Raw genomic sequence first — 69,927 nt, forward strand, 5'->3', positions numbered from 1 at the left:
TGCTGGGGACCGGCGTGGTGCGGGCAGGCTCCACCGGTCCGCCAGCCGTGCCCTCTCCCTCCGTTGAGATGCAGCAGATAGGGCTGTGGCTCGGCCGGCCACCTGGGTGCACCGGGGATGCAGACATACATGCAGGCTCTTGCAGGCTCAGGGTTCCTGATGCGGATCTACCATCCTCCTGGTTTTTTAATGAGAACTTCTTGTAATCACCCCTGTAAAACTCAGGGTGGGGAGCTGTTACTTATTAACGTCAGTTGTCTCCAGGGAAAGTGGAACAGGGGATCTGCTGGCAAAACCAACGTCAGATGGGCTGCAGCACGCCATAGAACGGCAGAGTACACGCGCACCCGCATGTACCCACGCACGTGCCCACGCTCGTCCTCTGGTTGTCTGGTGTGAGGTGCTGACACCAACCCACCTCTGCCACCACGTCCTTGGGTCTCTGCTGGTCCTAGAAGTTCTTTGCAGCAGCCTGCAAAGCAGGAATGATAGCAGAGGTGCAAAAGTCCTTTCTGGTGATTAATACATCATGTGTACAAAGAAGGTCTGTGGTGAATGGAGGCTGGAGCCGGGATTAATTGCATACCTTGAAGTGGAGAGATTTATGTAAGGAAACAGACTTGGCGGGCTGCCCCGCTCCGGGCTGTGTTTACCTGCCTGTGCCTCCACACCTGTCATGCTGCAGCAGCAAAATATTATTTAATAAAATTTGAAGGCAGATCTTAATAGCCGTGCACCCTCCCCGCCTCGCCCCACCTCCCCGGGTGCCGTGGTGAAGCTCGGCCTCACTTTTCCAGCCTTTTTGGTGGGCTCCTTGGGCAGCGAGTCAGCCCGCTCCCCCTCAGCACTCACCTGCAAGGGGCAGCCCCATTGCACCCTTCAGGCACCCACGATCCTGGGTGAGGAGGGGTGGGGTGGCCGGAGAAAAGGACAAAAGAGGCTAATGCTGGAGGCCATCCCCTGCACTGATGCTAACACAAGTGGCTCCCCTCCTGGGCATGAAAACACCGACTGGATGCACAAACATTTGCATACATGCAGGACTGCATGTATACACACACACATATATATATATATATGAACAACACAGTTCAAAATGTTCGTAATGTCCATTCAAATAAGAGACAAATATTTGGTAAAACCCTGTTCAGAAATGCTTGAGCATGAGACTGTTTCTTGAAAGGTATTTGGCTATTAATTGCAGTTCGTTTGTTAATTTGCATACTTATCAGCAAGGGACAGGACCAAAAAGGGCCCACGGGCCTCTAATGGGAGTATGTGCAGCTGTATTTCTTACCAACAAAGCCTCTTGGTGATTATAAGCAAATGAGGGAGCACTAAGGACTGTTGGAGGACGGAAAGGAGAAGTGCATCCCACCTGCCAGAGCATGATGTCTCCCACCAGAGCTTCCCTCTTGGCATTACAAGCCCCAGGTTGGTCTCTGCCGAAGGTGCTGGCTGTTTCACATACTCCCCTGCTGCCGCAGCCGGTGTGAGACCCGTCGGATGCTCACCCCAAACCAACAGCCTTGTCTGCTCGAGAAATGCAAACCCCAGCACTGAGCCACCACCACGCAGGCAGGCAGGCGAGCAAACCTTCCCACCCAGAGGTGTAAACTTTGGCCTTGAACACTTCTGAGTAGAAAATACCCTGCGTTAACACAGAGTATGGCTGTGAAATGCCGGGTGTTAAGTGCAGGTGTAGTTCAAACGGTCTTGTCGTTAGCCTGCCGCAGCGTGCCAAGCCACAGTGCCTGGGAGCCCCATGCACGCTGCTGAGGCTGGGCCGAGCTCAGGGCAGTGGCTCCATTTTAACCAGGAACCTGAAAAAAATCACAGGAGATTTGTTTTCGTACAGGCAACGCTACCTCTCTCCCGAGGTGTGCTGTGCTGCATTGGGGCAAGCCGCACTGATCTTTGCAAGGACATCAGTCTGGGTTCAGCTGAGCCACCCCGAATATAAGCACTTGGCACAGGCAGAAATGGGAGCACCTTCCCTTTCCACCCCTCTTCAGCAGCAGGGATGAACAATGCAGCTGAAGCCATTAAATGGCATCGAAATACACTAAAAACTCATTGCCATCATTTCTTGAAAGCAAGGACTATACTTCACCCTGTGTTTGTACAGCACTAGCAGAGCCAGGGTCGCCTGATACTACCCAGGCAGGAGGGAAAAGAGGGAGACATCAAGTGAAACTGTGTCCCCTATGATAATTGCCCCATGGCTTTACACTTTGTCTTCTCCAAATAAATCCCACATCCCGCACAAGGCAGGCGAGCCGACTCCTTTAGGCACCACCATTGCCACTAACCCCGGCTGTCCTAATCCTGGTTCCCTCCTGCATTATTGAAGGAAAACACTGGGGTTTGGGGTTTTTCTTTTACCCCTGCAGAACAAACTTCAAAGGAGAGATTGAGACCTCACTATTTCAATATGAAAAGACCAGGAGACCTGTTCTCCAGGGTCTCGTACATACGCATGCCGCCTCATTTCACCCGATAATCTCAGCGGGGGGCTCCGGAGGGGGATGGACAGCCGGCGGGAGCAGGGGGACAAGGTTTCCCAAGGTTAATCGCAAACTGCCTGCCCTATTCATCGCAGCAGTGCCTGATTGATGGGCACCATTAATCACTGCCCAGAGAGGCTGGAGGTAAGGCAGAAGCACCCAGGGTGGGGGCTGCGGGAACAGGGAGAGGTTACCAGGATGGGAGCCGTGACACCCAGCCAACGTGGGCTGGGAGACATACAGCTGCCACATCTGCTCACCTGCAGAAAATATATATGATAGGGCTTCTTTAAAGGCAGAGGAGTGTATCTGTCCCTTCACTTGCTGTGTGATATATACATGCCCTCCTGCCGTGCAAAGGACAGAAGCGGAGGCAGAGGAGAAGGTCCCTCCAGCCCTTTGAAATTCCCCATGGCTTTCGGTGGGTCTCTCCAGCCCTTTGAAATTCTCTGTGGCTTTCAGTGAGGGATCAGGATTTGGGGTTCTGGCAAGGAGGAGGGCTCAGGGCAAGGTAGGAGTGGACTTGTCTCACAGCAGTAAGGCAATTAATAGAGTTTCCATCTTCTTTATGGACTGAAATCTATCTGAGGTTTATATAGGAGGAATGAAGGCAGTAAAAGCCACCCAAGTGAGGTCAGATGAGGAGCTTGTGTGGGCGAGTGACACCATTTAGAGACGAGGTACCAGCATGTGAATTTTCTATAATTCCTGACAATTGAATATACTTTTTCTTTCATTCTGGTCCTAGCTGATGCTCATGTTTCTAGACAGGCTGAGGCTCTCCCTGAAGTAATGAAATTTGCATCAGCATTAACTACCTGGTTGCCAGCGCTGGTGAGGGCTTGCGGCAGGGCCTGACACACTGCAATGTCAGCTGCTGCGTTACGGAAGCAAGCCATGATTTACACTGCAGAGGTATGAGCCGTGCCCAGGCAGCTGTGCCAGGATGCTTGCGATGATTTGCTTGTCCCACTGCAATTGCTTTTGGAATGAGTTGCAGGACAACTCATGTTGCTAAAGGATCTGACATTTCTCAATTGTCATCTTCATCCCACCTCCTGATCTCCCTGGCCTTGGCCACAGGACTTAGTGCCTCAAGAGCATGTGCAATCCTTCTCCTAAGCCTCTTGTCCAAAGCAACAAGAAGGAAAGTGTGGTTTCTAACAGAAATATCCTGCAAGTTCACTTTTTTAATTGTTTCACATGAGACAGCTCTGTGGCGTTTTCAGGTTTTGCTCTTGCAATGTCAAAGGCATTTGAATCCCATATGACTGCTAGGACATGAAAAACATGTTACCCAACTTTTGCTGGATGCATTTAGTGCCATTTAAAGATGAAGTCTTGATGGCCACTGGGTGAGGTTGTGGGCTTTTTCAGTCTGTTCCGTGTTGTAGATCAGGTACGGTGACCACCAGCAATAACGTGGGGTCCATTTCTGATATTGCCTCAGATGTGTTAGTACAGGCGTGACGCAAAGGCCACTGAAAGCTACAGCAACCTGGACTTCAGTGAACTTTGGGCTGAATACATGTTATTTCAGAGATGACTTCTTGGACAGGGAGAAGTGCTTCAGCCTCCCTGAGCATTCAGGTATATAGGGCAGGATGCAACTCATCTACCCGTGACCACCTAAAGCTGGCTACAACTGATGCATCTACTCATCATGAACCCAACTACAGCTGTGAGGAGGGACAAGCATCACCCAGGGGGGGTTGATCCCATGTCAAATAGTCATCCTACAGCAAGCAGAATGAATTGCTCTCAGAAAATGCCTCTGTCTTCGTGGTCTATTCAAGTAGATGACTACTCAAATGACTAACTTGAAGTAGACACCACACTCCTAGATGGCCGAAGGGAGATATTTGGGCTGGATTTTTATCCTCTCCAGTTGCATCCAGGAACACCTCTTTCACCAGAGGCTGTTGACTTTCAAATGGATATTCTGCAATATCCACTGACAGCGAAGAAATCATCAGAAAATTTCTTTGATTTTACGATATTCCTTCCATAACTAAGGCTGTCAGGCTTGTGGATGTGGTTGTTTTTAAAGTATAGCCATGTCTGATCCCCAGTTAGGGCTCTGTTATTCAGGAATTATGCTGAATTAACTTACTCAATGTCAGTTATCTCCTCCCAGCAGCACTTCTTCCTTTCTCTTTGCTCCTGTCCAGGACTGCATTTAGTCTTTTCACAACAAGGATGTTTTAGCTAAGAGTTTTCTCCCAGAGAGTTAATCATCAATAGCTACCTTACAGCAAGCCCCTATTTTAATCTGAATTACATTCCCTGTGTAGACCAGCATTAAAAAAAGATGAGAGACATAAGTCCCTGTTAAAATGGGTGCAATCATTGCCCAGTTGCAGTGGGTCTGGGCACTTCCACCCTGGTCGATGGGCCACGGGGGTCTATGGAAAAATCCAGCTCCATCAGAAACCTGCGCTTAGGCTTGCTCGCTGGCTCAGGCAGCCTGGGTGCATCAACATCTTTTACCATCACTGCCTCGCTTTCACTTCTGGATCTTACTCCTGCCTTACGAAATCTGCCTGTTGAACTGCATCAACAGGGATGAGGGTGGGCTGGGCATCTCGGAGCGGGCGGCTTCTTTGTGTGAAGGGAGGCATGGTCCTTGAGCCTGGAAACATCTCTAAGTCAGGGTTGTTTTGCCATCCTGGGTGCATGTTTCAACGGCAACATTATTGTAAAACAGCTTTGTGTTTACTTTGTGTACAGAAAAGATAAAATCAGCATTTATATGCAAACATGAACCAACAAGGAATTTCAAAATCCTGCCATTTCAATCCTCTGAGAAGGAGAGCCAGGGTTATTGTGTAACCAGAAACATCTGAAAGCAGGGGATTTTCTGGGTCTAAATTCAATTTAGATTATAAGAGGCTAATTTAGGATCTGACTGTATCACCTTGGGCAGCCAAAATAGGTTCTGAAACACATGGAGACAAGGACTTTGGGGTGGAGAGTACTCCTCCGTTTTGGACAACCTGGGGCGCCTTGTGGATCTGAGCTCTGCCTTTACAAATACAGACAGCGAAAAAACACGAGCCGGGTGCTCGGCCGGGGTGAGCCACCCGAGCCTGCTCTGGTGTCCCCACTTGCCCTGGGGACAGGAGGTTTTTCAGGCAGCCACCCCAGCCCTGGCCTTTCCAGGGCAGCCAGCGTGCGCTGCTGGAGCAGAGCTCAGTGGAGGCACGGCCACTTGAATGTCAAGGCCTGAGAGCATCGCACATGCAGAATAAGGGCTTTTACTGGCGTTTCACAGCTGTGTCGTGCTGTATCGTGCCTCTGCGCGTTTGTGATCGCTCAGGGACACATGCCGGGCTGGGGGGGAGGGCTGGGAAATACGGCTTTCAAAGCTGTTCATGGTTTTCTAAAACAAAATACCCACGGTAAAAACTTTGGGGCACAGGTGTTATCTGTCTCTTGGGGATCTCGGTGCCCCTTAAGTAGGCTGGAGAAAAAGGCTGACTCCATTTAATGCCGAGCTTCATCCCTAGGCCTGCAGGCCCAGCAGCGGCGAGCGTGGCCCTGCCTCCGGCCGATCCGGCCTGTGTGCCTGTCCCTCCTCCAGCGGAGCTACCCCCGGCCCGGGGCGTCACTTCTAAATACCTGCACCGGCTTTGGAAATTACGTGCCAGGAGAGCCCAGCACGACGGATGCTTAGAGCCCGTTCTAGGAGAAAAACAACCCTGTGGGAAACACTGGCGAACAAAACCACCTTCTTCACCACATCTAATGCTGCGCCATCGGCCCCGGCGGCGGGTTCGGCTTCCCGTGGGCAGACTCATCCCTGCCCGGCAGGTGGGAGAGCGAGGTGCCCTGCACCGGCCTTGCTGCCGGGGCCGGCAGGACAGGCTGTGTCTCTCAGGGGACCCGAGTATGGAAAAGAGGAGCGGTGGGACCGTTGGCGGTGCTCGCTGAAGGGACCCCACCACACCGCCACCCCTTGCAGCCAGCAACGGTGAAGCCTCCCTGCAGGGCCACAGCCCCAGCGGGTGACCGAGCTCCGCCGAAGCGAGCGGACACTGCTAAAGATCGATAAACCAGCAGGAACCGAAGGGAAACAAACTCCAAGGGAGGGGAGAAAAGCCCGAGCAGCCGGCAGGCACAACAGGACAAGCTGTGGGTAGGCTCGTGTTGAGCCCAGGCTGGCAAATGTTTTTGTTTCTCTCCCAGCAAACATCCCCGCTGCAGTCTGTGGCTGGATATTTGCTCCTCAAAGGCCCACACGCCCGTGCCGGAGTGCCCTCGCCCACCCCAACCAGAGCCTGACTCTGCTCCCTCCCATGGGGTGCAAAAGGGCACCTCTGCCCCAGCGCCAGCACTCTCCCTCCCAGCTTCCACCCTCCCCTCGCCCTGGGGTTCATTTACTCAGGGGCGCGGGGATAAATGAGGATAAGGAGGTAGAAAAGGTCACCTGGGTGGTGGCCCCAAAAGGGGACGTTGTGCCTCCGGGGAGGGGGAGGAAAGGCTCGGGGAGAGGGGGGCACTTTGATGCAGTCTGGATGAAAGCAGGGCGGGGGGGAAGAGAGGAAGAGGAGCAAACAGGGGGAAGGGATGACACCAAAATCCGAAAGGCAACAAAACCTCTCCCAGCTGGGACACGTCAGGACGGTCCCTTTATTTAGATGGATAGAGCCAGGCACAATGCGCGGCGGCCAGGGGCCAGCCTGCCTCTGTACACCCCTGCTCCCCGCCCCAGCCCTTTCAAGCCCTTCCTCCCCCCACCCCAGCCTCTCACTTTCTTCCCTTTTTTCCATTTTCTTTCTTTCCTTCACTCTCCTGCTCCTCCTCCCCCTTCCAGCTCTTTCTCCCATGGTGAAAGCATTGAGAAAGAAAGTGGGGTGATAGATGATGCAAAGTTAATTTTAAGTAGCGGTAGGGAGGGGAAGACCGAAGGCAACAGTGGAGAAAAATGGACTCGAGGAGCCTAGGAGGGGACACCCTCCACACACACGGGCCATGACGTCTGTGTTTCAGCGTGGGTTTTTGGGCCCCAGTGCAAGCTGTGCGCTGGAAATCCTGTGGCAGGGCTGAAGCCCAGGCAGAGACTGCTTGGGGCTGCTACGGACCCCTGCCTTCTGAGATGCTTTAGGAGCATAAAGTTGGACCATCAAGGCTACCCCCATGGCTGGAGGAGATTGGGGACAAGCTGTATCACCCATCCACACCCCTACAGATGCCTCCAGCTGCTCTTATGGGGTTTGCTGGGGGCAATTTCTTGCCCCCACTTCTTGGGGTGGCTGCAGCCTGGGGCATTGCCCTTCACTTGCCTGGGCTCACTGCTGGCTTGACTCTCCTTGATGTTTCTAGCCCCTCAGCAAGGAAGGAGGTCCAAAGTCCTGCTGCCTCAAGTCAAGACACAAGGCAAGCAAACAAAACCAAAACCACACCATACATGTTATTTCTTCCAACCTCCCAGTTTTCGTCTGGCCACCTGACTTTTTCCAACAGGGACTTGCTAGCACTTTGTTAAGAAAGCAGCAGAGCCCGGGATTTTTCTGGTAGCTCAGATGTCATCACTGTACTTTGATGCTATAATTTAGAGGTGCTTCAAAACTTCCAGAAAACTGAAATTTTAAAATAACCTGACCCAAAGTGGAGTGTTCACTTCAGCAAATGATCTGTTGTACACTTTGACCATGTGGAACTTTGGAGCTTTCAAGAAGATGTTTAACATTTTGGAATCACAAGTCATTCCATCCAGACAACTCCCAAAATTAATAATTTTGTAACCCAAATGCTGCACTTACTTACTTACAAAATGCTTCTTATTCACTGCATCTCATTTTTACTAAAAAAAAAAAAAAAAGCTACATGAGAAAAAAAGTCAATTCAGACAATAAATTATCAGGGGAAGGAAAGCAGCAACAAATCCCCCACTTAGTTTATTTTCAATAAATGACTTAATCAACTCTGGCAAACTAATAGCTTTCATAATGTTCAGCTCAGAACTTAGTTAGAAGTTCATTACTTGCTTTGTTGCACACTAACAAGCAACGCTTGAAGTGAAATATTTTAACTCCCCAGCAGAAGTCTCAACTCACTTCTCGTATTAAAATAGAACAAAACAAATCTAAATGGGCATGAATAAATTAACACAAGAAATTTACTTTGCACTTATCTTAACTTTTCTGGCTTATAACAATTTGCTAGGAAAGAGCTATGCAGCTGTTTAGATTGCTTGCGTTCAAGCAGGCGTGTGTCACGACCCACTGCCCGGCTACACAGGAGCTTGCTCCGGAGCCGGGACTAATCCAGCCAGGCAGTGTGGCTTTCTAGTGGGATGAAGCAGCCTCCGCCGAGCTCCATCAGCAACGCCGAAGCTGCTCCTTGCTGTCTGTGTGCTGAGTGCCCTCCGCAGTGGCTGAAGAGAGCAGCCGCAAGACCTGGTTATCGTATCCTGTACAAGGATGCAGTGATGCAACGGCGCACTGACGCAGTGATGATCCTGCTTCCCTGGGTCAAGGCTGTTGGTGGTGAGAAGCTGGGATGGGATGGCAGCAGTAAAATGTGAGTGGCTGTTTGCTTCACTTGCAAGCAACGGTCCCCAGTCCTGTTCTCCCAAACACAGCAGAAGCACACACCTTGCAGGCAGCCTGCCTCGCCTCCTGCCCCAGCCTGTGTCCCCACCAGCCCAAGAAGCCCTCGTCCTCTGCTCCTTGTCCAGCTCTGGGTGATTTCTGCCATGCCAAGTGCAGCTCCTGTCTTATACCCCAGATCCTAACAAGGGTCCTGTCCACGTAAGCTCAGGCCCAACCAGCCATGGGATGTGCAAGACATGGACGCTGCCCTTGCTTTCTCCAGTGGGTTTTGCTGCACAGAGGGGGTTGGTTATGATTTCTGCTGGGCCTGAAAGAGTGCTCAGAGGTCCCTTTAACAAGTTGTGTGCTTCTCTTTAACAGCAAGACTTGCCTGCCGGCAACCATTAGCTCTCTTCAGCATCGTAAACAGAGTCAAATTCAACTTACACCACGTCTGAACTTGGCTTAGGCGCTAGTTTTTCTGCCAGTACATCGCTGTTTTCAACTCCAGTCAGCACTGGTTTGAAGTTATTACTGTCTGGTGGTTGGGGTTTTTTTGGTGGTGTATGCATCCCAAATGAGCTTTGTGGTCTCCCCACTTCAAAAGCCTCTGTGCTCTCACCTCTCTTTACTGGCTGTCCTCTAGCAAGACCAAAGACCGAAGGGTATAAACTATCTCAGCAGTGTCCCAGGTCTGTGCAGCACACAGGGATGCAGCCTGCGGGACAGTCATCCAGGCTGCAGGAGAGGGGTTTTTGGGGGAATCAAGCAAGGAGATGGTGCAGACCCATGCCGGGGCACACCCAGACCCAGTCCCCATCCTTCCCTCCATTCAAATCAGACCCAAATACAGTGGGTGCTGCAAAGTGCAAGCTGCTTAAAGCATGTTTCGCCCTCTCCGTTGCCCAGTTTGCTCTGGTGCCAGGTGTCTCCCGGGCAGGGCGAAGCAGCGATGGGGGCCGGCTGGCCGGCGCAGAGCCCCCTCGGCAGGGAATCGGGCGCAGGTGCTTCAAGGAGGGGAGCAGCCGCTTCCACTGACACCCGTTGTCTTCCCTTCAATATAAGCAAGCCCATGCTGAAGGCAAGCTGGTGGCAGGGATGTGGAAGCCAGTGGTTTGGGAGGAAGGCTTTGCAGGTACTGTGCTGGTAAGAGGATGGTGGTATTTACTAATGCTTCTAAACTAGATTTTTATTTACACAGTGGGTTTCACCTGCCCTTTCTGTGTATGGTTCTACTAAAGGGACTGTGGCTCCTTTGTGGAGCCTTGAAGGAATTGTGTGTGTGAAAGTGGGAAACAGAGAACGGGAAAATGTGTTACAGTATTGCAACATTTCCTCCTAGTATTTAATATCCTGACAAAATTAATCTTTTTTTTTTTTTTTTTAGATCTTGAAGTGCTTCACTCAAGGGAAAGATATTTGCTGTGTTATAAAAGTGTCAACATTTCACTTACAAATTGGTCATTCTTTTGGCAGTGACTTTAACAGAAAATTCCCCTTGGGGCGATCATGCTTCTCTCTGTTGGTTTTTCTTCACCTTTTAAAAAAAACAAAACAAAAACAAACAACTTAAAAAGCAAACACAATTTACTGTGTCTGGTGACTGGATAACTATTGTACTGCAAGCTTTAGGTGGTGGGGCTGAGGCCAGGAGATGAAAGGAGATCAAGAGGGGAGAGAACTGAGGCTTCTCCAGCAGCAAGGTGGATGTTCATAGGTCAAAGCTTGAAGGACCGCCCTGGTCCCTGCAGCCAAACAATTGTCTTGCCAGAAGTTTCTCCTTTTCTGCTGTACATACCTCTGATCTTACTATCACCTACCCATAAACAGAAGCATTTGGGGGGGGGGGGGGTGTCACAGTCTAATACCTGAAGTCATTTCTCTGTGCTTCTTGCTCTGATTTAATGCACTATGTCTTCCACTGCTGACCACTTTCCTGCACTTGTTTCTCCTTTTCATTTCCATGTTCCTCTACATGACTTTTTATTTCTCCTCAATTGTAAAACAACATTGGTATCTTGAGCAGATAATAAATGTCTGTCTTGGGGGTTTTTCCTGCTGATCGTGTGTGGGTGCTGGTGTTGGAGCCACCAGCTGGCTGGGGTTTCTCTGAGGATCTCTCTCTTGCCTCACTTGTATGTAGCACAGCCATGCTTGGACTTGTGTGGATCACTTATTCTTTTTCCACCTTTTTGTGTTCTGGGACAAGAGAGGTGACAACAGGAGTGAGGGGGCAGGCAGCACTCTGCAGAAAATGATCTGAACAATGATCTCTCTCTGACTGTAGACTACCAAGAATGGGAGAATCTCCATGTAAAATACAGTGGATATCTCAGTCTCTGATGTTTTTGCCACGCTTTCCCTAAGCTAAGGATGTTGATGTTCCCCTTCAATTTTCCTCACTTGATGACGGTGACAGCGGAGGTGCAGAGCAGCCCCTCTTACTGGGAAGTGCCTTAGCTATGCCACTTCTGTTCTCATACCAGCCTCTTCCTCAGTAGATCTTTATGATGGGAGAATAATGTATGGAAGAAATCACTTGGATATAATAAAAAACCTGAGTACTGATAAGTGCAAAAACCTCTCCATGTCATCAGACTCATTTCTCCAAAGCACAAGCCCCAGGGACTGGCTTGAGAAGACCTATGGTAAGGTTCCCAAGGGATGCTCTGAAAGCACCTGGCAGAGCTCCGCTGTTCATGTGTGCCAGGGCATGCACAGAGCTCAAAAAAGAGCTGGGGGTTCATGGTGTCCCCAGGATTTTAACTCATTTGTCATACAGCCTGATAGCCTCTTAAGGGTGCAACATTAACTTGTGATGACAGCTGGTGCTGCTTTAATAGTGTTAGTCCCATTAGCCAAAGGTTTGCCTGGGAGTAAATGCTTCGTTGATGGTAGTTTCTGGGAAGAAAACCGAACCCTTGTTGGCTGATGCCCAAACTGAGCAAAGCCAGGCCAGCTCTGCCTGCCGTTGACTGCGCAAGGGGCTGCCCTTTTCTCTTAACTACGCCCACCCCCAGGCTCCTGGCCCACATCCAGTCCAGAGAAGAAACGACTGAAAATTGTTACTGTTAGCCAGTTATCCTGTGACTTGCACGAAAAGGGTGAAATGACCTCGGGACTAGTCTTAGCACACAGCCGTCTGCCCACAAACCATGGCGGGCGAAAAGCCACGGTGCATGGACCGAAGGCTGGCAAGACAAGTATTTTCCTGGCGGCTGCTCCCCGCAGACGGGAGGGGAGGCAGAAGCAAGCTGATACGCAGGAGCTCGCCTGGCTGCCAGCTACGCTTGGTCTGTAACAAGATCTTTACGAGGTGTTAATGTAAAAGTGAGCTGTTATAAATCGAAACCAACCGTTGGCCCTTCTCTGCAGGAGAACCTGTGGTGAAGCTGGTATTTGCTGGTGGTACCATGTGGTGGTAGGAACAGGAGAAAGCCCTCTCCCGCTGGAGTCTTATCTCTTAACGTGCTCTGAGGCAGGGATCTCCCGGAGACCCCTGCACTGCTGGGGCTCTGCTGCGGCCACTTGCCCTGCAAGAAGCACCAGTGATGCCATCCTGCCGTGGGGATGCTGCAGGGTACCCCCGTGCCCGCTTCCTAGCGCCTCTCGTGGTGCGCAAGCCTTCAAGCAGGATGCGTAGCCCCTTCCTGCAGAATTCTTTTTTAATAATGTGAAGAAATTTGGAAGGAGGATAGCCGCAGAGCTGAACCTGAGGTTGCCCACGAGGGGTGACAGCATCATTTAAACACTACAGTGCAATAATGCATGATTCATTGCAAGGAACTATTTTTACCATGTGCTGGGCTTTATGTGCTTTGGGTAACAAGAAAAGTTTCAGCTTGAGCAGCTCAAAATGCCAAAGGAAGGGAACATGGTTGAAAATTGAAGGGCTCTTTCAGCCCAGGGAGAGGGACAGCTAATCCTGACACCATCCTGCAACTTGTTTCTGCTTCATTAGACATGTCTGTGACCTGTGAAATGCTGAAATGCTGCACGGGAGAATGGGAACCTGTTGGTGGATGTAGATATGAAAGGTTTACAGAAGTGTGTTTTGTAGCTGCACATTGACAAGCCTGTGCCTTCTGGCGCCCTTGGCTTGCTGAAGCTTTTTTTTTTTTTTTTCTTAATTCTCAGAATTCCTCAGTGTATTTCTTCTGCCTGAATCTGACCATCCTGCAGCCCTGTGCTTAGGGCTGGGTTTGTATCTTCCCGGGGGGCTGGAGTTTCCATTTTTAGGCACTGAATTTCTAGTTATACATCTAAAGAGAAATGATGTGCTCATCAGAGACGTTCCCCATCCCTGCCACAAGCGTTTTGGGTAGTGGTTTGGGCAGGCACCCAGGCCTCCTGGAAGCCCCCACGGCAGCCCTTGGTTGATGGCACCTAACCCAGGCAGTGAAGGTCCCACTGTGACGTGGAGGTGGCTGCTCCAGGCAGGGGAAGCGCCTGGCTGAGAAGGCAGATCTGATGCTACTCTTGCTGCTTACAGGTGGTTCTCAGGGTCAGAGAGCTTTCATCTCCAAGTCTTTGCTCTGGCACTATTTTGCATAAATGGAGCAGTGAGGTCTAGGTGTGAGCTTTTATAGTCAGGAATCTTCTCAACTTGGTCCAAGCTGTCTTCAGGTGGCTGCAGTTGAAGAGAACAGGAGTGAGTCAGGCTGGCTGAAGGCACCTGCTGTCTCTGCAACTGCCAAAGAACCTACCTTGCACCTTCCCTAATGCCTTCTTAAAAGGGCAGAATGATTTAATACTCTTCTCTCTGATGTAGCCTCTTTAGCAGCTCGATCTGAGAATCTGCTAGTGACTTGTGGTCACCGTGGTTGGGGATAGAAGTCCCTCTGTCCATCTTGTGTTTCTAAAACAGGCATACGTCCTTCCCCCCACACCCTCTTTCCCCCCAGGTGTTTGGAAGGCTGATGACCACTTTGGTTTTTGCAAAGTAAATTGTACTTTCCCGATTTTCCCCCTATTTAGTTTCTACTGAAAGACCAGCTGAAAACATTAAGGTAACTTGTGATGCTGACTATGCTCTTTCCCCGCCCCCCCCAAATATTAATATTGCTTAAGTGAAAACAGTTCACAGCTAATTTCTTGCCAATAGAGTTACAGTTGATGCTGCTTTAATATTGCTGCAACAGTATCTTGGGTGATCTGATGAACCTAGTAATGATGCTGGGAGTTACCTGAGTGAGAGCTAAATACCGCTTTTGGAAAGAGGAAAATGATCAGTGCTCCTAAGGAAGGAAAACAAACATGCCAAGTGGTAGTAAAACTCCCTAAACAAATGCATTCTGCCATACATTGTGCAGATAAACACAGCAGTCCTGATTTTGCTTGGAAAAGCTGACTGAGTTTTTGGAGGTCATCTGTGAGGACAAAGCCCCTAAACCCCACCTGGGGAAAGGTACCATGTCACACACCCCACACCCCCCCCCAGCCGTATCTGCTGCTGCCAACCCAGATCAGCTCACAGCTCTCACTCCTACCTGTGGGGCTGCTGAAGAGCCATACAGGGCAAAACCTTTGCAAGAGATTTATTAAGCACTTCAATTCCCAGGGCCTTTCAAAGGGCAGCATTATTACAGCAACTCTGATTAGGGAATAAACTTGAAGCACAAGAACTATTGCTCCTAAATGCTGCTTGCTCTTAGAGCCTGCATTTTTCCCATGGTGGTTTTGTTTTTCTCTTCACATGGAATTATGTCTGTGAAATACTCTTACAGATCTGAATTACAGAGCACCCACTGCAGCTACTGAATTTGGGACTGATAAGTGATCAGACTCCTGAAAACTTCTACCTTCCCAGTACTGACACAGCAGAGAGATTACACACACAGTCCCTTGCAAAGTAGGTCAATTTTAATAACCCTTTCTGCTTTATGTTCACTCAGCATATTCTTATAGGCCAGCCCATTGTGCTCCATTCTACTGGTAACATTCAGTAGAGCTACTGAAGGGAAGTAACAGCCTCCGCTGTAGTTTTTCATGCCATCATCACTGTGTTTTGTTCCACAGCAATCTGTCTTACCTCTGGCTCACTTCCACTGAAGCAGGTCTTCAGCATGAGCCCAAAATTAATGGAGAGAGCTTAGGAGTCTCTGACAATAGTTTCTAAGGAGCAATTCATGTTTGCTTATTGCCTTTAGATGAAGTCTATGTACACGCAGCTGAAGCCGGAGCAGGTCCAAGTGGGACACTGTTGGTTATGTGTGGGTTTTAAATGACAACACTGTTCTCAGAAATGTGGCTCCCCTGAATAAAGGCACCCCAACGTAAGTCCCGAGAGGAGCTGCCAGGACAAACCAACTTCAGCTACCGCTCCCTCCTTACCTTCCCATGACTCTCCCATCACTGTAGGCAAGGGCAGCACAGCCGACAGCACCTTCTGCATGCCCCATGGAAGGAGTTATCGGCGCTGAACCTGCCCTGTCTCCTAGACACACCTGCATGTCCCCATACAGCATCTCTGCAGTACCTGCATCAAGTGCTGAGCTCATAAAGCTTGAATGGGGGGCAAAAACACAAACCTGGGGATTATGCTGTGTGGCTCCCTATTCCCTTCTGCATGTGAAACTTGATCCAGAACTGCCTCACTGCTGCATCTGGCATCACGCCCCTCTCCCACCCCCTGAGGCAGAAGTTACCTTGAGCAAATACATGCATCTTACAGCCCTGAAGCCATTTATAAATAGATTTTTATTTATAAAGTCAATTTACATAAAATATGATACTCTTTTAAAAACTGCATATGTACAACTTAAGAACTCCTAGCAAGTGCATACAAAAATGCCTTCAATACATTTTCCTTTTTTTAAAAAAACTTCAGTTGTCAGAGAAGTGGACCTTCACACCAGGCAAACTCGGACACCACATTAAGACACAACATAACTTTACAGTCTTTTACTAAAGTGTTTGGAGAGGAAAAAAAACACCCACCTTTTTAATCTAAACTGTGTGTGTTCCCAAAACATTCTAGCTGGCAGTGTTCAAGAACAAGGGAATAGGACTTGCTAAAAATAGACCCATCTCCTCACCCCTTTTCCCTAAGGTTTCTTGTACAAAAATAAGTCTTCATACACCAGTGTTCCCACAGGCAGTTCAAGTTACATATAAAATAGAATCCGACATGATAAAAAAATTCCCCTCCCCCTCCAGAAACAAGGAAGCATCAAGTGTTTTTAATCCCCCCTCTTCCCCCCCCCCCCGGCCCCTCCAAGGCGACACCAGAAAGCAGCCATGAGGGGAAGCGGGAGCGCTCGGGCCTCCTCTCCGTCGGCAGCCCCCGGCGGGCGGGGCCGCTGCCCCGGCGCAGGTAGCGGAGCCCCGCGGTCAGCTACACCATTGCACTTTCCACAGACCGAAGACGACGGGTGAACCCGGCGAGGAAAGCAGCCAGCGGGGTCCCGCCGGGGTGGGAGTGTTGTTTTTTGGGCGGGGGTGGGGTGGGGGGTGTGCTGGCTGCTGCGGAGAACGAGGGCGCTGAGGTACGGCAGGCTGAGCGCGGCTGCGGAGAGATTTGCAAAGAGCCGCGATAGGTACGTGCCCCGCTCCCCCGGGGATGGGGGAAGCGGCACCCCCTTGCCCTCCCCTCCCCGCCGGCTCTCCGCTCACCTTCCGCCGGGTCAGTAGCTCCCCAGCCAGCTGGTGAAGTCCAGCAGCTCCCGCTCGTCGGGGCTGAGCGCCGCGTCGTAGCCGCTCTCCTCGGAGGAGCAGGGCGAGCCGGGCACGGAGGAGGCGAAGGAGGGCGAAGCGGAGGAGTAGCCGCCGCCGCCGCCGCCTTCCCCGACGGCCACCCGCCCGCGGCCGTCGGGGAAGGCGGCGGCGTCGGCGTCGTGCTCGTCGAGGAGCCGCTGCAAGGCGCGGATGTACTCGACGGCGGAGCGGAGGGTCTCCACCTTGCTCATCTTCTTGCTGGCGGCGCCGTGCGGGACGTGCTGGCGGAGGGCGGCGAAGCCCAGGTTGACCAGCCGCACGCGGTTGCGCTCCCGCTCGTTACGACGGGCCACGGCGGCCGCCGCCGCCGCTCCGGTGCCCGGCAGGGCGGCGAAGGCCAGGCGGCGCTTGCAGCGCAGCAGCTCGGGGGAGGCGGGCCGCCGGCGGCCGCGGGGGGCGGCGGGGGGCAGCGGCGGCAGGGCCCCGCCGTTCATCGCCGGGCGGCCACGGCGGCGGCTGGCGGGAAGCGCGCGGGGGAAAAAAAAAAAAAAAAGTAAAAAAGATTTAAAAAAAAATATTTTTTTTTTAAAAGAAACTTAGGCGGCACTAAAAGGGAAGGGGGGGGGGCAGCGCGGGGGCGGCTATTCCCTCCCCCGTCCTCTCCCGCCGCCGCTCCGCGCCTCTGCGGCCGCCGCTGCCGCCGGGCGGCCCTTATCAACGCGCCGCCGCTCGCGAACCCCCGCCGGCCGCACGCGCCGCGCACGCCGCGCCACGCGCGCCCGCCGCCGCGCCCCCCACCCGCCCTCCGCCCGCGCGCGCCCCCGCCCCCGCGCGCGCCCGGCGCGTGGCGCCGCCAGCCCCGGCACCCCCCCCCCCCGCCGCCGCCGCCCCGCCCGCGGGCTGGGGGGGGTGCGCTCCCCTCCCTCCTTTTGCGACTTTGTCCTTTTATCGCCGCTTCTGGTTTTACATTTTTAATATTTTATTTCAATTTCATTTTTATTATTATCCGAGGGAGGGGCTCCCCTCGCGCCCCGCCTCCTCCCCCTCCCAGCACACCGCTGCGGTGCCAACCCCCGGGTCCCGTCCCTCCCAAACGTGCCATTCCCCCCACCCCCGCCCCAAAAGCGGGCACCGTGTGTGTCACCGTGCCGCCGCGGAGCGCGGCTGCCCTCGCGGAGCGGGGCGTGGGAGCAGCCGGGCCGCCAACCTCCAGGCTCGGAGCGCGGCGGGCGCCTGGCTGCCGGCCGGGGCACGCCGGGTCTCCGCTTTGTCCCATCTACCCCCAAAAATAATCATACGAACGTGCAGCAGTTGCGCGGGTCACCTGGCGAAGGCCGCTCGGGCTTTTCGGGCTTAAATGAGCGTTTCGAGGATAAAGGCGTGGAGAGGAGAAAAATGCACTTTTTGTGGCTCAGGGGCTGCCTTGCTGCCGGCCCCGGGGGGAGGAGCAGCAGGGGAAGGTGCTTTCGGATAGCTGAACTTCGCGGGGAGGACGGCGGAGCTGCTGCTGGGTATTCTGGGCGCTTGTGGTGAGAAATAACTTGCCCGGCGTTTTGCTAAATAAGAGGGGTGGATGGAGGGGGTGCTACACGCACCCACCGCCCAGGGGCTGCGATCCGCTCTCGGCTTCAGCACAGCTTGCAAGATGTGCTGTCCTCGGGGCTTTGCTCCTGACCAGCCTTAAAAAAAAAACAAAAAAAACCCCACCAGAAAACAAACCAGCGTGATGCTAAAACATCTCCCACAGACCCTTCCACTGGCTTTGGCGGGGTCGGCTCAGGCCCCTTCTGCCTCGTCCCCTGTGCCAACCGCCGAGCTGGTGCTCCTGCAACCCCTCGGTGTGACCCTCTGCAGGAGATTGAGGGTGCTCATCCACTTGAGGCTTAGCTGTTAATTAGAGTAAGAGCAGTACTAATTGCCTTCTGCAGGGTCTCCCTCCACCCAGAGGTGCACGGGCAGGGAGGTTTGAGGCAGTCTGGTTACAAGGCTTCATTTTTTGGCAGGGAACATAACCCCCTTTCAGGAAGGTGCTCAAAGCCGGTGTCTCTGGCAGCGACTTGGTGGCAGGGACGTGTGCGTGCCCGCGGCAGAGCTGGCACCACACAGACAGGTGCCAGTGAGGCTCTGCGGCACGACTCGGGTATCAAAGTACGGAGCTGTATCCCCCAGGCTACCCTGAACTGTTCCGGTGATGCTCCTAGGGTGTATCTAAGCCAAAAATAGTAACACAAAGAGCCATCCATGATTTCTAGGTGTGACACGGCGGGGGCTTTTTTCTACCTGTGTGGGGTATTTAGCGAGCAGTAAGGCTTCACCACGTTGGAAGAGAAAGATTTTCCCCAGCATTTTATGGGTTGCAATGGCAGCGGGTGAAGGAGCGAGGCCGGCTGCAGCGTCGCAGGCAGCCGGGCTGAAATTCCTGGAAGCGACAGGAAGGAGCCCGCGAGCGCTTCGCGTTTCTGGTACTCCCACTCCAGCGCGCGTCAGGCTTAGCACCCAAATTCAGTGGCTTTCAAGGCGTTCTGGGCTGTGCCGTAGACCTGGGGGAAAAACCGTGAGCGGCTCCACTGAAGGGTTTGGCCCAAGAGGAGCGGCTCGTGGCGCGGGGCGCAGGCGGCAGCGTTTTTCCCGGGGGTTTCCTGGGAAGCGCAGGGGAGCTGCTTGCACGTATAAATGGGCTTGTGCGCGCGAGCGCTCGCAGGATCGCTCGCTCAGCTCAAGCCATGTAGCGCTGGCGCTTGTCTTCAGCATCTGCAGCGCTGTCTCGGCTGGCGCAGGGGGCTTCCCTTGCGCTCGCTGGCGGCAGCGGCTTCGGCAGAAAGGGCATTACTGCAGTGGAGTAATATCGATGTTCTTTTATTACCCCATCTTTAATTGCTGATGCAAGCCTTTCTCACAGGAAAGAGGAAGCTGCAGACTTTGAAGCTTTTCAAGAGAAAACCTTCTGTATCGAAGAGCCACGCTCAAGAGTAATGACTGGGTTTTTATCGTACAAAAATAACTACGGGGATTTTTTTTTCGTTAATAACGCACAGCTCAAACGCCAGTAAATCCAATCTCGAGGGAGAGCGTGCAGCCTCCAGCCCCAGTGATTCCATGCCCAGCTCAGGGACAAACTTGACTTGCCCAAATCGGCTTCAGGGCTGCTGATGGCGACGCGTCTTTCCGGATGTGACTGCCGGGTCTGGGCCTGAGCACACAGTACAAAGCAACTGCTTGCGCTTTCTTAACAATACAGCTGTTTTCCCGATAGTCTGAAGGAAGGCAGGTACGTCTCGTACTCTGAGAAATGTAATCTTATTTGAAATCTCTTTATAAAGTTAATGACTGTGTAAGATCCAGTAGAACAAGACATCATTAAACACTGCCTGTGTTCACAATCAACTTCCTGATCGTAATCTGGGAAGAGAGAGCATCCAGCAATGTGCTACCCGTCCCCAGAGGGTGGCGAGAAGAAACCCTCTCCTGGCACAGATAAGGCAAAAATTGATAAACGCGTGGTCGGTGTGGACACCTCGCAGCCCTGCGTGGCCTCGGCCAGCGTGGTGCAAGGTGGGCAAACTCTGCTCGGAGAGAGGGTGGCTCCGCGGTGACGTGCCTCCGAGCCCTGACGCTGTGCGTTATTTCTTGCATCTGCCCCAGGTGAGAGCAAGACGGCTGCCACCTGACTCGGCGCGTGTGCCGACGGGAGCGCGGCGGACGAGGTGCTGGGTCCATCCCGCCGCGCAGCTGACAGGAGCTTTTTGCCTTTTTTTTTTTTTTTTTTTTTTTTTTTTTTTTTTTTGCCAAAACTTTCTGGATCTCAGTGGAAAGCAATAGAGGTCCCATTGCAATTAAGGCTCAAGAGGGCAAATGCCAGAAAGAAATGGCGGCGGGCAGTCGAGCAGCCCCGTTCTTGGTGAGCAGGTGAATCCCCGTTTACCAGGCTGGGCTCTGCTCACGTTGGTTAACTAAGAGCAGGGCCAGAGTTGTGTCTTCAGGTCTATCGCTTGCACAGCTGGCTCCTGGGCAGTCATGGTTTGCGATTAGATACCACGTGGAAAAGAAAAAAGAATTTATTTTACGTAGGGAGGTGTGCTTTAGAGCTATGAGTGCAGTTGTTTCACTTTGTGGGGGGAAAGAAGTTTATCTGAGTTTATTCTTCGAAGGGAACTCCCTGTCTTCAGCTTATGCTCTTTCGAAATGCAATCTTTCTTGGTCTTGGTGAACTTTTTTTTAATAACTCTTCTGACTTTTTGTTGCTCACCTACAATTAATTTGAAAATGCCTGGGAATCCCTGGAGGATTTCTAAGACAGACTGTGGAAATAATAATAAATAGAAAAGCCCTTTGGAAATTTTATGATTTCTCCCTGGTTTTGTTTCTTCCAAGGCAGCCTCCAGCCAGCCTTGGTTCCATTCGGAGCGCAGTTGTATGGTGCATCTGAAGCTTGGCAAAAGCCAGCACCTCCCCCTTTTCTCCTCTCCTTCCCTTCTTGAAAAGAGACGGCCCTGGGTTTAAAAGTTGATTTTTCTCTTTGATTGTGCGTATGTGCTATATGAATGCTCAGCAGCCTTTACAATGCTTCCTTGTGATGCACCCGGAAAGGCAGATGCGGGCTGCAAGGTCTCCCTGGCTTCCCGTCGTCCATACGGCTTTGGCGCGGTTTGATATGGGTGTGTTTTATTTACGAGTGAGCTCTAGGGTCAATATAGCCGTGTTACGGGCAGCAGCTGAGGGACCGAACTGGCTGAGCCAGTGACACTTGTCAATCTGGCACATTTGGAGCTATTTTCTGCCGTGGAGGAGAGGTATTTTCTCTAACGATGGTGTGGGCTGGCAAAGGAGAAGGCTTCCGAGAGGCAGCAGAGACCTGGCACGGACACGTCCTGCCTGGACGATGGGCATAGTTTTGCCTCCTGGGGCAACCTCCTCTCCCCTGCCTCCAGCACATCCTTTCGCAGGAGCACAAGTATCAGCGCCCCAAAGCTCTTACCTGCTGCCTGGCTGGAGTTGAAGCGGCGCAGGCTGGGGTGCTGCTGTTGCATTGCTGGTGGCTGCACCGACAGGGCCAGAGCCAGAAAAGTGGATGGCAAGAAAGCGCTAGCACGAATTCAGCCTCTTTTCCTCCATTTATGTTTCGTCTCCCAAGTTCACCCCACGCAGCATTAACACAGAAAATCCCCCAGCTCTTTTAGGATACCCATCTGACTGTGGGCAGTGTTTCCCTCCAGCTTGGAAAAGGATTGGAGGCTTTTTAGGTCTGCAAAAAATACGATCGGTCTTTGTTCCCTTTTTTTAAATCAATCCTTTCCTTCCGGATGAGGCGGCACATCCTTCCGACACCCGTGCCGCTGGGGTTGCAGCCCAAGAGAAGGCTGCAAGCTGCCACAGGGCTGGAGGAAGAGGGCACCTGGGCTCAACTTCGTTGCCCTCTTCCCATGCTCCAGCTGATAACCAGCGATAAGGGAGGCAGCGGCAGGCGGGAGCTGTGGTCACCTGTGGTTTTTGTGCTGCATTTGGGAGCGGTAAGTTGTGCTCTTGCAAAGGGGACCAACTGATAAAGCCCAGCAGGGCAGGCAGAAGGCCGAGTCTTGCTGGAAAAGCCACGCTGCCGTCCAGCCCCCGCGCTGGCTTCGAGGACGGGATGGGGCCAGGGGGGGACACCCTGCTTCTCGCCAGGGCTCCCTGGGCAGCGAGCGGCTGAGGCAGGCGTATGCCAATGACAAGGTGCCCAGCAGAAATTTAATCCTGTAGAAATCTGTGTGTTGTAAAGACCCCTGTGGTGGGTTGACCCTGGGTGCCCAGCAGAGCCGCTCTGTCACTCCCCGCCTCAGCTGGACAGGGGAGAGAAAGTGTAATGAGAAGCTCGTGCGTCGAGATAAGGACAAGGAGAGATCAGTCAGCAATTACCGTCATCGGCAAAAGAGACTTGACTTGGGGAAATTAATTTAATTTATTGCCAATCGAATCAGAGTAGGGTAGTGAGAACTAAAACCAAATCTTAAAACACCTCCCACCCTCCCTTCTTCCCAGGCTCAACTTCACTCCCGATTTTCTACGTCCTCCCTCTCAGCAGCACAGGGGGACGGGGAATGGGGGTTGTGGTCAGTTCATCACACGCTGTCTCTGCTGCTCCTGCCTCCTCAGAGGCAGGACTCCTCACACTCTTCCCCTGCTCCAGCATGGGGTCCCTCCCACGGGAGACAGTCCTCCACAAACTTCTCCAACATGAGTCCTTCCCATGGGCTGCAGTTCTTCACGAACTGCTCCAGCCTGGGTCCCTTCCACAGGGTGCCGTCCTTCAGGAACAGACTGCTCCAGCCTGGGTCCCCCACAGGGTCACAAGTCCACTGGTCCAGCGTGGGCTCCTCTCTCCAAGGGGCCACAGGTCCTGCCAGGAGCTTGCTCCAGCACAGGCTTCCCACGGGGTCACAGCCTCCTTCGGGCATCCCCCTGTTACAGCGTGGGGTCCTCTGTGGGCTGCAGGGGCACAGCCGGTCTCACCATGGTCTTCACCACAGGCTGCAGGGCAATCTCTGCTCCGGTGCCTGGAGCACCTCCTGCCCCTCCTTCTGCTCTGACCTTGGTGTCTGCAGGGTCGTTTCTCTCTCATATTCTCACTCCTCCCTCTGGCTGCAGTTGCCCAGCTTTTTTTCCCCATTCTTAACTCTGTTATCCCAGAGGTGCTACCACTGTCCCTGATGGGCTCAGCCTTGGCCGGCAGCGGGTCCATCTTCAAGCCAGCTGGCGTTGGCTCTATTGGACGTAGGGGAAGCTCCTAGCAGCTTCTCACTGTAGCCCTCCGGCTACAAAAACCTTGCCATGCAAACCTAATACAACCCTGTTTCAATGGCCACAGGTAAGATGAGCACGTGTGCTGCCCCTGCACTCGCTTCGGCAGTGCCCTTGCATGTGCCCGATGCGCCTCGCTCAGAGCCCAACCTCTTAATCTCCCAGCTCTGCTAATGCTCCTACTGTTGACTTTCTTGGGGGGGGGGGGGGAGTAACTTTTGCTCTTTTTATTTTTTTGATGTTAGAGATTCACGTATGTTCTGCCCCAACCAGAAATCTTTCAAGCCATACTTATCTGGGATATAGAGTAAGATGGAGGAAAGAGAAACAGCAGAAAATCCCTCCACCCCCAACCCCAGCGCAGTGCCAGAGCAGCTAGTGGAGGGAGCGGGCACGAAGGCTGAGCGCTGGAGGTGAGAGAAGCATCAGAGGACATGGGCAAACTACCCAGGAGTAGGCATTTGCAACTGAGCCAAAGGAAACATGTGTTTAAACCCAGGTGTTTAAAGTTACAGACTTTAAAGTTACAGACTCCCCAGCCTGGTGAGGCAGTGGAGATGCCCGTTTTTACAGCTGGAGACAAAAGGAGGTAGAGCATCTTTTGTGGAGAGACTAGGAGCTCGTTCAAGGGGCGTAGATGACGATTTTGCGGCCTCTCAGGTGGTCGTGCGGTGAGGTGCGAGGCTCTCGCAGGGACAGAGGAGACCTTTGTGGAACTGGGAAGGGAGCGGCCCATCCCTTCCGAAAGCCCAGCTGAAGCATCCCGGCCTTCGGGAAGGGGTTCTGCTGGCCTGTGGGGACCTCTAGCGTGAGATCTGGCCTTGCACGGGTCTCCCTTCGGTGGCACGCGTTTAGGCTTGGGGAAGGAAACCGGGGTCTAGGGGAAAATGGAGATGGGCTGCATGGTTTTTCTCCTGTCCCTCGCTGTGACACGGGCTCCGGGCGCGCTGGCGGTAGGTGCCACGGCTGCGCCCTCGCTTCTAACTGGCCGTCGCTCGGGCTTGGGCGTCCCCAGCTGGTTTTACACACAGAGCTGCGCTTCGTACCTTCTTGCAACCCTTCCAGATTTAACCTGTAACTCCACCTGTGGACCAATCCTGCTGCCTTTATACCCAGTGGACCTTGCCTTTAAAAATGCAGGTGACGACACAACCGTCTGTCCCGTAGGGCCAGAAGAAATGACGGATGCTAACAGCTCTGCGTTCGGATGCAGTCCTAACGCCCCCGCAGCGTTTTATAAGGCACTTTCCCCACCTCGCCTGTCCCTGGGGGGCCTGCCTCCTGGGCATGGGTGGCCGGGCATCAGCTGCCTCGTCAGCCTGTTCCCTTCTCTCTGTAGTCCTCTCCCCACTGCTCTCAGAATCACAGCATCGTTAAGGCTGGAAAAGACCTTTAAGGTCATCAAGTCTAACCATCAATGCAACACCACCATGCCCACTAAACCATGTCCCAAAGTGCCACGTCCACACGTTTTTTGAATGCTTCCAGTGACGGTGACTCCACCACCTCCCTGGGCAGCCTGTTCCAATGCTTGACCATTCTCTCAGTAAAGAAACTTTTCCTAATATCCAATCTAAACCTCCCCTGGTGCAACTTGAGGCCATTTCCTCTTGTCCTATCGCTGGTTACTCGGGAGAAGAGAGCAACACCCACCTCACCACAGCTGCCTTTCAGGTAGTTATAGAGAGTGATAAGGTGTCCCCTCAGCCTCCTCTTCTCCAGACTGAACAACTCGGGTTCCCTCAGCTATTCCTCATAAGACTTGTGCTCCAGACCCCTCACCAGCTTCGTTGCCCTTCTTTGGACATGCTCCAGCACCTCAACATCCTTCTTGTGGTGAGGGGCCCAAAACTGAGCCCAGTGTTTGAGGTGTGGCCTCACCAGTGCCGAGTACAGGGGCATGATCACTTCCCTAAGTGACCACACTCTCCGTCTCTGCTGTCCATCTGTTGGTCTTTCTCAGGTGGTTTCCAGCTGCCAGCTGGAGTAGGCAGGTCTCTGTGTGCACGTGTGTACATCAGTGTCTCCCACTGGGCATCAGGGACCCCCACCAGGGCAGGGACCCACGAGCCATGGGGGACGCCTGTTTTCGGAAACGGCTGTGGCAGCTCTCATTGGTGTTTCAGGAGGTTGCAACCAAGACATTTTGTAAGAAAGCTTGCAAGAAAGCTGGTGATGTAGTCAGAAAATCATGACATGCTTTTTCCTGTGCACGCAATTTTGTGGCACTCACTTTCTCTTGCTTCTCTTTGCTCTACAAAATGCATCTTCCTTCCTTTTTTCTGTCCCCTCCTCTTTCTTCTTTGCTCTTTTCCTGTGGCTACAGTTACTGATGTGGGATGGTTTTACCTTTTCCCCCCCTTCTTTGCCACCTGGGGAGAGTGCAACTATTTTCCATTCTTCTGTTTCACCTCTTTTCCCCCAGTCTAGCTCCAAAACTATGGATGATTAAGGCACTCAGTCATTCTTTGGCTAGATTGTTCTCGAGGCTTATTTGCGATTTTCTTTGGGGAAATACGCATCCAGCAGTCACCCGAGTCTTCTGTAGCCATGGGTCCATGGGGTCTTTAGTGCTAGGAGAGGGGAAAGGACAAAGTCAAAACGTCCATGGACGATGAGAGTCTCCTGAGCAGGGGTTTATATTTACATATCGCCATTTTCTTGAATAAAATACTACCAAGGGGATTTTTTTTTTCCCCTCCTCTGCAAATAGAAGTTTTAATAGAGTCTCTGCCAAAGGTTATTGCCATGTGGTGGTTTTTAAATGGGGAGGGAAGACTCTTAAGCAGTTTGGGGGTTTTGATGTCTTCTTTAAACAACAGGTTATTTTTTTCTAAATAACATTTTCCTAAACTTTTTCCCAAGATACTATTTATGCAGATTTAAAAAAAAGATAGTTAGTGACAATGTTCGTTAAGCAAAACTACCTCCCAGTGAAAGTCAAAAACAGGGTATTTTGATACTGACTCTTGATTGAACAGTTTCAAAAATTTTTTTTAAGGAGCTTTGCTCCCAACTCTGTGAAAGACTGTTTTTCTGCATGCCTTTTCTCCTTTCCCAGCTGGCTGAGTGTCGGAGCTGATGGCAGCCCACCGAGAGCCCAGGCAGAAGGCAACTGCTCTAAACAAGATTTAATAATCGGGCCGGAGGAGGTGCATCGGCACGTGGTGGGGACTACACTTCCCGAGAGGCCCCGCTGTGGCCATGCCTCCTTTTGGTGGAAACCCGGGCTTTATCAAGAGCTGGAGGGACCAACTGCCAGCTCCTTCTGGGGACAAGCAGCCATGGGACTGAGGTGTGGGATGAGGACCACCAAGTGCCAGCTGCTGGTGACCAACCTCTGTGTCATGGTGAGCAGGCAGGTTTGGGGGGGACGGGGGGTGTCTCTGCAGAATCGAGGTGACTGGTTGCCTTTCCCGTCCCAGCTCGGAGAGGTTTTCCCACGTTCTATTTTTCGCGGGCGGAGGGCAAGCAAAGCCAACTGCCCGCGTTATCGTTGCGCCCTGGGCGGTTATCGCAGCCGCCAGCATCGCCCCCTCCTCCGCTGATAGACTTCTGGTTTCTCAGGGCTGTCACGCCACCGCAGCTCTTTCACAACCCGGCGGTGCCTTGAAGGAGAAAAGAAAGGTCGCTGCCGGCAGAATGGGTGGTTTTCAGCAAAAAGATGTTTGCTCCTGTCTCCGCGGAGGAAGAGAGGGAGGATGGACCGGCTGCAGTCACGCCTGTTGCTGGGGCGGGGGTCAGCTGCGGGTGGGGTCAGCGAGGATACGAAACCGCAAGGCTTCGAGGGAAGTACGTGCGAGAGACCTGTGGACCCGCACCGCAAAGCGAAAGCAATTCTAGGGATCCTTTTTAGCAGCTTTTGAAGCAAATTCCAGCGGAGCTTCTTGGCATCTGCTGTTAGAGCCGGTAGGAAATGGGGGAAAGCGGGGAAGGCTTCTCTTGGATGCTTTTGAGTTGTACGTGCTTGTTGCCTTTTGACTTCATCAAAACTTGCAAGCTTAAAAAATAATAACAATCCATATTTAGTTCAAAGAGGGTTGGTGGCTTGGAAAGATAGTAATTAAAAGGTAATACCTTCTTTTGGGCCACACGTGAAATTTATAGTTTGCCCAAATTTCAACATTTCAGAACCGTTGGCTGTAGTGGCTGTATGTTGTTCTCTCTTCCAAATAACAAAGTATGTCGTTTGGAGGAAATCAAAGGAGGATTGGTACCAAATATTTTTAGAGGAGATGTTAAGGCACAGCCACCGTGGATAGCTAGAATCACGTTATTGCTGCTGGGAGGATTTTACACTGGTGTTTCTCAGAAATCTGAGCTAACCGGTGCTGCACTTAGCATTTTGCTGGGCGTGGGCCGAGATACGCAGTAGTGCACAGCATGGAGGATCAGTAGGTGCCACAAATTAGGTTATTTATAAGGAGAAAATCACAGAATCACTAAGGTTGGAAAGGACCTTCAAGATCATCAAGTCCAACCATTAATCCAGCGCCACCATGTTCCCTAAACCATATCTTGAAGCGCCACATCCACACGTTTTTTGAACACTTCCAGAGATGGCGACTCCACCACCTCCCTGGGCAGCCTGTTCCAATGCCTGACTACCCTCTCAGTGAAGAAATTTTTCCTCATATCCAAATGCTACTGTTTGGATGTGTTTAGTCTCTGAAGCTGTAAGTCTCCAGCAAAAGCTATTAGAAAACATCATACAGTGGGAATTATGTTGACACCGGACTGTCACATTTGACACAGGGATAGTTGCCTTGAGTTTCTGTACTGTAAAGGCACAAAATGATGAAACCTTATCTTAGGAGCTAGGAGTGGCTTCACATCTCGTACTTTCCAGGTTTGTTACACTGGAGTTGGAGCTCTTTTTAACTGTCCCGCTGTTGGTGCCTCCATCCTAGCTCTGCCACTGGTTGTGCTGCAAGGAGCCCTGCCCTAGAGCCAGGGGCCATTAGAAATGTTCCTCCTCCACCACCTGGACTTGCTCTGGGTGACACGGAGGGTAATGTGCTGGTAGTCAACCCGTGAGCATACCAGTGCTCTCAGGGGTGGGACAGAAACACGGATGGCCCAGCAGCATGTCGTGGAGACAGAAGCCAGCACAGATGACTTAGAGTAGCGCAAGGCTCGGCTCTTTGCGCTCTACAGTAGGAAATAGAGCCAGCAGCGGGCAACGGGACTCGCACTGCAAAGAGCAAAGCAGGGAACATCATCCCTGCCCAAAACCGCTGTGGAAGCTGGCAGCCCCCGTAAGTGCACATGCATACTCTGCAGAGTGGGGTGGGTCTGCGTGGGTGTGCTGCAAGGGCATCGATCCTCTGGGTTTTCTTCACGTGGTGGGAATTTCATCCACGGGCACTGGCCAAGAGACCGTGGGCCGTGCGGTGTCGCGTGCACTCATTATGCAAGAGAGAAAAAGAGCTTTAGTATGTTCAAGTGTCTGGGGTTTGTCCTTTTATGTGCATTTTGGGGTACGCACAGTGGTCTTTGGATGATCAGGCGGTCTGCATCTGCGTGGAGTATCCAGATACACCTCAAAGCTTTGGGATTTACAAGGCAGGAGCTGCTGCCTTGTAAATCCCTTCCTAAAAACCTTCTTTTCCAGCTGCTGGGCTTGTCCATTGCCACGCTGAGCACAGTCACCCACTACGGGCTCCATTTCACCCTCATCAGCAACATCTCCCTGGAGAACAACTCCTACAGGCTCATCCACCACGCAGGTATGACGCAGTCACATCCCAGTGAGACCTTCGGTGAACCCGGGAGCTGTGAAGCCCCCTAAAGCGGTCGAAGGAAATGCAGAGGCATGGCGGGAGGAGGCAGGGGCTGGCTTTTGGAGGATCGATCAGGACTAACGCAGTCCCGGGGGGCACTTTTTGTCTGTATTGGACTCGCGCACGCCTGGCACCGGAGGGTGCTGTGGGAGCACAGGCTGCTCAGGTGCTGGTGCCTGTGCTCCCGTCCCTCTTGTCTCCCCATCCCGCCCCAGTGCTGCGCTGAAAGCTCAGGGGGAGCTCAGCCGCAGGCAGACCTAAAGGTGCAGTGGGGCTGGAAGGGCCCCGGGAGCATGGGGAGAGGGGCTGTTGCAGGAGTTGAAGCAGAGGATGGAAAATTGAGGCTGGGAGGAGAAATGCATGGAAACATCTGCTTTTAGAGGGAATGTGGGGGTTTTTTCCCTACGCAAGGGAGAATTGTAAACTGAGTCTCGGGTAGAAGGCTAGAGCGAAGAGATGAGAACAGCCCAGCTACTGAACGCTCTGCTCGCCTCTGCTGCGCTCGCATCTGCTGCTTCTCCCAAGCTATGCTCTGGACTCCAACACGCTCGTACCTTCTCTAGACCCTGGTTCTCAATTTCAGCTTAACAAGGCAGGCGTAAAAGCTCTTGTTAGTCCAAAGCTAAGGTACAGCCCTCCCCCTTCCCCACACACACCAGGGGCTGTATAGATTGGCCCTTAATCCAGCCTTGCAGCCTCTCCCTTCCCGGCCACCGCTCCAGGGCGATGCTTCCGCTCGCTTTGCTCGCAGGCGTAAGCTCTGTGCGCGCTTCGCCCCGCGCGAGGGGTTGCAAAGCCCTTCGCAGCACTGCGGTCCCTGCGCCCCGCGGCGGGGTACCGGCCGTGACCCTGCCGTAGCCAGGAGGAAACCGGAGGGCGGGTGTTGCACCAGATTAGCAGCACACGGCGTCCCGATAGGGGCCGTGGGACAGCTGCCGCGCGTCAGCCCCCCCGCCCGTTTCGGGGGGGTCTTTATCTGAGTGCCGAAATAATTGACAGCTTGCGGTCTGCCGGGTGGACGGTCGCCCGTGTGGGGTTCTTCACTCTGCTGGAGCTGTAGGAACCGCTTGGAGGTCTTACAGCCCTGCCGGACAAGCAAAGCATACATGGGTGGGGGGTTACTGAATAAATTACAAAACATTTTGAGTTCCACAACCTGGTCCTCTTGGACCAGCTCCCCAAAATGCACTTTTTGGCCCCTCTCCGGGCAAAAGCATCTGGCCAGGCCGCTGTTAGCCCTCAAGTCTTGGTGTCTGACCGCAGCTCCCATGTCCCAACTTCCTTCCAGCTTTCTACTTCGGGATCTGCCTCAGCATGACCCTGATCCTCGCAGCCCTGCTGAGCTCTGCGGCCACGGTGCGGGAATCGCAGTGCCTCACCGCCATGGTGCGTATCGGGGGGGGGCTGGCTGGGAGGGGCTTTCTGTAACCTTGGCTTGGTACCCTGAGAGTGCGGTGCCGGGGGCTGTTTTGCCTTGTGCCTGGGAGCATGCACGCCTGGGGAAGGACGTCCTGTTGTCCCACCCTGTGCTGCAAGGGGACATCTGTGCAAGAGGCATGGCCCTGCAGATCTCCTCCGGTTGAGGACCGCATCCTTCCGCGCCTTGCTTCTTTTGCCGAGATGCTGTGTACACAGCCTTCAGCGCGGGGTTGAAGGCAGGTGCTTATCTGCCAAAGCAATTGCAGCAATGACGATCCCCAGCATATTTTTTCTCACCAAGGCGACACATGGCTTGCATGGGGAAACACTAGCAGTGCAATTCTGAGCAAGAATTCAAGTCCCACGTTGTTCCTCTGACTTGTCACAGCAAAGCCAGCTCCCCCCCTTCCCCCCTCGCTGCAAACATCCACCGCAGTGGCGGTGCGGGGCGTACAAAGCATGGCAGCAGGCATGGGGGCTTTGGGCTGGACCCTCGGTTTCAGCCTCCAGGAAAGTGGAGGGGGTACCACAAGAGCTGAAATGCCACCTTTCTCCTCTCCATCATCCACAGTGCGGTGCCTGTTTGGGCCCGGACCATGCCAGCGTAAGTAAACTGGACTGTGAGCTCTGCTCCGTTTAAAAACACAGCCTGCGCACAGGGCTTAGTCTGAACGGAGCAGCTTCCAGCCTCGGGGCTGGAGGGATGAGCAGAGAAGCACTGCCCGCTGCATGTTTGCCCATGCTATGTGAAGGACAGGAGTTAACAGGCAGGTTGCTGTGCATGAAGCCGTGCTTAATGTAAAATAATTGCATGGCCGTCATACACAAACTAGCTTTAAAGAGATTTATCTAATCCATGTAATTGGGGAGAATGATCCTGATGGAAGAAATGAGAAGCTGACACCTTAAAACTTAGTGCGAAGCAGCCGCTGAAGTTAATGTTTTCCCCTTCTCCATGCGCAATCTTCCTCTCTCTGTCTGAGATGCTCCGAGGGGCCCGAGTGACACAGTCCCCACGAGCAGTGCTAGCAGCGTATGTATAATTCCCCCCTCCCTTGCTGAAGTGTACTTTAACATGCGCCTGCAATTACCGCATCCGAAACGACAGGTGGGTGTGTGCCGGCTAGCGGAGATTGTCGTGGCTGCCTGAAAATACGGTTCAACTTCTCTGTAGCATTTGCTTGGTTGCCCTACTCGCTGTGCGGTGTGGTCTGGGACACGCCAACTCGGTAAAACAGGCTGTTAAAATGACAGCCATTTCCTGAAGGGGTGGTTAAAGAAGGGTTTACCCAGCGTACTGCAGAGCTGCCATCCTCCTCTGAGGGCCGCCGGACGCACCGGGGGTGCAGGGGAGATGCGCTGGCTACGGGAGCGGCCACCGCTGCCGGCTGGCGGCACGTCCCCCAGCCCCTCGGGAATTAACGGGCAGGCCTGGGAAATACCCAAGAGCTGGTCACCGGCAGCCGTGTTCGCTGCTCCTCTTCGTTCCAGCAGCTCATCAGCATCTTAAATCACATAGGCAAGCTTTGCTTATTCCTATAAATCCCCCCCCAGCCCCCTTCTAACTGTATCTTACAGCAAGGGGCAGCCCTCTGCTTGTTTTCCCACCAGTCTCTGCCCGTTCCCAAGGCTCATATTTAATCTCTGGTCTGCAAGCACAAAATGCAGGCAGGGAGAGCCAGCCCGATGGCTGCGGTGAGGGGTAATCGCAGGCAGGAGCGGGGTCCAGCCCTGTGGGGCTCTGAAATCTGCCGTGGGTGTCGCGTCCTGCCCCGCTGGGCTGTAGCTCTCGGAAGCGATCAGCCTGCCCGCTTGTAGCTTTTTTCCTACTTGTTAATGGAGAGGATTTTTCACCTTCCCCCGCTATTGATTTTAAAGGACTTTTCCTCTCCTGCAAAGCGTGTGTCTTGTTCAGAAGACCATTTAATTCACTCTTTAATCAAAGAGGGAAGACACCAGAGTATCGGTGCCTGACATCTGTGGCTGTATAGGAAACCGAGCCACGCTCAGGGGATGCCTGCATCGACGTGGTGGCTAACCCACCGCAGTGCCGCTTGGTAAACCAGCTGCCCTGGGGAAAAGCTAGCCAGGATGCAGAGGGACTTAGAGGAGCATCGCCCCGGTCACTGTCCTGTTGGGTGGATCCCATCTCCATCTCGTGCCTCGGTTTCCCCACTGACGCTTTTTCTGGTCTATTTAAATTACAGATGCTCACCCAGCCTGGCTCTCCGGAGGTTTGTGTGTATACAGAGGAGGGGTCTCAGTCTTTGCAGGCCTTACTGGTGCTGTACTGATTATGATAATGGGTGCACAGTGGTTAGAAACCAGAACAGGCCAAATTGGTTAACGCACACGTTAACCAATTAACAGGAGCTCGTCTTGTAGCTGCACGAGCAGCATCACCAGACCAGACAGACGCCACTGCGCATCCGCCGATGCTTGCGAGGAAGCCGGTTTCTGGAGAGTAACTGGAAGCTTCAGGGTAAAAAATTCTGTTTTAAAATCCTGGACTATTATCCCCAAAGCTCCTCTTAAACAAGGAGAGTAGTGACAGGTTTCCTGACTGTCCCCCAGTTCTGGCAGACCCTGCTTTTTGGCCGTCCGTGGTCCGTCACGCAGCCGGTACTGAACGCGAACATCCTGCAGCTCTGACGGCCCCTGAAGGCCATGTCGCTACCGAAGGGCAGGGGAAGGAAGGAAAAGTGTGGTTTTGCTAGTGCTGCTTGTGCAAAGGGAAAGCTCTGGCCCCGCTGGGGTCTGAGGCACCGTGTGCTGTTACCTGGTCAGATGGAGGGAGGGGAGGAAAAAAAAGCGGGGAGCAACATGCCAACCAGAATATCCCGGCTGAAATTCGTACACCTGAACCTTCCAGCCTAAAAAAACCACTTGTGTAGGGCAAAATTTGTGTTCAGGATAGAGCAGCTGTTCCGAGTAGCGGTTCCAAACAATTTCTGTAGTAAAAAAGCCTTAGTGAATGCCCGATATAACCCAGTTTTTCACCGAGAGTGATGTGCCAGTAGGGCCAGCACGCAGCACGGGCTGTCTGCTTTGCAGTTCCCAGGTCTTTCACTGCAGGCGGGTGTTTAGAGGGTCCTTAATGACACCGCAGTGCGCTTCATTCAGTGCTTTCACAATGAATCTGTCTCCCGTGCTCTCCCTCCTGAGCGAGGCATCCGTGCGCCGGTGGTCCCCGGGGAGTGGGCGCGGGCAGAGCCGCCGTGCTCGGTTGGAGCCGAGGACGGATTCTTCCTTCGGACTGAGGTCGCTGGCTCGTGTTCGCTGCGCGGAAAAGCAAAGACGCCGTCTGTTTTTGGAGGAACTGATTCGGGGAAGGAGGGGTGCAACCTGATGGGTACAAGCTGCAATCGGCTCCCCCCCGGGCTGTGAAGTCCGCAGGGAGCTGGCCCTTGCGGTGGCCACAGCAGCACCAAAAAGCGGCCGGGGCCGAGCAGGGCACGGCTCGGCTCCTTCCCCGGGAGCGCGGCGGCTTGGCAGAGCTACCGAACCCAGTCCGAGCTGAAGGGTCCCCCCCTCATCTGAAGTGGACCCCCTTCTCCGAAGGGGAAGCATCAGAGAGGTGAATTAAGAGAGCCGCCCGCCGACAGACGAGGCGCTGTTCCTGCGCGTTCTGCCAAGTCTCTCCAAGACAAATCGCTCCGTGCAGCAAGGATGGAAACAAGGTCATTCGTAAAAGGGTAACTGATGTCTGGCCGGTGACAGCCCCTCACGGGGCTGACGGGGCTGCCTCCAGCAACGGGAGCGGGCAGCAGCCTGTGGCCAGCCCCCAGGAGCTCCAAGGGCCTGGGAGATGGTGAACCAGCCTCGACCCTTCCACATTTTGTGTGCAAACTACGTCTCGCCTTTTTCTTTTTTCCTCCGAATGTCTTCTAATGTAATTAGGAAGTTGCTCTTCCAAAAGCCTTTTGGCTGGGAATGGAAAAAGCAGCCTATAATTCATTTATAAGATGTTCTCAGAGCCATGTAATTGCTCCACGCCGGCTGGAGCTCCACGCTCCTCGCTTCCCGAGGGACCACGTCTTGGTGTTCCCAGAGAAGCTTGACAGAAATAAAGGGAGAGCCGACGCTGGAGGTGAAGGACTGAGATGTGGGGTGGAGCTCAGGAAAGGAAGATGAGGAGGAGGATTTTGGTCTGCTGGGGATTCTGACCCCAGAGAAATGTTGTAAGTGCTGGAGCTGGTGGGGCAAGGAAGGGAGAGCCTGGGGTGGGGGGGCACAGGGAGAAATCTGGGTGGTGCCACTGGCACGCTGTTGTTCTCACTCTCCAGGTTCGTGGTGGGTCCTCTCAGTTAAACCCTTCCCGCAATGATGCGTGGAAGAGCTTTCGCATTGCTGTCAGTGCTGTTTTTTTTCTCATTTGCCATAGTTTTCTCTTTTTTCTTGTATTTAAGCTTGATTTTGGGTGAAAACATTGCCTTTTTTATGCTGTCTGTTTGGAGGGGAGGTTGTTGGAGGAGGTGCAAAATGCAGGGTCTGGTCCCAGCACGGAGCAACCTGAAATGCCCGCCTAACCTCACCTCCTCTCCCCTCCAATTTGTGCTGTACCTGCAGGGGCTGAACCGCTCACCCCGGCTGGGTTCAGGCTTGGTCGTGCAGTGCTTTGGTCCGCGGCATCTCGCCCTGCGTGCCCTTCCCCGTCTTCGCTACTTGTGTCCCCTTGTCGCGTCCGCGCTTGATCAGACTTTCCTCTCATCTCCCTTAGGGTCTTCTGCTATCCCATTTCCTCGCTCCTGGCAAGGCAGCCAGTGATCTCACCATCTTTACGGCCAAAAGAATAAAAGGAGGGACTGGGCATACATAATTTAAGGTTTTTCGTAAGAGGCATGACAGGGTTTTACCCGGCGTTTGGTGCAGAGCCTGAAACGAGGCAGCCCCGAAAAAGTGATGAAATGCCAACGGCAGTCTTGTTCCCGGAGCAAAGCCCCCGGGCACGAGCAGAGAAACGCAGCAGGCAGCTGCTGGACAAGGACCAGCAAAAGGCAGTTTATTGGCATGTTCACGTTCATTTCCAGGATTTGAAGTAACACATTGTCCTTTCTTGCTGCATATGGAGGAGTTTGGGGCTTTTTTTTTTTTTTTAACCATACTTTTTAAGCAAAAGTTTTTTGGTGAAGCGGAATTGCTAGCAGCAATGCTCTTCTTCCTCTCCTTAAGCTTGAATTTGGTAAACTTTCATGAAAGATTTAATCTTTTTAAAGTAATTTCATCTGTATCATACTATTAAAACACTCATAGAAAAAAGTTAGAAACCAAAATAAGCTGCAGTCAGCTGGGTAATTTTCCCCTGCTACATAACTTCGTGTTGGAAGAGGGACAGTTTCATGGAAAAACTTGTAAGGGCAATAATTTTCGACCGGTGCTTATTCATCATCTTTTGCCATTCCAAGACTAAGCTGTGGGTTCATATTTGATGAGCCCATTTGGCCTTCAAACGCTTTACAGGCACTTTTTTTCTTCCCCTTTTTTTTTTTTTTTTTTTTTTAAATGTGAACAACATCCTTTGGTCCAGCTGTCACAACAGGCAAGCGCTGTTTACATCAGGGTTGGGTTTTTTTTTGGACCAGACTTGTCCAAATAAAGAGACAACGCATGTAACTTCCAGCTTTGCAAGCCTGGGGAAGAAGACAAAAGTCAAGCCACCTCCTGCATCGTTGCCGTTATTGTTTAGACACTTCGGGGTCAGTTGCTGGCCTTGATTGTATTTCTATTGTCCTTTTATCTAACTAGGATGGCGCTGATTTAAGGAAGGGGACTTGGCCGTGCAACTGCCACCTTGCTAGCAGAGTAAAGCCCAGCTCCTTTTCCAGAGCAGGTTGCTCTCCACCCTTGTTACTCGCTTCTTTATGGATTATTCGTGTGGGTTTTCCCTCTTTGAAACAGATAGCCGAGTTTTAAATGCCAGGGATTGAATCACATGAGTAAGGAGATGCTATTCTGGGGCATGGTCCTGCTCCAGAAGAAGAGCATACTGTAAATATAATGTTTTTCTTGCGCTTTTTTTTTTTCTTTCCCCCCCAAGGGGAATTTGGGCAAATAGGTTAACAAGCCTGCAGGAAGTCAGGTGCTTTTTTGGTCAACCCCTTCAAATGGCCACAGTGTAATCAGAGGCCTCCTGACGGAGAATCACATTGTTGTCCATCTAATTTCTTTTAAGTAACCAGCATTACGAGGTATATTAAAAGAAGGTGATGTTTAGCTCTAACTTTAACTAAATTTGCTCAAACGAGCCTATTAAATACATCCCAACACTGTTTTCAATTTTTTTCTCCCCGTGCTGTAACTGATGGTGTTTTTCCTCTTTACCTTCAGGGATTTTTCTGTTTCGCTCTGGCCTTCTGCGGACTGGTCCCAGCTGCCTGCTGGAGATATGCGCGCAGCACGGAGGTAAGCGTCGACTGCTAGGAAATACCACCAGCATCTCGTCAGATAGAGTTGTTTTGGGTTTTGGTTGGTTTTTTTTTTTGGTAGCAACTATTTTTCCCATAAAAGGGACATCTGGCAGTAATTAAGCCGTCCACGCCGAGGACGATCAGATGCATGCTCTGTGGCATCCATCCTTTGCAGGGACGCCCCGAGGCCGCCTTCACCAGCCGCCTCTCCCATGGGGTCATCTGAAGGGAGAAGCCACACGACAACCCTCACGCAGGGCAAAGGCTTTGTCCTGAAGGCAAAACAAAATGCAAGTCTCATTTTAAATAGCTCTGGATTTTTTTTTTTTTTTGCACGGGGATGTTTTGTTTTGTTTTCTTTTCTTTTAAACGAGATGCTTGACTTTTGAAGAGTCGTTTCCAGACGGCTCTAATTCCTGCTAACATCAACTGGGAGCCTCTATTCAAAGGCGGTGTCAGGTTGTGACTCTTCAGCTTGTCTCTGGCAATGGCCAGGAGAAACACCCAGGAGATGTGTTTATGAACTGGCAGCAGTGGTATAGTAAAAACATTAGTGTGAATAATGGTGTTCTGGGTCCTTGTCATGCTGGACCAGAAAGAGAAGAGTGTATGAGGTCAAATTTACAAGAAAGTTGGGGTTTGAACTGTTAACCCAGAGCTTGCTGGTGCTGTGGTAGATGGATGGTGGTGGAGATGCAAGGTGCTGGGGAAGTCGAGTCGAGGCAGTGCAGAGTTGCTAAGGACTGGGATGCCCCTGGGGCCAGGGTAGCAGGCTGCCGGGGAAAGCAGAAATTGAACTTTATATTTAGTAGCCTAAAGAAGTTTAGACCTTTTTTTAACCCTTTCCTAGTCTGATATAATTTCCTTTTTGTGTATTTATTCCTCTTCCCATTCAGAGGAATTTGTCGCTGCTTGGTCTTAATTCCCCTTCCTGCATCCCTCTACTCAAAAAAAAAAAAAAAAAAATTTTAAGAGACTTAGGAGTGCAAAAAATCATTATTTTAGGCAAGCATCCAAATTATTTAGTGGTAATTCAGATAAGTGTTTGGGACTTTGATAGACGTTTCATGCAATGGGTTGGTCCCCATCTCCGTTTTGCTCCTCCCCAGCCCCAGGCACGTGCCACAACCTGCAATGTTCTGGCCAACAATGAGGGTATGAGCGACGTGAAACATCATCCCAGTGGATTAGGGTCACGTTGATGCTGCCAGCTCACCTCCTTAGGGCTACAGATGTTGTGGGGGATTGAAGACCAGTGTGTCAGAAGGCTGGCTGTGAGATTTCATTCTGTGCTGAAGTAGCACAACTCCATCAAAACCCCAGAGGCTCAATCCATGATAGGATTGTGGCAAATGCACTTCTCAGGGACAAGAAGCCCTGTCCCATGACGGTTCAATGCCCTATGCAAAAATTAAAATCCAGTCCTTCCGGAAGCAGAAGAATAAAAGGCAAAATCAAGGTTAAGGTGAGGGGTAAGGTCCGGCTTCTCTAGAAAGTTTGTCCAGAGCTGACCAGTGGCCACAGTAGTTGAAAATCCTTTGAAATACGTGGGTGGCTACACTGGGTCAGAGCACTGTCGGCCAAGGTGGGAGCATAAAAACCCAGCAGGCACGAACCAGTGCTTTTTCAGATGCCTGCTGGTGGTACCTGCTGGTGCCTTTGCCTTTAACACTCTCGGTGGATTTTTCCAGCGGCTGTGGAAGCGTTAGGGTGAGTGCTGATGGCACAGCAGCATCTTTTTATCTCTACACTTCCCTGGCTGAAGCGGATTCAATCAGAGCTGAGACATCCGTGAAAAAGAGTCTTTCCACAGCCTCTGTGTATATTTTCCTTGGTTTCAGCCAAAAGTATCAAAGATTATTATATTCACACTAGCAGTTTTATATGGAAATAATTTTATTTTCATGACCAACGCAGAAGGGAGGCCTTGAGCCCACTTTCCTCCTTCTTCTGCAAAAGTTTGTAACAAGACATGGAAACAAAAGCTGTGCTAGTAAAGGAGAAATGGCACCAGAAGACGTGTCTGGTTGGTCTTGTGAAATTGCATTATCCAAATAGACTATTTAGTTATACAGTTTAATCCACAAAAGTAGGGTGTAAAAAGGCTGCGAGAAAAAGTTGTATACTGGGTTAATACAGGGATTCAAAAAAATTTTGCCGAAAATATTTAAAGGAGAATTACTTCCTTTGTATATCTCTTAATCTGTTTTTACTTCAAATTATTTAAATGCATCCATGTGTTATGGTTAGCTTTAGTAGTTGGTTGTGTTTTTTTAAGCAAAACGGCTTCAACTAAGTGAAGTGAGGGTTTTCTTTAAAATGTTTGCTTTCTGGGTAAAGAAAACCAGCAGTGTTTCCAAAAACAGAAAAATTAAAATACCGTTAGAGATTGTCTTGGGTTTCTCTGCTTCATAAAATGCAAAGAAAAACCGGGAATATAGACGAGAAAAGATTTAATTAGGAGTGTCACTTAAAAAACACGTGGAAATTCGGTTTCGCTTGAAAGGTAACCTGCCTCACCAGTGAGAGAAATGCAGATGTGAGAGAGAAATGCAGATGTGACTGCCCCTCCAGGACAGAAAGACAGGTAGTGCAGTGGCACAGAAAACCAAATGGAGCAGGGGGAAGACTCCTGAAGCCTCATGATAGAGCTGCTTGTCTGACTTTCTCAACGTAAAGAGCAAAATTAAAGCAGGTGTCCTCCCCAGCCTACTGCCTGTCAGTACTGTCAGAAACAGTTAACTGCAGTAATATGAGGGGAAAAAAAATCAAACTCAGCCAAATTGACAGGTGCCTTCTAAGCCTGGCGGGATGTTCAGAGCTATCAAGAAAGGAAGAGAATTTGGGGATGTAAAACTGAATGTGAATGAACGTGCCCATTACACGTGCCTGAATCAGTGCCTGTGAGAGCACCGAGGGGGCTGCTGCCCCCACGTTCACGGCTTAAAAAAAAAACATTTGTGTTTTTCCCGTGCAAAATACATTGACTTTCCAGTGAGAAGCCAGACAGAAAATCAGCCTGTTCAGTTCGGAAATGCCGGCTGGGAGCTGGCGTCTGTAGGTCCCGTCCTCCCCCTCTCCATGGGCGAGGTGCCGAACGCAGGCAGCGCTGAAAGCGGAGCCCTCCCCTCCCTCTGCGAGCCAGGAGATGGGAGGTCCCTCCGGCACCAAACCACAGCAGATGCTCTCAGTGGTTTACTCCTCATGATCACAAAAAAAAAAAAAAAAAATCTACATTTCCTTCATAAAGCGCACCCCTCTTACAGTAAATCATCTGAAATGGAAAAGCCCAATACTCGGTCAAAAAATTGTTCTGATGGTTATTTTCAAGACGTGACAGATAGAAAAGTCGTTTGAACATGATGAAAGCAAGATGCCCTTTTTGCCTTTGTGACTCTTTCAGAGCCCTGTTTACAGTACTTCTTACAGAGAAGCTACGGAGGACAGGGAAAAGAGAAGAGTTATTTGTAAATATTTTATACTCTCAGACCTGAGCACTGTAAACAAAACGTGAATCTTCTCATTTCCCATCCTTTTCTGCTTTTGTGACCTTCTGTAGCTCCTGAATGAACCCTTTCAGACAGATGCCACAGGATTTAATTTCAAGTTAGCTGCATTCCAGACAGGCTTGGTGTCACCATAGTCTTCATCCTTAAAATAACGTATATCAGACATGCAGAAATCATGACTCTGAGATTTGTCGTTATCCCAAAAAGTTCATCCCTCTGTTTAGCACTGTAATTATTCCTGCTCTTTTGACCCATCCGTGTGGCCTGTGGATGGGTTCTGTGAGGTCCAGGCCTCCTCCGTACTGTCTTCTCAGGCTGCTTCGCATCCAGCTGCCTGCGTTGCAGTACTTTTAATGTGGAACTAATAACCTGCCCATCACAAAGTATGTTTGCCTGGTAGATTCTGCAAAGAAAATGGTCTACAAAATGGGGAAGAACAAATAAGTCAGAGTAACATCCTAGAACCTCTACCTCTCTTGCCAGTATGTATAATGCAGCCTTTCTGTTAGGGTCTACCCCCAGTTTACAAACTTGGCCTTTTAGCCAGTGGCACCAACAGAAGAGGTGCTGCTGTCCTTTGGAGAGGTGTCAGAACTTCCTTGGGCAGGTCAGCTGCAAGGAGGAAAATCTGAAATGAAAATATTTGTAATCTGGAGGTTGTTGAAGGACTTTTTCTCCTGCTAGCCACTGTGCTGAGCTGTTCATGTTTCAGTATTTTCTAGCTCGGCACGTTCCTGAGCCCCATCCTTACCTGCTGTGCCCAACACTCCTCCTTCACGTCCGTCCCATCACGCTCTCAAGGCTCCAGGAGCACCCCAGCCCAGCCTCCAAGCCCCCATGAAACTCCAGTGTGGTTTTCTGCCTGGCCCAAATCACTTGAGAGAGTTGATCCCTTTCCACGTCTGGCCTAGCGCAGACAAGGGTCTCCACAAGGGTGAGGAGCACATTTGGTTGCCCACCCTATGAACCACCTGGCCAAAATGTGGTCTTGGTAGGAAAGCGTCACAAACCTGTCTGAGGAACAACAGTGGTGGTGGTGCAGTCAAAGCACCACCTCTACTGATGTACAAGGGAGGCAGGGAGGATGCCCTCTACGTGAGCACCTTTGAAGAAACAGCTGTGGTAACCATGGAAATTATGAGGTTTTTCCATGGTTTTCAGCCACATTGGGAAGTCCTTGTTCCTGAAGCTAAAGAGCTGAGTCTTGTTTTCCAAAGTTATTTCTATGGCAGCTCCTTTCCCACAAACTGCTGCCTGTTTAGATGAGGTCTCTTAGTCATTCCCAGCGTGGCCCAAAGCAGCTGGGACCTGGGATGCAGGGAAGGACGTAAGAGAGACTTATGCCACATCTGGCACAGCTGGTGGGGAAGGCTGCTGCTTCCTCCTCCTCCTCCTCCCCAGCTTCCCTTCTCTCCTCACCCATTAACTGCTGCTTTAAAAACCTGCCTGCAGAGGCTGGAGGAAAGGGAAGCCTTGCAGCCGTGGTATAAAAGACTTTTGGTACCCTTTCTAACCAACACAAAAATAGGTCTGGGGTTTCGTTCTGGGCCCCACGGTGAAAGAGGCCGGAGGAGTTTCAATGTCACGTCATCTTCTGCTGTTCCCCTTCCCCGCAGCAGCTTCGAAGACCCTCCCAGCAGCCCTGCGACGCCGGCCCCGTAAGCGGGTCAGGATGGCAGGGTGAATCAGGGAAAATAAAAACCGCTGCCACGTGAGAGAAGTTTTGCAACAGAACGAGCTTTTTAATTACAGGGGTTCATTCACAGGTAAACGTTAGCTTAAAACCAACTAAATTATGAGTTCCAAACCCAAGGGAAAATTTGAAACTGATGCGAATAGTTGCCCGTACTTCTGGCCTAAAGGCCCAATTTCCCCGTGTCCTTTGGTTGAAGGGGCCGCTGGCACTTGCGCTGGCTGCGGTGATATGGCAATCTCTTAAATATCAAAAGGTTTCTCAGGTTGCTGGGTGATTTCAAAAGGAGGTTTCACCGGTGGCTTTCAGCCCCACGTGTGTAGAAGGGCATTAGCCTCCTCGCATTGCGCTGCTCGTACTCGGAGAATAAACCTCAGCTTCTTATGGGCAGGGAACACAAGCCACTCATGCACACTGCGGTTCTCCTGCAGCCTTGCTTTGCTTGAAACTTCCTTCAGAGGAACCTATTTGCTCTCCCCTCCTCAAGCTGGGAGGAGGAAGCCGAGTCTCTTACGCCTTGTTAGCGAGCAAGGTGGTATCTTCTGAGACGGTGACTTTCTAGCAGGGCTTGGGGTGCAAAGCTGGAATTAACAGTTGCAGCTGTTAAATAACAAACATCGCTACACCTGGGGCCCGTTCTTGGGAAGAGCAGCAGCTTCCCGGCTCCCTTGCCGGCACATGGGAGCGGCGGTGGCCACCTCCTGTCCGTGGTTCTTCCTCCCAGCCGGCACCTTTGCAAAGCCAGGCGCGGCGTTGCCTGGGTCTCCAGGAGGCAAGTCCTGTCTTCGCATGCACCAAACCAGCCCGTGGGCCTCTTGTTTCTGCGGGTGTGCGAGGCGTGACCCAGCACTTCCCAGGTAATGGCTCAAGTGGGGTTGTAGAGGTCCTTCAAGTGACGAGCTACGTTTGTGTTTTTCCCAGGGTGCGTTTGTCTGTCACCGGCTGTCGCAGGCGCACATTGGGGCAAACGCTCCGAGGGTCCGGTTGGTCTCATCTGAAGGCAATGCTTAAATGCTTAAATGCTTAAATTAAAAGCTCTTACATGCTTAAGAGATTTTAACGGGACTTAAACACAGCTGAAGGTGTGTTCAGGCGCTTCCTGAAAGCAGATGCGAAGCATACAGGTAGCTTCCTTTTTGGTTTTGGTTCAGTGGGGCTGGATCAGGACGGGAGCCATTCACGGGAGTCTGCCCAGAGCATTTTCAAAAAGCAGGGACGTGGCTGTGAAAACACTGTGACTGTTCTGACGGCTTCCTTGCCCTCGCTGTTGTTCTGCCAGGCGCAATCACTTTAAGGTGAGTTTTTCCCAGTTTCTGAAGTCCATGGGAAAAACAAAAAGTTTTCCTTAGTGTGTTTAAATATTGTGACTCGTTCCTAACATTTATGTTCTCATCACGCAGTAATGGCCCACTCCCCGCAGCGAGACACTGCTCACCGTTGTCTGAGGCCCCACACTGGCATTCGCGCTCACGGGTTTTATAATTTATTGCTGCCCTGATGCTGAACCCGTGCGGCCCCGTGTCTGCCGCTTTCCATGGCAGAGCGTTAGCTGGAGCTCCCGTCTCCAGCAGCGTCAGCCGTGGTACCTGAGGCCACTCGGATGGTCACCATAACCGTGGCACATCCAACCTTCACGTGGCTGTAGGATGCTCACCGTGGCGGGGCAGCCACCGCCAGCCCGGAGGTGACAGTGCTGCCCTGGCGCTAGCTCTATTGCTGATTCAAATTATTTAAGCTAAAACTTTTTTGGCAATGTTTTTCAATACTCTCTCTTGGGAAACAGTCTTGCCTGGCACTGGTTTCAACTACTACAGGTGAGAGAGCAGGGATGGCTGAGATAATTTGACCATGATGTTGGGAGTTTCATAAATGCTGGGTTGTGTATCTTGAATGATGGGAGCAGAAATGGTCAGGGTGGACGCTTGGCAGCCGGTTGGTTTTGCCGTTCTGTTATAAAATGGACTGAAATACTTAAAGTTTGTTTAAAAAAAACCCAAGTAAACAAAAAAAACCCCAACCAACTACCCAAAAACTCAAGAGGACAAGGGGTGCGGCCCCAAATCTGGAGTATTTAGGGAGAAAACTTGTTGGTGTTGATTAACTGCCTGCCTGGGTTTTCTGTGCTTCGCTATAAAGCATCTGGTGCTCTGGCACAGACACGAAGTGATGCTCCTGGCCGCATCTGAGCAGCGCAGAGGTGCCCTCCGGGGTTTATGGCTTGGTTGAACATGAGGTTCTGATGTCCTCCTGCCCTCTGGCTGAGTGGGACGTATAGCGCCCATACAGCTAGACTTCTGCTGTTGTTTTGGGACATGGAGATGGGAAATGAGGAGGTGAGCGGTATAACAGCACTTGCTCCTGTTTTAAATGTTTTGTGCAAGGACCTGATGAAAGCGCTGGGATCAGAGAGAAACAGCTTTGTAAGGCCTTGCTTTTCCTGACTCCTTTTGTTCCGCGACGGTTTTTGCTCTCTCTCCTTCTGTGCATTCCCTCAGTGTTGGACCAAAAGACGGTCAGGGTTTGCCTGGTCCTCTTGCGATACCAGAAAGCGGGGAGAAGTGTGCATATATGTATGTTATAGATACATAAAAATCTATACCTATATACAGATACTGGAAAGAAAAGGTGAAAACCACTTAGCTGAAAGCCTCATCCGGATCTTCTCTCATCAGTGGACTGCAGTGACCACCGGCAGTCTGAGGGGGGAGCAGCACCTTCTTACCTTGCGCCATTTTCCACGGAGGGCCTCAAAGACCTCTCTGGCTCGCCGGATTTCTGCAGCTGGGATCAATGGGCTGGAGGAAGGCTGGAGAGGGGGGAAAGCTGACCTGCCGTGAAGGAAGCGCAAAGCTGCGGCAAGCTGTAATGGCCGTGTTAGACAGGGCAGTGACGGCCGGGCTAAATCACCTAGAACAGTCTTCCCTCCTCTGTTTCATTGCGGTTGCGTCGTTGCTTTACCCAAACCCAAGCAGCTGCCCCTGCCCCTTTCCGGCGCGCTGTGAACGCGCGCGTTCTGCACGCCGGCGAGGAAAGGGCAGACAGAGGTAGCAAAATGCAGAAGTGTTTTTCTTACTGGAGCAAGGAAGGATTTTGAGTGAGCTAACCACTTTATTCCAGTTTGACATCTGAACTGACTAACTTGCAGTCTCTAGCTAAGCGAGGGGGTCTGCGGCGGCCACCGCCGAAGGGCTGTTTCTGGGCGACGCTAGTGAGCACATCCTTCGTGGTGCTGCTGAAAGAGCACCAAGTGCTGAGGCTGCAGTTTCTTCTGAGGCAGCAGCGCAGGCGCTCACTTTGGTACCCTGAAGGCACGAAGGGCCACGGGAGAGGAGGGTCCTCCTTCTGCTTGCCATGCTTCCCTTCCTCTGCTGCCATGTCAAAAGTGTTCCAGTTAAGGAGAAAGGTGGGCTTGTCTTTCAGCCAGTCCCGACATCTCCTTTCACTATATTCTCCTTGAGCTCCCGCTTTGCAGAGGGACTTTTGGCCGACGACTGTCGCAAAGACGGTTCACTGAGTAAGTCTCAGACCCATGTTCTTGGTACAAGCCTACGTTAGTTTTCCAACGTACACCTAAGGGACTAGCTCAGGTTGCCTAGGCACAGGTATTCACTGGCAGCATTGACACATCTGGCTTGCAAAGGGATCAGGAACTTAAGGCTGACCTCTTTGTCTGATCTTTCTGTTCCAAATCCAGTTACAGGTAAAAATCAACTTTGATAAATAACCTAAGTCAAAAATGTCAATTTTCCTCTTGAAGGAGGTAAGACTGAAATTTGCTTTAGTTTCTAATAGCCAAGGGCAAGAACACTAATGGCTTAGAGTAAATGCCTTCCTGCAGTCATAAATTTTGCTTCTCAGGGGATAAAGGATTTAGAGGTTGATAAACAATCTCAAAAGTCCTTCTTTCTTTTACTTCAAGTGAAAAATGCTACTCTATTGAGTCAGCTGGAGTCAGCCACATCAATCTCAGTGGTGATTTTCCATTTGTTGTATCCAGCAACCCATCGATATTATCCCTAAATGAATGTTTCATTAAGGAATGCAGACAGAAATGTGAGGCAGCAATTATTTGACTAATTTATAGCTGGATCATTTCACCCAGCTTCTTCCAGGAAAAGAACTGCTGTAAGGTGTGACCTCCATATCACTTATCCTGGAGATTTTTCTTAAGCCAAAGCCCAGCTGACGCTTCATCTTCAGCTCTTGGTGTTTTTTATGGATGAGCATCGCCAGCACAGTCTCCTTCCAAGGGAGAGCTTCATCCAGAAATAGTCCTCCAGCAGTGGGTCACAGCGTGTCACTAGGAACAGGAAAATGCACTTGACTGTAATGATGCTTATGTGTGGGGGGAGTGTAAGACCTTTCGAAAAGAAGCCCAGACAGACTTTCTCTTCCCCAGCTGTACTGGTCCCTTACGTGCTAGCTACTGTCTGAGTTAAGGGATGGGGCACAGCTGTGGTTTTAGTAAAGCATGTTATTAACAGTATCAGCATAACCACTGAAACTCAAAAGGCATCCTGTTGCTTAACCGTGAGAGACAGCACCCTGATTATTTTTAATATTTTTTTCTTTTCTCCAACACCTGGTGTAAGAAACAGAAAAAGAAAATTGTTTTGAGGCAATGGACTCAAATTTGCCCATCAGTGGAGTGCGCAAAGGGAATCTGTTGAGGTTGGCAACTGAGTACAAAGCAGTGCTGCAGTCTAGCTCTTCATCGTGTTATGTCTCAGATCAAAGGAAAATACTTTCATCTGCCAGGTAAAATAATGTTGCAAATAAGGATAGGTCGTGAAACTGCCTGGTGACTGTCTCATGCTTTCAGGTTTTTTCTTTTACATTATTAGGCATGCACGAGTTAGCATGACATTTTGGGCTGCATAGATGCTGCCATGCGTGACCGGTGCTTCAGAGCTCAGCTACAGCTGTGGGTACAAACAGAACCCCATCCCAGGCTGAAAAGTTGCTAAGACGATGGGTCCTTAGTGCAATCTTTTGCTCTCGTCTCTCTCTGCTTATTAAACCAGAGCTCTGGTATGCTCTGTGGCACCGACTCCTGCACAGAAGGAAGCCGGTGTTGAGATTTAGTACTTCATACCTACCTCTGAAATATTTAAATGAAAAAGCTCTCTGCAGTAATCTTTGAAAACAGACCTCCGCGTTGAATGAAGACAGCAATTTTCCCCTCCAAAATCAAATGATCCTAGCGAATATCAGAAAGATGCTGTGGAGGAACTACAGTCAATTCACTCTTTAAAAAATGGTTTTGTAGTTTGATATTCCCTTACTAGGATCTGAATAACGTATTCAGAAAATAGCTGGATATAAATGCTAGATATAATTGCTAGATAGAAATGCTGAGAACGGCTAATCAGCAAATTGTACTCTTAGGCTTGCCCAGACACACATTCTAAATGGAAATTACTGCTATAAAACATTTTCCATTTAATCTCTGGTGCTTTCAGTTCTTGGAGGCTGCTTGACAAAATGAAAAAAAAAAAAATCCGTAAATAACTGAGAAGCCAGCTCACAAGCAAACTCAGAAATGGGGTGCAATTGAAGTCTTTAGTAGTCATTACGTACCTGGAGATCACCCTCATCATCATCACCGTCACTGGAGTCGAGCTGTCTGTGAAACGGTGACTGCTCATGGTTTCTTCCCTTATTGTTTCCAACCATTGGAACGATTTTCTGCCATAGCTTTGTTATGGGCATCTTGTTCCTCCAGTTCTTTCCTACCCACTCTTGCCCTTCAAACAGCCTTAGTCTCAAGGTTTAATGTCATTGCACGGTACCTAAAATAAGGAGGAAGGTGCAAACGTGCACCACTGCATCAGGCAGGACCTCTCCTGGTCACACCAATCCTCTCCTGGTTTCAGGCAGCTGGCAGGACCCCGCCAGTCTGGCAGCTGCCACAGGCAGCGGCCAGCAGCTGTCAACATCTGGGCAGCTCACCTGCCCTCCTCCCAGGTGGCTTAGTGCAGCAGGACCACTGCAGAAGCTACTGAGGAGGAGATCAGCCTCAGTTGGGCTCTGAGGTTCATTATCAGCACAAAACACTAACGAGCATTGACTTTCACAGAATCGTAGAATCTTTGGGTTGGAAGGGACCTTGTAAGATCCTCTAGTCCAAGCCCCCAGCAATGACCAGGGACATCTTCAACTGGAGCAGGTTGCTCAGGGCTTTTTCCCTGCATAGCGAATGGCTTCTGGTGGCGTGGTCAGAGCCTGCTTCGCTGCTAGGGAGCCTGTGGTGGTCTTTGCAGATGAAACACCACTGGACAAAGTCTCATCTTACCTTGGTTTAAGTTGAATACAGTTGTAAAGTAAGCAGCCAGATCCAGGCCAAAACTCACTGCAGTCAACGGAGCATTTTTGCCAGTTTTTGTGAGGTTTTGGGGAACATGCCCAGCTAAGATAGAGAGCTTAAAACTACCTGTCCCAACATTTCTCGGCACAGAGTTCAGTAGACCTTTAGAAATAGTTAAACTTGTAGATTTTTTTCAACCCTCGAATGCTTGCTTGAGCCTGGCAACTTGCTTGAACCCTTTTTAATTTTTTTTTTTTAAGTCATCCAAATTTGGGCCTTTTGGAGGGAAGCTCAGCATCCTGAGCCTAATAATAAGTACAAAAGGGCAAAAATTGCACATGCAGCACCATTACCTTACCAAGATCCATATGTAAGTTGTCACAACACAAAATAGTTTTTATTTCTGCATCTTAGACTGGAGTTGGGATATTCAAAAGTTAATAATGTCTTGGGTTAAGAAGGGGGCTGCTCTGTTCTTCCTCCTTTCCTCAGCAATGCGAGGCCACAAGAGGTCAAAAGATTATTCTTTTTTCATTATTCTCAAGCCAATTCTTCAGCAGAAATGGACGTTCTTTTTATTGAATCCATTTATTTAATTGCTGCTGCTAGAAAGCTATCTCATGGCCCACGAGAAGTTAGAAAAGCTTGGATGTTTTCCTTTTTATTGGGGTCTAAGGTTTGCTCAGGGGAAGGCTGGTGCACAAGTCCGCTAGAGATCGTGTCTTACCACTGCGCCCATCCTGCTCGATGCACTCTGGTACACGGGGGTGACAAAATGAGCATCCTCCCTCCTCACCTGTGTGGGGCAGCTCGGCATCGCGCACCCTGTTACAGAGGATTTTTTCCTTGGCTCAGAATATCCGTGCCCCATCTGTCATTGGACCTCTCCCGGTAAAGCTGGGTTGCTCCTGCCGCACCTGCTGATTGCTCCGTGGTGGGTGACGGAGCGTCCCAGGGCGACGGCAGCTTTGCTGCAGATGAACACAGAGAAACCCCCAAGCCCCTCCACTTCTATGCCATGTTGGTAGCCATGGGAAAGCTTCCTATGTGTGCCTTTAAACTCTGTTCCTAGCGGCACGGAGCTGAGCTGGATACAGGTAATCTTCTCGACCTCCCTATCTCCCTTCCCTGGTTACCAGCCTCCGCTAGTTGCTTGCATTTTGGACGGCTGGGCAGGATAGAGCAAGGTTGCAGTAATGGCTGTCTTCACCTCGAATGGCCCTGGTTTCACCCCTGAGCAGGCAGCATTGGCCTTTTTTTTCCCCCTAAAGTGATTTCCAAGTGCAGCCCCTTAAGATTGAGCTGAAGAGCCTTGCTGAGAGACGGCTCTTTTCCCAGAGCGCACATCCCTCCCCGCACGGCCACCCGCTCCGTCTGTCTTGCCCATCGGTTTTCCCCGCTGAAAGCGAAGCGCTGCCTGCCGGCCCACTCAGATCAACACTGGTGAGGAAGCGAAGGAAAACGGAAAGACAGACAGAAGGTTTGACTCCGGGCACTGAAGGCTGTTGTCATATTTTTCCCCTTTGAAACCCGAGCGGGAGTTGGCTGGGATCTGTCAAGCTGCGAGTTCTCACACATTTGGTAAATATTTAGCGTCTGATTCACCACTGAATCACTCTGTTATTTTTTTGGCTCCATTTGGAGGAACTCCTCCATCGCTGGGATAACACCAGCCATCTGAGATCCTCTCATCTTTTTATTTTAACATCTCATGGTCACGTGTGCCTGTCCTCACAGTCACCCACCAGTGTCATCCCTGCCTGGCAGAGGGACTTGGAGGCACGCTGGTCACAGGCACCAGAGTTCTCCTGACCCTAGTACAAAACTAGCCAAAAGCTCCAGCCATCATCCAGTAGACCCTGGGGTGATGCTGAAGGGTCCACGCGTAGCAGAAGGTGGTACATGTCCAGCATTGCAGCCTTTCCCATGGGACTCGCCACGCTGTAGGTGCCCCTTGGTGCGTGGTGGGCCGTACACCAGCTCCTGCTGCTGCACGGTGGTCCTTTCATAGCAGCACTACTTGTCTCACTATACCTGAGGGACCTTCTGGGGGATGTGCGAGGAGCGTATTTTCCTCCAGAGACAACCACAGTCAGTGTTTTCCACGTACAGATCTCTGCTGTCATCGCAGGTGGAAGACAGCATGATGGATGTGTATGATCTTGCGTACGAGGAGGTGAGGAGGAACGGCTCCAGCTTCAGGAGGCACGAGCTGACAGCCATCCACGAAGCAGTAAGTTGTCTTTCAGCCTTAGCAGAAAACCTTGCCCCGGGGTATCTTCCCAATGGTTTTAGCAGGTTGGGGCTGACACTTGTGCTCTGCCTCGCGGGTGCTGCGCTGCTGTTTTCCCTCAGGAACCCAGTCCTCCAGCCTGCTGTGAAGTCTGCTCCTCCCTTCCTACTCTCCCTTTCCCAGGTTTGACCAACCAGGTTATCAACAAGAGGAAAGGGCCACCTACTTGAGCATCATTCTGGTGCAAGATCTTCAAAGCTTCCACGCTATAGCTGATATATATTGTCTGCCTCAGCAAGCCCTCTGCCGTGCTCCCTATCTGTGGTACGAGAAAATGAATACACACTCTGGTGTCCCCAGTCAGGTAGAGAGCAGGGGGGAATTCCACATTGTCCAGCAGAAGTATTTGGACTTGTTTTTTTCTGTTTACCCTTGAGCCTACGGCTGAGGAGTACTGGAGGCTATGTGGCCTCCTGCAATGCTGGAGGCTGCTAGCAAGCTCTCCAAAACCACCACCCAGGGTGCTGCTGGCACAAGGGACTTCTCTGTAGCTCAGTAGGTGGGCAAGGGTGGTTGTCCAGAGTGCAGGGAGGACACTTGCCCTCAAAGCCCCAGGAGATGAGTGAGGATGTCCCCCGTGGTGAGAAACTCCTGAGTCCCCACCGAGTGAAGGAGATGCTGTCTCCTTGCGCAGCAGGGCCTGTTTGGGTAGTGAGTTCATGGCACGCAGGAGGGCTGGACGGGAAGGTCAGCTCCGCTTGCCTGTTTCCAGACACCTCCCATGCAACTCCCTTTATCCTTCTGTGTTTTCTTAAATCATCGTAACAAGTACTTTCTGAAGCTGCTTTCACCCATGCTTCTCAAAACACAGAAAGGGCAAATGTTTCTCATTGCAACAATGGTGGTGGCCCTCAGAGCCATGACCAGGTGTGGTGGTGCTTGGTCTGCAGGGTTGTGGAGCAGCACGCCCAGAGTCCCCCTTCGCAAGGAGAACCAGGCATAATACCCGTCTTCATCAGTTGCTTGTTTTATCCTCTTTAGTTGATGGAGAAACAGTCCTTTTTTTTTCTTTCTTTCTTTTTTTTTTTCTCTCCCCTTCGGCTTGAGCTCCAAGCTGGCCAGTTCACCCTGGCTATAGGAAACCAGCTCCACAGTGAGTGTTGCTGGAGACCACTCCCAGCCCATCACTGGACACACGAGTCTGCGCATCCCTGGGCTTTCCAGAGCAGCCACTGTGAGAGCTGCTGTGACCATGGAAGGAGGGCTTGGCCCCAGCCCCAGCATGGGCAAGCTTCGGGATGGATCCATCCACCTCCTCTGAACTTAACCTCCACTGCTGCCCTTGCTGATTACATGCCTGCGTGCTTCGCCCCTTGCAGCCCTGGTTGTATAGCCTTGCCTGGGGCAGCGGGGAGGAAGGGTGGCCCATCGCCGGCACCTCCTGCCACAGCAGCTGGTGGCGAGGGGAGAGCCCCGGCGGGTGGCTGGCAGACCTCTCCCTCTCTTCCAGTTCCTGTGCTGTGGGAAGCATTCTCCGTTTGGGGACACGGCCAACGTCGAGCGCAAGACGTGCCCATCCGGCCAGGTGCGCGATGCGGGACAGGTAAGGGAAAGGTTTCTTCCACCCCACAGTGGGGTTGTGCTGCTACTCGCTAATGGTTGAAACCTCGCTGGTGTTTAAGCGTTAATGAGAATTGTGGCTGTTTCATGGTTTGGGGTTCTTAGGGACTGGAGTTTGTTTTGTTGGGGTTTTGTTGTTTCAAGAAGGAGGTGTCTCACCTGCTGGAGGAGCCCCGGTGCACCAGCAGGCCTCAGACCTGTAGATGCGGTTTCCTTCGCAGCTCTAGAAAGCACTCAGATGCTTGTATTTGCAGCCAGTCGCTTCCCTCCAGCTTCCTCCTCATCCCCTGCCTCTGCAGAGAGCGAGAGATATCATGGGCATGTGTCTGAGCTGAAAAAAACAGCTGGACTTTTCCATGTGACACTAGTTTCTGAGGCTTAAAAAGTGTCCCACTAACAGCAAAAGTGGAATTTGCTGGAATTCCTTATTCCCAGGGCATTAAATAAGTATTAGAATGAGAAACTCGTGAAGCAGGGTGACGGTGCCCAGCAGTGACTTCATCAAGTACAGCTCATTCCTCCTCTTTGCAGTATCGCAGTGAGGTTGATGGAGAAGCCACCAGTATTAGACTGCCTCTGTGCTGAAGCCGCAACGTAGACTTCATACTCTCTGAGCAAATCCATTGTATAATTATTTTTCTTCCACTGGAGTAACCAAATCCGCTGAAGTAGCTAAAGCCACCAGCATCAATATGTATGTTGTCCCTAGGAAAAACAAAACCATGCTGCTACAGCTATACAAAACCATTGCTGTTGGGCGAAGACGCCAAGCCCTAACAGGACGCTGTGATGCGCAGGCTCGTGTCAGCCGTGGGACAGCATTTCAAAGTGCTGCCTCTGGGAGCGTCACACCTCAAAGTAGGGTTGAACTCTGCTCGGAGCAGGGAGAGCGGAGTAAAACCAGGCGCCGTAGGAGTGACTCTCTTCTCCCCCGGTTAATGGTTTGCATTTCCCCCGGTGGCAACTCGGGGGAGGTGGGTGTGAGGATGCATTTTGCAACCCGGGGAACCGGAGTTTGGTAACTGCAGTACATTCACTCACTGGCTTTGAGCACTCTTACCTCGCTCTGCAAATCGCTTCATCAAGGGCATGGTCTTGCATCTTTGAAATGGCTCTCTTGGCTCACAGCTCCTGGATTTCCGGGGGACCGCTCGCGTGCTGAAGGCTAATCTATATTAATGCTTGGATCACCTTGCAAAACTGAGCCGTTCATTAGTATCTTTGGGGAACATATTTAGCATTATGGTCTGCTCTGCTTTTCCCTCTTTCCATTTTCCAGCGGGCGGAAAGAAAAAAGCTTGCACATGACCACGCTTACCTGTGCGCGCACACATTTCCCCACACTCCGAAGCGCATCACACCGAGAAAATCGTGGGCGTATTGTAGTAATAGAAAATATACCACAGGTGTTTGTCTTCCCAAGTTGCAGCAAGCAGCAGAAAAAAGAAGAGCTGCCCACAGAGCAGCCCAGCTGTGCCATGCCGCATCCCCCTCTTGCCTCCTTTTCTATCTGGGGTCGCGGCAAGTGCTGTTGGGGGGATGAAGCCCCCCACTGTGCTGCAAGGGGTGTCTCTCTCCTCCCAGGACTGCCTGCAAGAGATCCGGAACTTCCTGAAGAAGCACATGGACTTTGTCTCCACACTCCTGGGCATCACCATTGGCTTCACGGTAGTTATGTCTGTTCCTTCACATTTTGGCCCCGAGGGGCAGGTTCCAGCAGGGAAAGCATGTCCTAAATTAGCCCCCAGAAGCCAGGGTTTTGGGTGATTTTGGAGACTGGCAGCAGAGAAACAAGCAGTGGTGGACTCCGCTGTGGAAATTAGGAAAGGACCAGGACCTGTCTGGGCCAGACTGGTGGATGGAAGGGTCTTCCTGCAGGAATAGGCTCATTGCACGGATTTTCTGCCCCTGGGAACGGGGGACAGGGGGAGTCGGCTGCAGCAGCATTTGCATTTCACAGAATCATTAAGGTTGGAGAAGACCCTTAAGATCATCAAGTCCAACCGTTAACCCAACACTACCATGCCCACTAAACCATATCTGGAAGTGCCACATCCACATGTTTTTTGAACACTTCCAGTGATGGTGAGTCCACCATCTCCCTGCGCAGCCTGTTCCAATGTTTGACCACTCTCTCAGTAAAGAAGTTTTTCCTAATATCCAGTCTAAACCTCTCCTGGCACAACTTGAGGCCATTTCCTCTCATCCTATTGCTTGTTACTTGGGAGAAGAAACCAACACCCACCTCGCCACAACCCCCTTTCAGGCAGTTGTAGAGAGCAATAAGGTCTCCCCTCAGCCTCCTCTTCTCCAGACTGAACAACCCCAGTTCCCTCAGCCGCTCCTCATAAGACTTGTGCTCCAGACCCCTCACCAGCTTCGCTGCCCTTCTTTGGACGCGCTCCAGCAACTCAATGAGGACAAAAGAGGAATGAAAGGAGGAGGACAAAAGAAAGAATGAAATCCTGTGAGAGGCGTGTGTCCTTCAGCCATGAGGGGGCTTGGTGGCTGCATGGGGTCAGTCCTTTTGGAGCTGGAGAGCACTGCTAATTAAAACAACTCTGCTCTTACGCCCACTCAACTGCCTGGCAGAAGTCTATCATGGTAATTACCTCTACACGAGGGCCCTGCACGTGTAGTGAAGCATGCCAGAAAAGAGTAGATGCCAGGAGACTTGTTTCTTCACCATGAAGGGAGGTTTGGTCTGCTGTGGTATCTCCATGCTGCTGCCCAGCTGGGGCGACCTTTCCTGGCTGAATGTGTGCTTGGAGATTGTTTTACTTCTTGTGTCCACCTTGGTTAGAAGACTCTTCTCTATCTAAATAAAGCCCAGAGGAACAAATACTTCTGTATTTTATAGTGCTAGTAGTAAGTTAGGAAAACCATCAGGCATTGCTATGGAGCTATAAATGTAAAGTCACCTGTGACCATCTGGTGTCGCTTTCTAATTTTTCTCAGGTATAGGAGGAAGCTATATTCAGACAAAAGCGGGAGTGTTTTTATTATATATATCTTTTTTTTTACAGTTTGATGCTATAGCCAGATAAGGCGGCTGTCTTTGAAGCACGTGATAGAGGAAATCTCGCCGCATAGTTCGCTATTGTGATGGCAGGATGCGAAGGAAGCACGCGACAAGGGCTATAGCCGCTCTGATGTCACTGTCCCTCGGCACACATGTCCCCAGATATGAAGGCACTTGCATGTTAAGGCAGACTTTTAGGCAAGAGCACATCATTACAGCCCTTGTTATTCCCACGGAGGCCTTAGCTTTGATACGTCGCCTGTGTGAATCCTGATGTGTGATATACCAGGCAGAATATCACAATAGAGAGGGCGTGCACTGTCCTCTGTATTCACAGCCATGCATGGGGTGGAGTTTGGGTTTTGTTAGGGATTGGGTTTTTTTGTTTGTTTTGTTGGGGTTTTTACTCCAAACTATACATGAGGTTTGGGGTTCCCCCCCCCGCCCATGTTATCTCTATAAAAGGCTATTATTATGAGAGAGATATGTATGTTTGCATAGAGGAATGCTTTGTGGCAGGAATTTGAAACCTGAATTCCCCGGTTTCATCTCATTTCTTGGTATTTTTAGGAGCGGGTTTGAGCCATGCAGTGCTAATTCCAGTCAGATGCTTTAACAATGTGTTGGGGTTTTTTTTTTTTTTCCTCCTGTGTTGGAACTGGTCACCATTTTACTGGAAAACAGCTCTTTTTCTTAAAAAAAAAAGTGACATCCTGATACATAAATCCAAAAGTGCAAAGTGGACTAACAGGCAACATTTTATGATCACTTATTTGCACAGATGGAGCATGATAACTAGTTTGGCATTTAATTGTGTGCCCGTCTCATTTATTTCCTTTTAGGTTTATGGGATGATCCTGACTTCATTCCTCTGGTTCTCCATCCACTTCAGCAGCAACCTGGACCGGAAAGGCAAATACATCCTGCGAGAGAGGTAGAAACCCACTGCCCGGCCATCCCTACCAGGTAGAGACAGCTCTTGGTGCAGTAAGATGTCTGAAGTCACCCGCAAAACCCCCTGGGAAGGTGTTGCGTGGGGTCAGGCGGTGGGATGTGTGTCATGCGTTTCCCCTTCCTGCACTACTAGCTGTCAGGCATTTCCGAGCTGGTCAGAGCAGACGACGCTCTGAGGAGGAGTAGTCCCACACCTTCGCCAAAAACAGACAAGGACCGAGACACACACCTGGGCTCAGGGATGCAGATCCCCTCACCGGGGGACGTATGGGCCATAGCTCCACAAGCAGGACACATAGAGCCCCTTAGGACAAAAATGGAGAGAAAAGCCCAGCAAAAGTCACAGCGTTATACCAAACTTCTCTTGCGCTGCCATCTGAGCAGTTCCCTGTGACCCCCAATGATGCAAAGTTTCCAGGAAGATGGCTTTGGGTCACAGCCCGGGACCAATCCTGTGCTATCGGCAAATACATGGACACAAAGTGTGTCACTGCTGATGGGAAATGTGCTCTCCTAGCCCGGGCACTCGTAATGATTGACTTTAGGCACGTTTCTGATCATGTGCAAGTATATAGGCATCCAACGACCATCGACTGCTTTTCCCATGTTTTCAAATATCGCCAGATTTACAGACCTTTTGGTAGAGATCAGGGAAAAAAGCAGAACGCAGTGCATGCGCTTTGAAACAAACAACCAGCATAAGGACATATCCCTCGGTTATTCCTCCTTGCTAATGCAATACACCATTATTTTTTAATTCTTAGCATTTAGTCAACCTCCTAGAGCTTGATGCCACACTGATTTCACAGGGGTTTGCTCAACTTCCAGCCTTTGCTCTGTGTTTATCTAGCGTCACTAACCCACCGTGCTGCTGTGCAGTACAAAAGGACTTTGATATTACACATACACAGGACTGAAGTTTAAATCTGTAAGAGAACAGGACTGATCTCCAGCCAGGTCAAACAATACAATGTCTGACTCCGTGTCCTCTTTACATCACCTTATCAATAATAAACAGAAACTTTAAAAGCTTCAATCAGCTGAAGAACTCAGCTCTAAGTCTAGCCCAAACGATGGCTGCCTGGCGTGCTTTCCCCTCGTTGCAAGGAGGCAGAGCCGCTTCTGAGCTGAAGCTCATCGTTGCAATAGATTTAACACCTGCTGGAAAACCTGCTGTAAACTATACGGCTGCATGAAATGTCTGTTGAACCAACAACAGCTTTCACCCCTCTCCTTCGTTGTGGCTCTTAGCCACGAAAACCAGTTAATAGTAATTGTTTATTGAGGTAAACGTGGAACCCCCCATGCTGATGGTCAGGACAGACCCTGGCCCTCAGGCAGGGACTGCTACACGTGCAAGAACAGCAGCACAGCCTACAGCACATGATAAGCATTTTAACATGGCTGCAAATATCTTGCATCAGAAAGAGTTGCATTGAGGGGGTGGGAAAGGGCTATCGCTCCTCATCCCACTCCCTTGGAACCAGCGGAGCTTCACCATTGACTTCCCTGGAAACAGGATCAAGTTCAAACTGCTTCAGAGTATTACTGAAGCTACCTCCCGGCTGTCACCAAGACACTTCAGTCTAGCAGGGATTTAGAGGTGATATGCACTTGCCAACATACCCACTTTCTAGCAGTGGGGAAAGATTCGCTTATATGTATATGTGTATTCTTAATCGCTCTCTGGAGAGAGACAATCTCCCTTGTGAGCTCCAGCTGCTATTGTCCAGGTCACTGCTATTGTTATTCCTCAGGCCAGCTGGCAGCTCATGTGACTCATGGTTGCTTCAATAAAGATGAATTTCTTGCAAAAGGCTGTCATTCCTTCTCTTTTTTTCTGCCGTGGATGAAGCTGCCTGCTTTGCTTGGGGGTTTGCGTCATGGAGAGCCCTCAGTAATTCTTTCAGTGCTGGGAGGAGATGTTCCCCGGGCAGCTGGCGCTCGCCTGCCCGAGCAGCGTGCCTTAGCACCCAAGAGGGAGAGGATGACATTGGTCCTTTGAAGGAAAAGGAGCCTCTCATCAGCCTCATCCCACCCTTGGCCAGCTGCTGGGGGAGCAGGCATGTACTTCGCGAGGAGTAACGCAAGTAGGGGCAGAAAAAAAGCTTAAAGACACATTTAAGCAATAAAGATCGGAGTATTTGTGTGAAAGAAATCTCTACGGTTTCATTTTTTTAAACACTAGGTAGTCAGGTCTCACCCAGTGCTATGTGTTGGCAGGACCACTGGTGGTGTTCCGCCATAACAAAAAGCACTGGAGATTGAGAAAACTGGTGGAGTGCATGTTATCAGTGTGGGTTACCTGCTTAAGCCTCATCGACTCTGAAGTAGAAAAGACCTCTGTTAAAGCTTCACCACCAGGACTGCTAAAGCTTTAGGTCCTCCTTCCCAGGTCAATTTTGATGTAAAGGGGTGATTACGGATTGGAGTAGCATATATATGATAAAGAAACCTGAAAGACTATCATATCCCTCTCCCCGAGCTCTCACTTGAATCACTGGTGCTCACTGAAACTTCATCAGAAGTAGTAGGCACCTTTCCAGCACCCGCCATGTAGGTATGCATCGCTGCTGTTTTCACACCTCTGCAATGACTTCTGTTCGTGCTGGCAGCAGGGATGAGAACATGACCTGCACCAAACCATCTCACAAGGGGGTAATGTGCCTGGAGAAAAGCATTGTTTCTTCTTCTCAAAAAGCAGCAGGCTGGAAGCATGCAATTTCTTGTCCCAGGGAGCTAGAAGTCCCTTTCCTTCCTCTGATAGCCAACTGTGGGGTTTAGGTAATTTTTTTGGTACAAAATACTCCAACAAACTATCACAAAAAATCACAGAATCACAGAATCACTAAGGTTGGAAAAGACCTTCAAGATTATCAAGTCCAACTGTTAACCCAACACCACCATGCCCCCTAAACCACGTCCCAAAACACCACGTCCACACGTTTTTTGAACACTTCCAGTGATGGTGACTCCACCACCTCCCTGCGCAGCCTGTTCCAATGTTTGACCACTCTCTCGGTGAAGAAATTTTTCCTAATATCCAATCTAAACCTCCCCTGGCGCAACTTGAGGCCATTTCCTCTCGTCCTATCGCTGGTTACTTGGGAGAAGAGACCAACACCGACCTCACCCCAACCCCCTTTCAGGCAGTTGTAGAGAGCAATAAGGTCTCCCCTCAGCCTCCTCTTCTCCAGACTGAACAACCCCAGTTCCCTCAGCTGCTCCTCCTAAGACTTGTGCTCCAGACCCCTCACCAGCTTCGTTGCTCTTTGGACACGCTCCAGCTCCTCAACGTCCTGCTGGTAGTGAGGGGCCCAAAACTGAACACAGGATTCGAGGTGCGGCCTCACCAGTGCAGAGTACAGGGGCACGATCACTTCCCTACTCTTGCTGGCCACACTATTCCTGATACAGGCCAGGACACTGTTGGCCTTCTTGGCCACCTGGGCACACTGCCGGCTCATGTTCAGCCAACAAAAAATCCCTGCCCTGCAGTCAATGTGCTTGCACTTACTACTCCCTGATTTGCTGCTCACTATGGGCAAAATACAGCTCTTGTGCAACCGGAGCAAAACCCCAGGGACCTACTTGTAAGCACTGCTGAGATTTACTTGGTGTTGAGAAGAGCGAGCAAGAGAGAGATTTTGTTGGGATAAGAGCGTGGAGCTGAGCAGTGGGGATGCAAAGCCGGCAGCCAGGCTAGGGAACACCTGCAGAGCCAGTGAGCCTTCCCGGGGCTTGCACAAGCAGAAGCTGGTTGTTATAAGCATGTCAACACTCAAACTCTGGTAGGAAAGAAATCCCTATTTATGTAGGCCAATGCAGGAGGGGAAAAAAAAAATTAGAGAGAGACCAAAGGTGCAAAGTTAAATATTTAATTGCGAATTGGCTCCAGTTAATTGTCAGTTAAGCTCCAGCAATTATCAGTTAGTTCCACTAAGGTTACCTGGGCAATTGCAGTTTGGCCTCTCTGTGGGTATCCGTTAACGTATGCTCATGGGTTACCCTTTTCCTTTTATTTTAGACAACCCCCCCAGGTCTATCGGAGGGCATAGGAAGCGGGAGCAAACTAAGGCCAGGCGATTACCTGCGGGGCTGGGCAAGGAGCCTTTTGTGCTGTTCTCCATCCTTCAATACCCAGCACCGCTCAGGTCCTGCTCTGCCGGCACCAGCATTCGTTTCCCCTGAGGCTTTACGTGGGGCTCACCACAGGTCCGTGGGTGGCCCCACCACAGCTTGCTTTCAAGCCGGGGGAGCTTTCCGAGCGCCTGCTCCGACGGCAGCAAATGCTGCTTTGTCAACGTCCTGCTCGTGCAGAATCGCAGGTGAGCGGGGCGCAGCTTCGCACCGCAGCCCAGGATGCTCAGGGTTTCTGCAAATTGGGTTTTTCCGTACCCGGAAAAAAACCCTGAGGAGCTCAGAGCACTTGTGAAAAGCACAGGTTAAGCAATTTAGTGACTCTCTAGAGGGTTTCGGTGGTGAGGAGAGTGGGAATCTTCCAGCCTCGTGGTGCGCGGGCTTGGCTCGGCTCCAAAATGTTTTGCTGTTTCCTGCCCTGTTGACAGTGTGTCTGCCAGTTCCCGCTGCTGCCGAAACACAACTTCCTCATGCAACAGCCCCTTTGCTGTGCAGCTCGGATTCATGCCTGCAGCGAGCTCCTAAAGGAGACACTGCTGAGAAAGTCCTTCCGAAGCCCTGCAAGTCGGCAAATTGGGGTGGACCTTTGCAACGCTGGGGTGGTAAGCAAGCCGTCTCCTGCCAAGGTAAAGCTGCGTTTCCAAGCTGCAGACATACAAAATATTTCTTGAAGAAATAGTTGATAGACTCTCTTTTTTTTTTTTTTTTTAACCAGGTGCAGCAGCAATGTGTTTGCAAAAGCAGCTGGCTATAATTCTCCTCTAGAAATGCAGCCAGAGGTGGTAGATGCTCAACGCAGGAGATCTCGGCCAGCACAGCTGAAGGCAGGTAAGGTCAGAAGCTGCTTTGAGTACACGGTCGGATCACACACACCCTACAACTTTCCCATGAAGTGCTGTTGCAGTTCTCTCTTTAGTAAAACTCTATGTTGGGGTGAAAAGGGTTTTTTTTTCTTAACTGTGTAGTTCCTCTGCTGGGAGGGTGAGCATCCAGCAGCGAGCTCAACCCCAGGAGACGTAGCATCGGGTGGGATGGTGGGGGAGAGCACGGGGACGAGGAGGGGGAGCCCCAGAGCAGCCTTGGAGGCTCTTTTGGAAAAAAACACAGGCGGTGCGTGTTTTGCAGCTTTCGGCCACCGCTGCCAAACCCATGGCCAGTTGCAAGCCCGTGAGCGAGGCTGCTCCGCTCCCCACCGTTCCATCCCTCTTACCCCCAGCACAAATACAGTGCTATCTTTAGTGTTTTGGGGGTCCGTCAAGCAAATTAATGCCTGGAGGCAATTTGCATATCTACCCCTGCCAGGAGAGTCATGAGGCAAAAAAAACCCCACATCTCTTTATCTGGAAGAGATACAGGGCAGTCGCTCAGCTTGCGAGGAATCAGCACATCTTGGGACAAATAGCCTGGCAGTGCCCACCCACAACTAATACCCTCCTGTCTACCGGGTGCTATTCCCTTATGCTCCAGCAAGTGAAAAGGAAAGGTCCTTCCCAGAATTTTGCCAGGAAGATACATATCCCTGCGTTGCACAGCCGGCTAGCCGGGCTGTTTACGTTATCCCAAGGCAAAATCCACCCCTCTCTCCCCCCAGCATCCCTAAAGTGCTATTGTTTAACCCCTGTGTGCACCAGCCCGCTCGCGGACGTGCTCGCTTTCTTTTTAGCCCCGTTACATCAGCAATAAGCTATTCCAGTCTTCATTCACCTACTAATGAATTATACATTGATTATACAATAGAAGCTCTCTGCATCGACGGGCCGGGCTCTCGCTCTCCCACATGGCGTCTCGCAAAGCGCAGCTAAGCCCAGCTGCGGCTCGGCCCTCTCTGACGCTCCGAGAAAAATGAACGTTCGCTTTCGGGGCTGGCGAGCAGCGGGGAGGGAGTGTCTGTGCGGGACGGGGAAACCCGCTCGGCTTTGCTCTCCCTCTGCCAGAGCCCCGGCGGGAGCTGATGCTGTCCATCCCCACCGCCCCCCCCCCCCCCTTTAATATAACCTACCCATCACCATAGATACGTTGACATAAATATTTAAAGATGGCAGGGAGACAGACCGCGCAGACGGGAACCATTTGTTGAGTTTATTAGAAACAGAAACTTCAGGCGCAGCTACAAGTCTCTGCTTGCTGCATCCCCCCCCGCAGTGCTGTGGGGCAAGTGTGACCCCCAGGTCTATCACGGTGCTTCGGTTGCATTTGCAGAGCCAGGCACAGGGATTTTTGGATGAGCGGGCGCCAGATTCTGGAGATCTCCCCTTAGACACGTGGATGAGATTCTTAATACTGTTTTTTCTAGTCAGAATGAAGACGTTGGCTGGCTCCCCAGTGCTGCCGCAGGTCGGTCCATGCCCCGCAGACTGCCCTCGCTCCGCTCCCTGCCTTGAAAACCAGCATCGCAGGGTGTTGGCTGCCTAAGGAAGTTATTCTCATGTGCTCTGGGGCTATCAGCCTCCCGCAGGGTGAACTTCTGAGCCTCGTTTCATGCATCTCCAAAATGCCCTATTTAAAGATTTTCGGTGATGTTGCTGTTGTTTTGTTTGTTTTGTGTTTTTTTACTACAACAGGTAGATTGGAAATCCAAGCTATTTCTGTCATATTTTCCACAGAAAATAAGATGCGGTGGTTAAAAGCTCGCTAGGACCTCACCCGCAAAATGACGTGCATTTTATTCCCACAGTTTGTCCATTATTTTTGCGCTGGCTGTGCGGAGGGCAGCGGCATTGCCACGCAAACCCGAGCCATGCAGCCGGAGTACCACGTCAGCAGCCATCCCGCGCTTCCCGGCAGACGAGGGACTCCCTTCTGCTCTCCCAAATCTCCCGGAGACGCTGGGTGTCGGGTGTTTAGAGCCGGCCTTGACGCTAATCGTTTTACACCCCGGTTGCCAGCTCTCCAGGCACATGCAGGAGGTGGGGAGGACACGGGACTGTCCTCTCCCCTCATCCCTCTCCATCGTTTTTTATAAAACACGGAGCTGCTGGAAGGCTGGCGGCATCTCCTTGGGAGAAGCAGGCTCGAAGTCGCCGGGACTGGGTTTGCCAAGTCCTGCTGGTAAGGGACTGCCTGCTAAATCTGGGGCTGGGAAGCGGCTCAAGCCGCATCTGCTCTAACGGACCCTGGTGACTCATACCCATAGATGTCAGCTATGCCAAAACCCACAAGCGTGACACTGACTTTCATAAACAGGTTCACAAAAAAACAACCCCAACAGCCCGAGCCCAGCAGACAGAGGAAAAACACCGCAAGAGCCTCCGCTCTCTGCTGCTTCACTCTGCCTGCAAACCCAACTGTGAAAGCAAATTCAAATGGCCGCTCAGGGGCAGGGGGGATTTTTTCATTTGGGGTTTTGGGACCTTTTTTTTTTTTTTTTTTTACTTTTTTAGAGTTTACTTTTTTCTTTCAGTGATGCAAGGCTTGGGAGGTAGGCAGCTTCTTCGCAGACCTGCCTGCAGCTGGCTGCTCTGTAAACAACTATACATTAGCATGGCACACTGCTGAGCTCTCAAACCAAGCCCGTCCTCCTAAAGAGGGAAGTCATCAGCCCTATTCATAGCGCTTACACTCGATACCGGCATGTGACACCGATACATGAACTGAGTTTGTGCAAATTAGTTTTACTTATTTATACAGCAGTATTTCATAAAGAGCTGATAAAGCCGCTGAGAGTCTTTGAAATGCAGTTCTGGTACTTTATAGACTGTACAGCAAGTAGCACGGCATGACAAATGAATATAGGACATCTGAAATCACACACAGTCTTGGGAAACAGTGTATGTTATCTTGACACTGTGCCACGGTGGTGGGTTTTTTTCTTCCTTTACGTTAAGGTCAAGATTTTCAAATGTGCTCAGCTGAGCGCTTAAAAAAAAAACCAACAAAAAATATTTGGACAAAGCTTGAAATCCTTTTCTACTTTCAAGTTTTGGAGAGGACTTTGTTGGTACAGCCAGATACCTGAACCCAGTTTAGGCCCAGTAGGCTTTAGCCTGCAACTGGGAGCTTCGTGGTGTAGGAGATGGAGGGGCTCTGCCCCTGCTGCCCCTGGCAGAACCACATCTGTACCTGAGCCCCAGGCAGCACGTGCTCCAACACATCCTGAAGGAAGGTTCCAGAAACAGGGCTCTGTTAGCTCCAAACCAAATTGTTTGCTAATATAGTTTCTGGAGGGTATGAAAAGGTTTACTTCTCATTTTCCATTTTCCTTCACTTCCCAACGTAAGAGAAAAAAGGCAGAAAGCAAGAAAAGAAAAGCAACAGTGACCAAAAAAAAAAGCAATCCCAAGCTCCCCAGAAGCAGTTTCAATGCTGACTTTGTGGCAGTGATTGCAGCTGGGGTTGCCGGCTCTCCAGTGCACAAAAGTTGATTTGAGAGTCATTTTCCTTCATAGCCGGTGGGGCTGCTGCTGCTGAAGGCCTTATCGGTTCACAGCTGGTTCCTTCCTCTCCCTCGCACAGATTCTCCATGCGGTGACTCCGACAGTTTTTCTGGAAACAGCCACATAAAGTGCGCGAGAGGCTCCTCGGTTCATGTAGCCTCCTATCTTCAACCTCTCCGTTTGGTTGGGGATGTGGAGAGGGGGGTATTTTTGTTTTAATATTTATAGCTGCAATGGATGAAGGTGCAGAAAAAAAGATGTTGTGGGATGCTATGATGTAGCACGCGAGCAGCTTCGGGACCCTGCCGTTATCCTTTGGATTGATGAGCAAGAGCCAAACAGGATTACGGCTATTGCCGTAACCAGATGGGTCGTACTGATAATTTGGGATAGCAGTTACATGCATAAATAGCCTTGTGAACCTCCGGCTTCGTTGGTAAGGCTGGATGAGTGACTGTGGCTTAGAGACAAAGGGTTTATGCATCCATGGCAAGCCTGCAATCGGGGACATACTCAGCATAAGTAATTGGGGAACGGGGCCAACTTCTCTTCATCCCCAGTCCCGCTGCCACGGTGTGCCGTGGGCTGTTGCTGAGGGGCAAAGGAGGGTAGGATGAACACGACGGAGCCCTGGACCAACTCATCCCTGAGGGCAATGGGATGATTTTGGAAGAAGTTGTCTCATTTTCAGCACGCGCGTAGGAAACGCGTGCTAAGCGAACAGCACATTCCTGCTTACGGGGTGCGTGGCAAGGGAAGACTCCATCGAGTGTGAAAAGGTTTGGCTCAGAAGCTGCTCCCTGAAATGCTTTTGCTAGAGGAGAGTTCCCAGGCAGGAGGGCAGGTTTCCACGTATGACGGTGCAGGTGGGCACCGTGTTCATATTATTTAGCACGGCGAGGTGCCGATCTACGCTGGAGCTGTTAGGTGCTGCCTTTACCAGCAGTCCTCTTACGCTCTGATTATGTGACGTACTGTCCTGCCCCTCGAAGAAGCAAATGAGCTCGTTGGAAGCATAACGTGGGGTGGGAGCAATTTCTATTTCTAGGGGTGAGCAACTGGGCCAAAGTGGGTTTCAGCCAAAAGACTGGGAAATTTCATCGTGCTTCTGTTGCACAGCTTCGTTGGGTTTTTTTTCTTAACTAAAATAGTACTAAAATTTCTAAGCCATAATGTGAGGTTTACTTGAACTGTCGACACATGTAACACAAACCTCTGTGGTGGGCAGCCCTGAAGACCCCAGATGCCCGTGTTATAACCCCAAATGCCCCAATAACCAATGGTCATCCTGAGCAGTTCTACCGAATTTGTTGCAATTGCTTACAGTAATAAAGCCACAAGCTTAGGCAAAAAGTGTTCAGCACATCAGAGCCTAGGATAAAACAGGAGGGGGAAATGAATGAGGAAATGCTGCTCTGAATTTCAGACTGCAGCTTTTAACATAAAAATCCTTTTCTCTTTTTTTGGGGGGAGAGATGGTCCCCTTATGGATGCTCCCCAAAACTTCTGTATATGAAAATACAAATCCCGCTGCAGCCTGCACCCATTCACAGCAGTTTCCACCCTGCCCCCATCCCGGGCTGCCAGGTGAGGCTTAGGGGATGGTGGTGAGGTTTAAGGGATGGTGGTCAGGTTTAGGAGATGGTGGTGCCACAGCCCCCCAACACCCACTCCCGTGGCTGCCACTTGCGTGTAGGAAACACTTTGTTGTGAGCCCACGCCTGGTGGGTGGATAAAAGAGGAGAAAAAGAGGAGAAAAAAACAAAAAAGGAAAAAAAAAAGGAAAAAAGAAAAATGGGGGAAAAGAGAAAAAAAAGGAAAAAATTAAAAGAGAGGGGAATATAAAAGAAAAAAGGAAAAAAGGAAAAAGGGGGAAAGGAAAAAGGAAAAAAGAGGAAAAAAATGGAAAAAGGGGAGGAAAAGCAGACGGCCCCAGGTTTGGGGAAGGGTCGGGGGGGGGCGGTGTGTACCGACCCCCGTCCGTGGAGCGGGCGGTGGGGCGGGGCGTGGGGCGTGTCCGGGGGCGGGGCGTGCAGGGCGGGGGCGGGGCGAGCTATCTCCGCCCGCGCCGCCGCCGCCGCCCCAGCCCGGCAGCAGAGATTGAGCGGAGCCGCCGCTGCCGCCCGCCTCGCCCGCGCCGCCATGGGGGTGGAAGGCTGCACCAAGTGCATCAAATACCTCCTCTTCGTCTTCAACTTCATCTTCTGGGTGAGCCCCGGGGCAGCGGGGGCGGGGGCTGAGCCGCCCCAGCGCTTTAAATAACGGGGCTCCAATATGGCTCGTCTGCTTGCGCCTGGTTCTAACCTCGTTCCTGCTTCCCCCCCAGCATTAAGCCTGGGGTATGCTTTTGGGGTTGCTTTGGGCGGGGGGGGCGCTGCTTATCCTTTGCTTTTTTTTTATGCAGGCGTATATATATTTACTTACTTGCACACGTTTATCTATTTATATATATCTCTGTGTTTTATATAGATATATATAGAGATGTTTTTACGCATCCTTTCCGAGCGGAAGAGCCGGGGGCCGCAGCGGGGGCTGCCCCTCCCAAACCCGCTGTGACTGTGGGTCTGCGCTGGGGAAAGCGGCGTTTCTCAGCCAGCCGAGGAGGGAGGGAGGGAGGGATGCTGCCAGGCAGAGAGAGGAGAGGCGCTGGCCCAGCCGTCCGCCGCAGAAGAGTCGGGGAGGACAGGGTGTTCCAAAAAATATGGCAATGGGGCTGGTTTTGCCCTCCCCGCCCCAAGAGGTGGCAGGGAGTGGATGGGGCTTGACGGCCTTGGCCTCGACGCCCGCGTTTGGGTTGTGCCCGAGCTGGAGACCGCTGCCTCCACTGCCTGAGAAGATATTTTAGGATGCAGATTTTACCCGGGCTGGAGTGGTTGCCTTTCCTGAGAAAGTTTCTCGTGAAATAATCCGCCCAGACATGTGGCTAATTTAGCAAAAAGCAGCATATCCCGGTTTCCCTGAAAACTGGGTTTGTCCCGGTTAGAAACACCCTCCGGCAGCAAGGGGCTGGCGTGGCAAGAAACGCTCTCTCCCTGCTCCTGCGCCCGCGAGCGACGAAATGTGCCCAAGCAGGCTGGTTTTTTTTAATAGGCTATTTTCCATTCCCCAAAATGCTATTTTTCTCGCAAGCAAGCCCAGCCCCACCCCTCAGAGGCAAGGCGCTGCTTGCTGGGCACTGGCTGCGTGGTCAGGACGGGCCCCTTGTCTGACACCCCGCTCCGCTGGCGAGGAATTTGGGGTTTTTCTTAGTGCCTGCGGCAGCGAACGCAGCATGGAGGGGTGGGGAGGGGAGCAGTGCCTTCCAGAGCAAACCCTGCCTCGGCACTGGGAGCTGCTCTGCCCAGCTGGAGCCTCCGCCTGCCGCCTTCTCCCCGGGGGTGCACGGTGAAGCCCTTGGGGGGGTCCCCACTGCTGCGTGGGGGCGAGCGCTGTCAAATCTGGCCCGATTTCAGGCCTCTTTGCCTTATTTCTGGGTATAACACTGACCAAGGGAGAGATGACGAGCTCTGACGACAGCAGTGTTAATTGATACCTGATGCATTGCCAGCTGCAAGATGAATGCGGGATGGTCCTGGGGTGGTTTTTTTTTAACTCTTCCTCCACCCTTAAAATGGCAGGATGGAGGCGGGTAGGCTTTTCTCTGAAGTGTTGTTCCTTCCGAGTCATCACGCTTATCCTGGGGCTTTTTCTTCCCTTCTGGTCCCAATTTCCTGCCATTCTTTGTCGCTGGAGCCGCCGGGTGTGGATGCGAGGGAGGAAGGGTCTCCTGGGCAGCAGGAAGGATGCGGGGGGCTCTGCACAGCCGCCGCTCCCCGGCACGCTTGCTCGCCCCAATCTGCGTTTGCAAAACAGCTTATCTCTTATAAATGGGCATTTTGCTTCCAAGAGGAATAGCCGATCCGTTTAATTTCTCTGTTAGGACTTCTGGTGCCTTGCCTTACCCCTCGGAGGGAGCCTGATGCCTGCTCCCTGCAAGCAGTTGGGGGGAGGTGCTCCAGCTCCTCCCAAGGAGGGGTGCCTATGAGCTGGGACCCACCAGCTCCCCAAAACACCTCTCAGCGTTGGGCTCGCCCACAGCCAGTCCCCTCGGACCACCTTTGATGTGGATGGGGAGCCTGGGCTGTGTTAGAATTAATGATGTTTTCTGTGGGGCTGACCAGCTGAAGAGATGGTTGAACACCAGGTCTTAACGGTTTTCAAGCCCTTTGGTGTTGTTTTTTAAACCAGTAGTCAAGGGCAATTTTAGGTTTACCACCACGTGAACGCAGTTAGCAGCCAGCTTTGCATCCCCAGCTGGGGAGGGATGCCGTGATCACCCCCAAAGCGCAAAGGTCCTTTTTACGGGCTGGCATTTGAAGGCTGGATGTGGTGCTGAGCACCCTTGCTGCAGGGTGGCTGTGTCGGGACCCCAGCTCTGACCCCAGGGAGGTGGGAGACGGGGCACTCGCAGCCCTGTGGTCCTGCCAGCTGGTTAGCATGCGAGGGCTGCTGGGCTCCTCGCACTCATTTGCTTCTCATTTGCCTTGCGCCCAGCCGAGGTCGGGCGCTGGTGATGAAAACAAGCAGGAGGCAGAGCCCAAAGTTTGGCAGGCTCGGCATCGTGCGGCACGGGAGCTTGCTCCAGCGCCCAAGAGGAAGAAAGGAAGCAATTCTCAGCCTTAATGGTGTTAACAAATAAAAAAGAAACTCCAATAACTTTTTAAAGTATCCCTTGCTGTCCTGCCGGAACATAAATAAACGGACACCCCTCTGGCTTGCCCCCCCCTTCCTTCCCTAGGCAGCGCAGGGAGAGTTTCACAAAGCTGCTGTGTTGAACAGCAAAAGGAAAAGGCAGTCCTGCTGCCAGCTCCCCAGGGTGCCTCGGCAGCCCTCTCTGCTCGAGGTGGTTCGTTTTTACTTTATTTTGGGGGCTGTTTTTCCTTTGTGCGTGCATTTCTGAAAAGAAGATGGCATGCTTGCTGGGGTTACCTGCTTGGTCCGGGGTGGCTCTGGAG

At 51.3% G+C, this 69,927-nt stretch overlaps 3 protein-coding genes across 3 annotated transcripts in view; 2 read left to right on the forward strand and 1 right to left on the reverse strand.

The window, feature by feature from the left end:
* Positions 1-16,335: 16,335 nt before the first annotated feature.
* Positions 16,336-17,404, reverse strand: ASCL2 (achaete-scute family bHLH transcription factor 2). The gene has a single exon (XM_082001026.1). It carries the CDS (start codon positions 17,191-17,193, stop codon positions 16,669-16,671), a length of 525 nt encoding a protein of 174 aa, XP_081857152.1. The 5' UTR covers positions 17,194-17,404; the 3' UTR covers positions 16,336-16,668.
* Positions 17,405-26,757: 9,353 nt separating this feature from the next.
* TSPAN32 (tetraspanin 32) lies at positions 26,758-56,482 on the forward strand (the record flags this gene model as incomplete). The annotated part of the gene is made up of 8 exons (XM_082000812.1): positions 26,758-26,823; positions 29,088-29,202; positions 30,545-30,642; positions 37,003-37,077; positions 50,723-50,824; positions 52,335-52,427; positions 54,029-54,112; positions 56,309-56,482. The coding sequence occupies 8 exons, from the start codon at positions 26,758-26,760 to the stop codon at positions 56,402-56,404; spliced, it is 729 nt and encodes a 242-aa protein (XP_081856938.1). The 3' UTR covers positions 56,405-56,482.
* A 9,893-nt stretch (positions 56,483-66,375) lies between these two features.
* CD81 (CD81 molecule) overlaps positions 66,376-69,927 on the forward strand; it is a 35,304-nt gene continuing 31,752 nt past the window's right edge. The window contains exon 1 of the mRNA XM_082000457.1: positions 66,376-67,141. Coding sequence (XP_081856583.1) covers positions 66,836-67,141 — 306 coding nt within the window. The 5' untranslated portion in view covers positions 66,376-66,835. The remainder of the gene's footprint in view (positions 67,142-69,927) is intronic.

This window comes from Phaethon aethereus (genome assembly GCF_964289735.1).
Source record: "Phaethon aethereus genome assembly, chromosome: 5".
Lineage (NCBI taxonomy): Eukaryota > Metazoa > Chordata > Aves > Phaethontiformes > Phaethontidae > Phaethon > Phaethon aethereus.

Bases quoted from the DNA above. Each gene is read 5' to 3' on its own strand.
- ASCL2 (XM_082001026.1), bottom strand. From the start codon at position 17,193: ATGAACGGCGGGGCCCTGCCGCCGCTGCCCCCCGCCGCCCCCCGCGGC.